Source organism: Phoenix dactylifera, unplaced genomic scaffold (assembly GCF_009389715.1).
Source record: "Phoenix dactylifera cultivar Barhee BC4 unplaced genomic scaffold, palm_55x_up_171113_PBpolish2nd_filt_p 000667F, whole genome shotgun sequence".
Lineage (NCBI taxonomy): Eukaryota > Viridiplantae > Streptophyta > Magnoliopsida > Arecales > Arecaceae > Phoenix > Phoenix dactylifera.
In genome coordinates this window covers 196,747-268,835 of record NW_024068054.1, presented here as the reverse complement: position 1 = coordinate 268,835, position 72,089 = coordinate 196,747, and the positions used below count along the sequence as shown (strand labels likewise).

General features: G+C 38.4%; 1 protein-coding gene across 7 annotated transcripts; it reads right to left on the bottom strand.

Moving 5' to 3' along the window:
- Nucleotides 1-20,602: 20,602 nt before the first annotated feature.
- On the bottom strand, nucleotides 20,603-41,397 carry LOC103697683 (polyadenylate-binding protein-interacting protein 12-like). 7 transcript variants are annotated; one of them, XR_003383603.2, is made up of 11 exons: nucleotides 40,582-41,392; nucleotides 40,342-40,455; nucleotides 30,113-30,157; nucleotides 29,965-30,037; nucleotides 29,756-29,868; nucleotides 29,566-29,625; nucleotides 29,417-29,464; nucleotides 29,241-29,309; nucleotides 23,945-24,006; nucleotides 23,735-23,861; nucleotides 20,603-21,018 (listed from the first exon to the last, which is right to left on the bottom strand). XR_003383603.2 is itself a non-coding variant. In XM_026801333.2 (10 exons), the coding sequence occupies exons 1-10, from the start codon at nucleotides 41,137-41,139 to the stop codon at nucleotides 20,919-20,921; spliced, it is 1,242 nt and encodes a 413-aa protein (XP_026657134.1). In that variant the 5' UTR covers nucleotides 41,140-41,397; the 3' UTR covers nucleotides 20,603-20,918. The 7 variants fall into 7 exon arrangements, 5 of the variants coding, with proteins under 5 accessions (XP_026657134.1, XP_026657136.1, XP_026657135.1 ...); XR_602597.4 differs by lacking the exon at nucleotides 20,603-21,018 and adding an exon at nucleotides 22,938-23,652; XM_026801333.2 differs by lacking the exon at nucleotides 23,735-23,861 and having other exon boundaries at nucleotides 40,582-41,397.
- Nucleotides 41,398-72,089: the final 30,692 nt, after the last annotated feature.

Genomic DNA, 72,089 nt, shown 5'->3' with positions numbered 1-72,089 from the left:
ATCAGAGTTAAATTCCTGTTGATCGTGGGATGCGGATCAGATTGCTTGCACGCATCTCGAAGTTTTAAGATGGATTTAGCGAATCAAGGTATGATTTATGAATCATTAAGTTTGATTATTCCATCAATGGTATCAGAGCGGGTTGACCCAACTGATCCTTGAGTCGACCCAAAAAGAGTTAAGTCGACCCAAGTGAAGGAAGGCTGAAATACAAGGTTCTGTGTTTCCTGAGAGGGTCGACCCCAATGTTGCATGAGTCGACCCAAGTGAAAGTTGGGTCGACCCAGTGAAAGTTGAGTCGACCGCAAGTCTGATGAAACAGTGGGTTGAGTCGATCCAGAAAAGTTTGGGTCGACCCAAGCACGGGCAGAAGCATAACGGCTAGTTCTACAGAAGTACTTTTTGTCCTTCCAACAGCAAGTAACGGCTAGTTTTTGAAATCTGACCAATGGGGGGTGTCCAATGGATGAGGACAACTATTTAAAAGGACACTATTCATCAGAAAAAAGATCCTTTGCAAATATCAAAGCTTACACAAGAAAGACAAGAGCCCTAACTTTCTTTATTCAAGTGCTTCACTCAAGAGTCAAAAGGAAGTGGTTGAGCAGATTCCAAGAGACATTAAGAGCTCCATCCATCCTTGAAGAGTGAAGGATTCTTGACAAAGAAGAAAGAAGTCTCATCAAGCGATAACTATATTCTAAACTCTTCTTTGTAGCTTATAATTGTTATATTTGCTCATATAGGAGTTTCAGTCTTCTTCTCTCTCTTTTAATCACCTTGTAAAGGTTTGTTGGTGAGCCTGTAAAACCAACGGTGTAGGTTTATTGGTGAACCCGTAAAACCAATTGTGAAGGTTCGTTGGTAAGCCCGTAAAACAACATAGATTTTTGGTGATCCCGGAAAACCAAAGTGTAAAGGTTTTTGGATTGTGAGCCCGGAAAACAATCCAACTGTAATCCGCGGGATTATAGTGAATTCCCAAGGGGTCGCTTGGGGAGTGGACGTAGGTGCTTAGGAGAGCACCGAACCACTATACTTCTTGTGTGTTTGCATTGTATAGGTTTTAACTTCACTCACTTATCGATTGACTAAATTAAGATAGTAAAAATTTAGAGAAACCAATTCATCCCCCCCCCTCTTGGCTTATCACCTTGGGCAACAAGTGGTATCAGAGCAAGGTGCTCACATAGTATTTGTTGATCTCACAATCAAGAGACAAAGATCATGACAACCCAAGTAGGATATTCTATGAGTGAGGGGGCAATCCACAAATAGACCTCCTCAGTTAATGGCTCAATACACATACTGAAAAAGCTAGGATGAGGATATTCATTCAAGCTCTAGACTATGAATTATGGAATATCATAACTAGAGGACCACACACACCCACAATTAGTATAGAGGGCACACTCATTCCCAAACCAGAAATGGATTGGAATGAGGGTGATAGAAGACTAGCACAACTAAATGCAAAAGCAATAAATGTACTTTACTGTTCACTAGATGTAAGTGAATTCAATAGAAATCTACATGCATCTTTGCGAAAGAAATTTGGGGATAAACTAGAGGTCACACATGAAGGAACTAATCAAGTCAAGGAGTCAAAAATAAACATATTAATTCATAGGTATGAGTTGTTTAAAATTGAGTCCACTGAGTCCATAACTGAAATGTTTACTCGATTCACAGAAATCATAAATGGACTAAAAAGTTTAGAAAAGTCTATATACTAACTCTGATTAGTGCGAAAAAATCTCAGATCTCTACCAAGAGTTTGGGAGGCCAAAGTAACAGCAATTCAAGAAGCAAAGGACCTCAATACATTGCAATTGGAAGAACTTCTAGGATCACTCATGACCCATGAGTTGACCATGCGGCAAAATTCAGAAGATGAGGTCAAGAAAAGAAAGACCATTGCCTTAAAGTCTACCACTCCAAAACAGGAAACTGAATCGGAAGAATCTGATGATGAGGAGGAATTTGATGAAGAAGAATGGCTATGCTTGGAAGAAAATTTAGAAAATTTATGAGAGGAAAGAAGAAATTTCATAAAAAGAAGCCTTCTTCAAAGGTAGCTCAAGCAAAGAAAAAGGTAAGGACAAAGAAAAGAAAAAGAAAACACCAATTTGCTATGAGTGCAACAAGCCCGGGCATTTCAAGATAGATTGTCCGGGAAGGTGGAATGGCAGAAACCAAGAGAAGAACTTCATGGCTGAATGGAGTGAAAGTGAGGAGTCAAGTTCGGCAAGAAGATCAACAAGAGACGGCCCAAATCATGTCATATGGCCAATGACGATGAGGTATTCTGAACTTGAATGTGATTTACTGTTGAAGAATTACATGATGCATTTTAGAACTCATGGAAGAACACAAAAAATCAATAAAAAAAAGTTCTAAATGAACATCTCTCAAAGATAAGCAGAAAATATCTAATGACTCTGAAACATTAAGTAGGAGATTCACAAATGAAACTAAGAATTTAATTGCTGAAAATATCAAGCTAAAAGAAGATGCAGAAAAATACAAATCCTTATTGGACAAGTTTACAACTTAGTTCAACTAAACTAAATATGATTCTTGATAGTCAAAAGCAGTATATGATAAGGCTGGTTTGGGATATAAAATAAATAGGAAACAAAAATACTTAAAGAACATATTGTAAAAGCCAAAAATGAAAATATAATTTGTCATTGCTGCAATAAATTAGACATAAAGCATATGAATGTAACTATAGAAAGTCTAGCTACAACAAATTGAGTAATAATTACAAGCGTAAATATAAGAAAGTTTGGGTTCCAAAAGGAACATCAAGTACTAATCCTAAAGGACCCAACTTAGTTTGGGTACCTAAAGCATACTCTTGATCTTGATTGCAGGGGTGTCTTGCAGCTAATAAGGTGGATAAACGATGGTATCTAGATAGTGGCTGTTCAAGACACATGACAGGTGACGTAGAATAATTTGTCACCTTGGAATCTAAGAAGGGTGGAGTAGTAACCTATAGAGACAATGGAAAAGGATTTATCATTGGAAAGGGTAAAATTTTATTACTCCATCTACCTTTATAGAAAATGTCTTATTAGTTAATGGTTTGAAACATAACCTACTTAGCATAAGTCAATTTTGTGATAAAGGTTTTAAAGTCACATTTGAAGCCTCAGTATGCATTGTCACGCCCCGGACCCGGATCCGTGACACGGCCGTGCTATTGCCGACTACCGCCCACAATAGCACGCAGCCTTATACCTGGGTAACAGGGTAGTCAAACCAACCAAATCTTTTCATATGAAAGCATTCTTAATACAACATGCTGGTCAGTACCCAAATACAGAGCTTCTATGTAGTTTATGTACACAAAAGTATACTTGCTTTACCCCAAAAGAAAGAAGCCCTGATACCAAATTAACGTGTCTCTGGCAGCTATCAGTGATCTGAAAGAAAAAGTAAATGAACGGATATGAGCTACACGGCTCAGTAAGTAATCATACATAATCTTACCGGATCGAACATAACGGTAACCATGTTTATGCAGGGTTTGAGAAGCTGACATGCATATTTATCTAATCATCATCATGGCATAATATGTATGCCAATTTAAAGGAGATAGCGGTTATAGCAAAATACAACATTTCATAAGGATATATTCAAAAAACCCGTTGTAAAACAATGTATGCTTTGGCCAAGCACGTTCATAAATGTCACGGCCCGCCTGCGCAGGGCACGTGACTATCGGGCCCACATGAGGGGTAAACACGGGGCTCTCCTGCCAGATGTTGGCCGGTTTCGGGGCTTCACGCAAGCGTCCTTCACCCCTCACCGATTTTGCTTCTCCCCAAAAACACATCTGCAGGATTTGGAAGCACCCGCCTCATATACCCAATCTCTGAAACGAGCCTCATGATCATGCTTCAAATATCATTTTCATAAAGTATGCAATTTAAACAAAGCAGTATTGTAAATCACAAAATTTCATAAAACATGCACATGAAACCGTGCCCCCGGCATACCGTGGTCATGCTCTTAAATGCTACTGCGAAGTCATTCTTGGCCACTGGCGGGACCGGCTCAGTTATTAGGCGGCCACTGGCGGGGCTGGCTCAGTCATTCTCGGGCCACTGGCAAGGGGCTCAGTACATTGGGGTCAGTAGCTCTTAAGAGTTCATAAATAATGCTCGCGTATAGGTCAGTACCTCATAGATGCTACGGCGAATTGTTTAATGGTCACTGGCGGGGCCTGCTCAGTTATTAGTCGGCCACTGGCGGGGCTGGCTCAGTCATTATCCGGCCACTGGCAAGGCCGGCTCAGTTGCATTCGGCCCGTAGCATTAGTAGTTCCTTAGGTACCCCCTTACAAGCAATATGCAGCTAGAGCAAATCATATTACTCTTTACACTCATGCTAAGAAAAATCATAACATGGAACTCCATTCCATTTTGCATGATCACAAGAGCTATGAAAACATAATATGTGCACAACTATGAATCATGTGACTGACATGTACCACTCATGTTTCATATTTCATAACTCATATCTTAGCAATGTATCGTAATCCCCAGTATTTTGTAGGCATAACGGAATATAAAACATATATCATCATATCTTGTATAACTAGAGCATGTCAGATACACATATCATTCTTAGCCTACATACATGCATAACCATTGTTAAATTTCATGTATGATCCCATAAAGATTAGGGCAGGTTACTTACATTCTTCACTAATCATGCATACAATTCAAATTGTATAAAAACACTGGTTCATCTTATAAAATGTTAATACAGGATCTACGATAAGATTAAGGCAGATTACTTACTTCAATTCGCTTTCCCAAATTGCTCAAGTCCAGGTGACAGATCCTTAATCACCTAAATCATGTCATAATAACAATATGTATTTCCTTTTCTACCTGAAATTTAGCCCAAGCCTAATTCCTCTGTATTGGGGTCTTGGCTGGGCTCATAAGTCTTAATTGGCCTTCCGATTGGCCACTAAGCTTAATTCCCAGCTTAATTGGGTTTAATTTCGGGTTTAGGGTCACTGTGACCCGTTTGGGCCTGAGTCCGGGTCAATCCGGAATCAATTTGGCCCCCAAATTAATTACATTGGCTTGAATTGGGCTTAACGTGTTTCGGATCCGAACCCGATTCCGGTCCGTTAACCCACTCTTTTCTTTTCTCTTCTCATTTTCTTTCTTTTCTTTTCTTTTTCTTTTCTTTTCTTTTTTTTTTTTTTTTGTTTCTCTTTTTCTTTCTTTTCTTTTTCTTTTTCTTTTCCTTTTTCTTTCCTTTTCTTCTCTTCTCCTTTTCTTTTCTTCTCCTTCCCGAAGCTTCCTCTCCTCCCTTCTTCTTTCATCCCGATCTCCCCTTCCTCTTTCTCCCGACGATGGGAGCACGACGAGCGGAAGGGAGGTCGATGGTCTCCTCCTCACGGGGAGGGGGTCGGACCGCGATCGGCGACGCCCGCAGCCGAGCTCTCGGCTTCTTCGGTCGAGCCCTGCGGCCGAGCTCTCGGCTTCCCCGGCCGAGCCCGCACCGGCGACGCTCACGGGCCGTACACGGGCAAGTCCCCTCCTCCTCTCCTTTTTCTCTCTCTCCTTGGTTCCGATCGGAAGCCCTAGCCATTTCGGCCGATCCTCCGGTCTTCTTCTTCTCCTCCGGCCGGAATCTACGGCCTCTTCCTCCTCTCTCTCTTTCTTTCTTTCTTTCTTTTGCTTTGGTCCTTCCCTCCGGCACCACCCCATATTCTCCTCTCTCACTCCCAAACCCTCTCTCTCCTCTCTCCATTCTTCCCCTGTGAAGGAAGAAGGGGGGTTTGGGAGGGCCGAGCCACAGTCGGCGGTGCCATGGCCGAGCTCGCGGCGTCCACAGCCGCGCCTGCGGCTGAGCCCACGGCCGGCGCCTGCGGCGGCCCTCTCTTCTCCCACGGGGAAGAGATGCCGGGAGAAAGCCGGCGGCACTGCGGGATGCCCGCAGCCGCTCCCCTTGGTCTGCCATCAATCCCCTTCCTCCCTTCTTCTTTGTTTCTTTGTTGTCTTGCACAAAACAGGGGGAGAGAAGGAAGGGGGCTTACCTGGCTTTTTGCCCTTCCTCTTGGAGCTTCAGGGTTCCTTCGCCTTCGGCTCCAGGGCTTCGGCTCTCTCTCCCGTTCAGTGTTCTTGGGGGTCTGTGACTTAGGGTTGCCGGCAGAGGCTTAAATCATTTGTTATAGGATGAAACCCCCCTCTGAGAGGTCCCATCCTCTCTTTTCCTCCATACTTAGGGACTGGCCGCCGCCCCCCCTGTCTCCGGCGCGCCGGCCAACGGCTGCCAGCAGGGGGTGCGGTAACCCCTCCCTGTCGGTCTATCCCTTCGTTTTTTTTTTTTTTTTTTAAACATTATAACAGCACCGCCCACAGTGAAATTTGGGCCCAAACCTTAACTGGCCTATTCCTTATTGGGCCTAGTAGGTTCTGGGCCGGACATTACATGCATAATCACAAATTCTAAAGATAACAGCATCGTACTTGTAGGGCAAAGGCAAAGAAATATTTACATGGTAGATCTTCATGAATTAGGCAAGAAAAATGGATTTATGTTTAATTACTAATGAAGAAAAGAAAAATGAAACAAGTTGGCTTTGGCATCGTAGACTAGGACATGCTAGTATGGACTTAATATCAAAACTAGTCAAGAAGGAATTAATAAAAGATGTGCCAAAATTGATCTTTGAAAAGGACAAAATCTGTGGACCATGCTCATTAGGTAAGCAAACAAAATCATCCTTCAAATCAAAGAATGTAGTATCAACCACTAGGCCTTTTGAACTCATACACATGGATCTATTTGGACCCACTAGAACCGCAAGTCTAGGAGGGAAGAAGTATGGACTAGTTATAGTAGATGATTTTTCAAGATATACATGGGTTTCATTTCTTACACATAAGAATGAAGCATTTTCAGCATTCTTAAAATATTATAAGAATATCATGACTGAAAAGAAGCTCACCTTAATAGCAATTCGAAGTGATCATGAAACTGAATTTGAAAATCAATACTTTGAAGAATTTTGTAATGAAAATGGTATCTCACATCAATTTTCAGCACCTAGAACGCCTCAACAAAATGGGATTGTTGAAAGAAAAAATAGGACCTTGGCAGAAATGGCACGCACAATGTTGTGCGAGTCAAGTCTTCCAAAGTACTTTTGGGCTGAAGCTATAAGTACTGCTTGCCATATTCTAAATCGGATTTTAATACGACCTATAACCAAGAAAGCTCCTTATGAACTTTGGAAGAATAAGAAACCAACTGCTAAATATCTTAAAAGTATTTGGATGTAGATGTTTTCATTTTAAATAATGGCAAGGAGGATCTAAGTAAATTTGATGCCAAGTCAGATGAAGGTATCTTCTTAGGATACTCTACATCTAGCAGGGCATACAGAGTATTCAACAAAAGAACTCTTGTAGTTGAAGAGTCAGTTAATATCATTTTTGATGAGTCTGATAGTGAGTCTCCTAGGAGAGAAATATTCTTGATGATGATGGCAGGATTATTGACTTTGAAAAATTGAATCTTGATGACGTGCCAAATTCAAGAGATGGAAAATTGATTGCGTGCCACCACAATCTCAAGACTTGGCAAAGAAATGGAGGTATGCATATGGACACCCTAAAAACTTAATCATTGGTGATCCATCTCAAGGGGTAAGAACTTGATCCTCTCTTAGAAATTTAAATGATTATCTTGCTTTTGTTTCACAATTGGAACCTAAGACTTATGAAGAAGCTGAAAAAGACACCAATTGGATAAATGCTATGCAAGAAGAAATAAATCAATTCAAAAGAAGTAATGTATGGACATTAACTGAAAGACCAAAGCATAACTCTGTAATTGGAACAAAATGGATCTTCAGAAATAAATTAGATGAAAATGGGGTAGTCATAAGAAATAAAGCTAGACTTGTAGCTAAGGGATACAATCAAGAAGAAGGGATAGATTTTGAGGAAATATTTGCTTCCGTGGCTAGATTAGAAGCAATTAGATTACTTCTAGCTTTTGCATATTTCATGGATTTCAAATTGTATCAAATGGATGTAAAAAGTGCCTTCTTAAACGGTTTTATAGAGAAAGAAGTATATGTAGAGCAACCTCCTGGTTTTGAGAATCATGAATTGCCCAAATCATGTGTTTAGATTACATAAGGCATTATATGGATTAAAACAAGCACCTAGGGCTTGGTATAATCGACTAAGCAAATTTCTACTGAATAATGATTTCAGTAGAGAAAATGTAGATAAAACACTTTTTCTCAAAAGGAAAGACAAAAAATCTGCTAGTGGTACAAATATATGTAGATGACATAATCTTGGTGCCACAAATGATAATCTTTGCAAAGAGTTTGCTAATCTAATGCAAGGAGAATTCGAGATGAGTATGATGGAAGAACTAAACTTTTTTCTCGGATTACAAATCAAGCAAACTAAGGAACGTATCTTCATTCATCAAACTAAATACACAAAGAAAATATTAAAGAAGTTTGAGAATGAAAATCACAAGGGAATAGGCACCCCAATGAATCCCACTAATAAACTAAACAAAGATGAAAAAGAAAAAAGTATAGAAATAAAGCTTTATAGAGGCTTAATTGGATCCTTGCTTTACCTTACTACTAGTAGGGCCAGACATAGTGTTTAGTGTGGGAATTTGTGCCAGATACCAATCAGATCCTAAGGAGTCACATCTAAGTGCTGTTAAAAGAATCCTTAGATATTTGAGAGGAACTGCAAACATAGGATTATGGTACTCGAGAGACTCATGTCTATATTTGCTTGCATATTCTGATGCAGATTTTGCTGGTTGCAAATTAGATAGGAAGAGCACTAGTGGAACATGTCAATTTTTAGGAAATAACTTAGTATCTTGGTTTAGCAAAAAGCATAATTCAGTAGCATTGTCAACAGCTGAAGCCGAATATATAGCTGCCGGCAGTTGCTGTGCTCAAGTACTTTGGCTCAAGCAACAACTAGAGGACTATGGAATTAAACTAGATAACATTCCTATAAAGTGTGATAACACTAGTACCATTAACCTTACCAAGAATCCAGTTCAGCACTCTAAAGCCAAACATATTGAAATAAGGTATCATTTTATTAGAGATCATATTCAAAATAGAAATATATGTATTGAGCATGTGTGTACCGAGAAACAATTGGCTGACATATTCACAAAACCTTTGAGTGAAGACAGGTTTTGCATGCTTAGGAGGGAATTAGGTATATGTGATCCCTTTGATTGAGGAGATATAAGAAGGAGCAAGTAGTCTCATGATACTCTCCTCCCATTTCGAAAAACCCATGAAACATTAGTCAAACTAGTCATCTATAGATTTCTTACTCATGTATCATTGTTCCAGTAAGAATTTGTAAGGATTGGAGGAAAGAAAGAATTTTAAAAAGAAAAGGAAGAGAAAGAAAATTTTCTCAACTAGGGTCGACCCAAACCAGAATGGGGTCGACCCAACGTTGAGTCGACCCAAAAAAAATCTGGGGTCGACCCAACGACGGGACCCCACTTTTAAAAGGGGGACCCGTGAGCGACATTAGGGCACTGTTTCATCTTATCCTCTTTCTAAAACTCTATTTCCCACTCTCCAATCTCTTCCAATCATCTCCAAACAGAAGAAGGAAGTTTTCCCAAGCCGTTAGATCAAGATCTTGAAGGAATGGGACCCAAGCGAGCCGTAGCCAAGCGATCCGGGAGAGTTTCACGGACCACCCGTGTTGAAAGAAATGCTAGAGAGTCTTCTACAGTGCCTCCACAAGGTGAGACACGTGTAGAGCCTCCTCCTCCTCCCTCCCCTTCAGTCCAACTTGCAAAATATGTGGGGAGACCGGTTACCACGGGAAGAAGGATCCACTCCGAGTTCTTGGATCAAGAAGGATTCCGGTTGGGTGATTGGATCCGAAGGCAAGGATGGGAGTATCTTTGCTCCCTAGATGTGGTGATCTACTCTGGGTTGGTTCGTGAGTTCTATGCCTTCCTGAAAGTTGGAATGGGAGGGCTTATATCTGAAGTCCGAGGAGTAAGGGTTAGGGTTTCAGAAGAAAGCTTGAGTGAGTTGCTTCATTTCCCCTGCGAAGGAGCTACACCGGAAAAACCTGAAAACAAGTTGAGAGCTCTACAATTGATCCTTGAGAACGATGATTTCGACTATTCCGAAAATATGATAGCAAGCTCCCTTTCAGCTGAGATGAGGTTGTTGCACAACTTCATAGGTCGGATTTTATTTTCGAAGAGTGGAAGATTTGATCTCATTTCTGAGCGAGACTTGGTCATTATGGAGCACATTATTCAGGGCATTCTCCTGAACCTCTCAGCTATGATGATCAGACAGATGAAAAGGTTATATGCAATTCGAGAGTCTCCTTGCCCTATGGTATGATACTCACCCTGGTCTTCCGACAGCATGACATATCAGTAGAGGGAAAGATCTCCAGGCATCTACTATTTACTGACACGTACACTGCACGATCCCTTATTCGCATGGGTTATGAGAAGGTGAACGGGCAGTGGGTGCGTGCGGGAGCTGGGATACATGCACCAGAGGGTGATGCACCAGAAGGTGATGCACCAGAGATTGGAGACCCCATCCCTGAGGATGAGGAGCCTGCGGATCATCCTACAGCACCTTCAGAGGCTGGACCTTCGTCATCCACACCTACGGGATGTACAGAGGAGTTTTGGAGTAGGATGACTGAGCTTGTATCAGCTCAGGTGAGGACTCTCTCTGATGGGATATGGAGCAGGATGGATAGCATGACTGCTGAGATTAGCGATCTCAGAGAGCAGGTAGGAGCATTACGGAGAGAGAGAGAGGGGCTCATGGTCCATCTGTGCCCCGAGCAGCTGAGTCAGAGGTATCGGCACAGAGTCATCCAGCTCAGCGAGGTCCACACCAGACTCAGTCCTATCAGGCTCGACCTCCCCTCGCTACTTATGCTAGGAGGATGAGGACTAGATCACAGCCATTAGATACCCCCTAGGCTGATGTTAGCACCTTGATTAGTGCCTAGGATTTATCTAGTTCTCATATGTATTTTGTGTTGATCATGTACTTTGCACTTTGATTGAAAAACATTGTATTTTTGGTATTAATATACTACAATGTTCCATGTTTGATCAGTAAAATCTGAATGTTTATTATTTACTGTGTCTACTTATCTATTGCCATGCACCTATTTGATGATAACAAAAAGGGGGAGAAGTAAGGAAAGAAATAAGTTGATAAACAAGATTGAAAATGATAATAGGAAAGATTATACACTTAAGGGGGAGTAATATGTAACAATGAAAAGGTTAAAGTCTCAAATTGAAATCAAATTTCAAAATTTGGCACGTACTTCTCATACCTTGATACATAATCTGAAACTCTTGTTTTATCTCAAATTTTTGAAGTTTCATCTTTAACCAAATATAAAAGAAAGGGGGAGTAAATCAAAAAGTTCAAATTGGCAATATTTGGATGAAAAAGGGGGAGACTTCACTCTCAAATTTGAAAAGCTGAAATTCAGCAACTTGAGCTCTTCTAAAAACGGATTTTAACTTAAGTAACAATCTGCTCATACTCAATATTTTGTAATCATCAAAAAGGGGAAGATTGAGGATGATAGTAGTATTTTGATGATTAACTCAACCATTGAAGGAATATCTAATTAAATTTTACAAGGTAATATGATACATCATTACTAAGTTCGTCACTCTCGGTACATAAGTAGAATGAGATCAAGATGTATTTCAATGATTAATAATAAGTAAAATTTGCTTGAAGAATGATAGTGAATTCTAAATTCTAATTCGGCAAAGTTTCAAGTAAAACGTACTCTCAAGGAGATGATAGTAATTTTCAATGTTAAGAGTATATAGCACCACCATGACATATATTCAAAATTGCTTAAAAAATATTTCATTGATTATATGGATGAATCTAACCCTAAGTTGCAGCAAAGTGTGGAATGAGTCGACCCCAAGATTGGTGGAGTCGACCCTGGCACATCAAGGAACCATCTGGCACACTTCTGCAAAAATGGCACGGATGAACAGTACTTGGGTCGACCCAAGTAAAGGCGGAGTCGACCCCATCTTCAAGCCTCAAGAAAACAGTTCTCTGGAATTCCTGAGAGGGTCGACCCAAATGGAATTTGAGTCGACCCAACCTTGAGTCGACCCCAACTGAACATGAGTCGACCCAAAGGCTATGTCATTCAAAAATCGGTTCTCTGGAATCCCTGAGAGGGTCGACCCAAGTGGAAATTGAGTCGACCCAACTGATCCTTGAGTCGACCCAAAAAGAGTTGAGTCGACCCAAGTGAAGGAAGGCTGAAATACAAGGTTCTGTGTTTCCTGAGAGGGTCGACCCCAATGTTGCATGAGTCGACCCAAGTGAAAGTTGGGTCAACCCAGTGAAAGTTGAGTCGACCCCAAGTCTGATGAACAGTGGGTTGAGTCGACCCCAGAAAAGTTTGGGTCGACCCAAGCACGGACACAAGCATAACGGCTAGTTCTGCTTAAGTACTTTTTGTCCTCCCAACAGCAAGTAACGGCTAGTTTTTGAAATCTGACCAATGGGGGATGTCCAATGGATGAGAACAACTATTTAAAGGGACACTATTCATCAGAGAAAAGATCCTTTTGCAAAATATCAAAACTTACACAAGAAAGACAAGAGCCCTAACTTTCTTTATTCAAGTGCTTCACTCAAGAGTCAAAAGAAAGTGGTTGAGCAGATTCCAAGAGACATTAAGAGCTCCATCCATCCTTGAAGAGTGAAGCATTCTTGACAAAGAAGAGAGAAGTCTCATCAAGCGATAACTATATTCTAAACTCTTCTTTGTAGCTTATAATTGTTATATTTGCTCATATAGGAGTTTCAATCTTCTTCTTCTCTTTTAATCACCTTGTAAAGATTTGTTGGTGAGCCCGTAAAACCAACGGTGTAGGTTTATTGGTGAACCCGTAAAACCAATTGTGAAGGTTCGTTAGTGAGCCCGTAAAACCAACATAGATTTTTGGTGATCCCGGAAAACCAAAGTGTAAAGGTTTTTGGATTGTGAACCCGGAAAACAATCCAACTGTAATCCGCGGGATTATAGTGAATTCCCAAGGGGTCGCTTGGGGAGTGGACGTAGGTGCTTAGGAGAGCACCGAACCACTATACTTCTTGTGTGTTTGCATTGTGTATTGGTTTTAACTTCACTCACTTATCGATTGACTAAATTAAGATAGTAAAAATTTAAAGAAACCAATTCACCCCCCCTCCCCCCTCCCCCTCTTGGCTTGTCACCTTGGGCAACAATCTGGTTGTGCAAACCTTGATTTGAGTTTGTTCCACACCTCCTTTGCAGACTTGATAAATAGAACATTGGAGGCAATTTCCTTCAAAATAGAATTTAAGATCCAGGTAAGAATGAGGTTGTTGCATCTCAGCCAAGGGACATATAGAGGATCTGTAATTTCTGGAGTGGGAATACTTCCATCAAGAAAACTAAGCTTGTTCTTGATAGAAATGGCTAGAGAGAAGGATCGGCTCTATGAGAGGTAGTTTAAACTAGTCAATGGAGGTGTTACCACTAGGGTATTGGCATTATCGCTATGGTGAAGAAAGAAGGGACTATTCGGATCTTCAGAAGGAAAAGAACTAGAAGCAAAGGGATTCGAAGGAACAATTGAATATGTGGTACGGGGATTTTCAGCCATCTAGGAGAAATAGAATGTGATAATGATAACGCAGAGATGTAGAGGATGAGAGGATTGTAAGTCGCAAGCCCCGCTCTGATACCATGTTAAGTTTTAGAACAGAGGAGGAGGAAAAGTTTCAGAAACGAAAGTTCAGAGAGTGAAAGTAAAGTTTCAATGAGAGAAATACATTGAAATAGAGAAATATAGAGAGAAAGAAACAGAGCAAGAGAGAATAAACAACGGATTTGTGAATGGTTAATTCATTCCTTCTGTATGTTTTGTACACAGATGTATCCATATATATAGCATGTCTGTAGCATTACAAAGGAATCAAATAACCAACTTTGTACAATTGAATCAAAAAAATAAAAAGTCAAATCCTAACTCATTCTGTTGTGTCTCCATGTAGAGCAGCAGGAGGAATATTCTCCCTTTGCGCCATGATGGATCTCAGAGCATCATCCTTGCCGAATGTGAGGATGATGTGCCGATTCACCTGAGCTATTGGTTTTTCAAACTTTGAGAATTGTTCCATCTTCTTTATGACTATCTTTATTAGTAGTACAGGGCAATTTATATGAAGGCTTATGAGCATATCATTCAGCCAGTTCCTGGTATGCAGCAATGCGCCCACACTCCACTTGAATTGTTGCTCGCCCATCATGATCTGCAATGCAGCCAACTCTATTATCATGATACATTTGATTAATTTATGGTGGTGCTTGTAGGTTTCACCTAGTCAAAAACATACTGGATCCAGAGCATTGGAGAAGTGCCTCCACCTACGCATGGGATTTAGACCTCCTCTCAAGGAGATGCAAGGCAATTGCCTCTTCTCCCCTCACAACAAAATGACAAAAGGATTGTGTATAGGAGCGTTGAATTGACAGGTTTTGTTGATGTGAATGAATGTGAAATAAATGCTTTCGTTGACATTATGGTGTCCGAACCAATGTTAAGCACTTATTTATTGGTGTGAATGAGGCAGGAAATGTTTTTGGTTTTGTTAAGCACATATTGTGATGTGAATGCAATCTGCCATTCAATTTTTTTCCTGAGTCGGTGTCGGTTCATTTATAGGAGAATTACGTTTCAAAAATGCCAGATTCAGTTCAATGCCAGGTTCCAGTTCTATTATGCATTGTGGAGCCTTTCTTCAACTAATTCCAAAGTCCTGGATCAGTTATGTATAAATTCCAGTTTGAAAGATTTGAAGCTGCTTTGCATTGTCAACTTGCAATTCAAGTGTTCTTCCTCCTTTGATTTTCAGTTCATTGTCAGCTCTCAATTCCACTTCCATGCATATCAAGCATGCCAGGTTTTTGTTTGTGAACATGTTTGTGTTAGCCTAGATGCACAAATATAATTGATAAATTAAATATTTCTAATATTCAAAAACAATAAATAAGAAGAATAAACTAGCAAATAATTAACTTGACAATATAATAATAAAATGAAGAAAGAGAGAGAAGATGTCCTGTGGATCGAAGCACACTGATGCGTTGTCCCAGAAAAGTTTATGCCCCCCATGCACGGGTCTGCTGGCACAGATCTCCTAGAGATACGACGACCCAATACAGAACCACGTCTTCCCCGTCAGTGCGCCTCCAGGGAAACAAGAAGAGCACGTTCACGCTTGCAGATACCTCAAAAGAAACTTAGAAAAATTATGAGGAAAAAAAAAATTATTTTTTTTCTCCCCAATGATCCCTCGAGCCCTTTTATCTAGACTCTTAGAATAGGAAGAAGACAAAATTTTGATTGTCTTTGAAATGATCCCTATAGCCCTTTATATAGGCTCAGGCATGTCAAAAGAAGAAGATTCCCCTCCCATGGATTGATGACATGTCTTCTTGTGCTTCTTTGATTCTTCGGCTTATTGCATCTTGGCCGTTCATGCTTCCTTCCTTCTTCGAGGGGCCTTTCCATTCTTGGTCTTGCGCTGGATGCATGACACTTGTCATGGTTTGCTTTCTTTGGAAATTTTTCCATGTTTGCTCTCTTGCTTGTGCATGGATGCTTGCCACTTAGCCATTGACTAATTTAGTTTTCAAAATTTTAAAATATTTAATTTAATTCAACAATCCCCCACATAAATTAAATATTTAAAAAAATTTAAAATCAAAATAAAATTAAAAAAAATTAAAATAAAATGCTGAATATCTTATATTATGTAATAGGTGTAGGCACCTTTCGGTTTGAATCTTCACTTAGTGACAATTGATTACCTCTGTGGAGCCAAGGTGGACTATGCCTTGAACCTTGGTCCATGGCTCAGATTTCATCAACAGCACACATAATATAGCGTGAACATGCTCGAAACGGGTTTGCACTTTATGGCCATGCGCAGGTATCTCTTCATGTGTGTTATTAGGAAACAGCCCACTTTCCACAGTCGCGACCTCACGACTACACGCATATAGGTGAATCCTAAAAAGGGTGCGAGCAAGTAGGTACCCTGCCTCATGGGTCTCGGATTCATTAAGAGTAAAAACTCAACCTAACCCTTGCTTTTTATAAGCACTGTTGCCCTAGGGATGGGAAAAATAAATAGTGCTCCTCATTAGTCACCTATCTAGCTTGTTTCTACCCATTGAACCTTTTTAGATTGGGTTACCACCGTGGTGACTTTACTTATAGGCTTAGCCCATCTCCCTCGATAACTCTAGAACCACTGTTCTAGACAATCCTTTGGTAAGCTGATTAGCTAGATTCTTTTCGGATCTTACAAAATTTAGTGCAATCAAGTTATTCTTTAATTTATATCTCAATGATTTATGGCGCACTTTCAAGTGCCTATTCATTTTTACATTTGCATTCTCTTGATTGCATTTATATATAATAGATCTGCAGTCACAATGAATAGATACAGAAGGTAATGGTGAAGTCACAAGAGGTAAATCTATCAGTAGATCTCTAAGCCACTCGGCCTCAATGCTAGTGGTATCTAGGGCAATCATTTCAGATTCCATGGTGCTCCTAGCCACTACAGTTTGTTTGGTAGACTTCCATGATACAGCTGCACCTCTTAAAAGAAAGACAAAACCAGTGGTGAATTTGGTGTCAACTGTATCACTGATCCAGTTGGCATCACTATAGCGTTCCAGAACAACAGAATAACCACAATAGTGTAATCCCAGAGATATGGTACCCTTAAGATACCTAAGAATTCTTTCTAGAGCAGTCCAATGATCATTATTAGGATTGTGAGTATATCTACTCAGTCGGTTCACAAAGTATTCAATATCAAGTCTGGTATAATTTGCAAAAAATTCTAAAAAACCAATGATCCGGGCATACAAGCTTTGATTGACTGGATCACCTAAGTTCTTCTTTAGATGAAGAGATGGATTATAGGGAGTAGATATAGGATGACAATCAGAGTAGTGAAACTTTTTAAGAATATTCTCCACATAGTGGCTTTGGGACAAAGTTATTCCATCTTCATTCCTCATGATTTTAGTATTAAGGATTAGGTCTGCTTCTCCTAAATCTTTTATGTCAAATTTTAGAGATAAAAATTGTTTTACTTCATTAATAATTTCTAAGTCTATTCTAAAAATTAGGATATCATCTACATATGAACATAAGATTATAATTTTGTTATTCTTCTTTTTATAATATACACATTCATCTGTGTTATTAATTTTAAATCCATTAGTTACGATTATTTCATCAAATTTAAGTTGCCATTGTTTGGGGGCTTGTTTTAAACCATAAAGAATCTAATCAACCTACATACCTTTTTCTCTTGATCTGGGACAATGAAACCTTCGGGTTGGTTCATGTAGATCTCTTCATCTAGGTCCCCATTCAAGAAAGCGGTTTTAACATCCATTTGATGTATAACCAGCTTATGAATGGAAGCCAATGCAACAAAAATCCTAATGGTAGTGATTCTAGCTACAGGGGCATAAACATCAAAGAAGTCAATTCCAGATTTTTAAGTAAAACCTTTGGCTACTAACCTAGTCTTATATTCGTCTACAGTTCCATCTGGCCTAAGTTTCTTCTTAAAGATCCATTTACACCCTATAGGTTTACTTCCTGGGGGTAGGTCCGCCAATTTTCAAGTGTGGTTTTGGATTATGGATTGCATTTTATTATCTATTGCTTCTTTCCATAAGAGGGCATCTAGAGATTTCAAGGCATCCTCTAAAGAAGTAGGAGAGTCTTCTATTAGGAATGTGTAGTAGTCTTCTCCAAAGTTCTTTTCAACTCTAGTTCTTTTACTTCTTCTAGGTTCAGTTTATTCTTCTTCTTTTCTAAATCTGGTTCTGCTAGAACTAGTCCCTAAATTATTATTGGTATTTATTTGATCACTTATCCTTGTTTTAAAAGGAAATATACTTTCAAAGTATATTGCATCTCTTGCTTTCATTATGGTGTTGTTATTAATTTCATTTATTTGAGAAAAAATCTATTAGCATTACTCTCAATTGCATATCCTATAAATATTGCATCTACTATTTTGGATCCAATTTCTTTCTTTTATTTTCTGAAATTTTTACTTTAGCTAAGCACCTCACACTTTTAAGTATTTTAGGTTAGGTTTCCTATGTTTCCAGATTTCATATGGAGTTTTATCATTATGTTTGAATGAAATTCTATTCAAGATATAAGATACAATTACTAGTGCTTTCTCCCAAAGATTTTCCGGTGCACCTGAACTAATTAACATACAATTAATCGTATCCATTAAGGTTCTATTCTTTCTCTCAGCTACTCCATTAGATTGGGGTGAATAAGAAGCTGTCACTTCATGAATTATCCTATGTTCTTCACAGAACTGGGTCAGCTCAAATGAGGCATATTCACCTCTTAAGATTTTAATCTTTTTATCTGGTTAGTTTTCAGCCTCTGTTTTATAGACTTTGATTTTTATTTAGGACCTCATTTTTAGCTTCAATAAGATAGAGGTGACAGTATCTAAAAAGGTCATCTATGAAAGTTACAAAATATTTGTTTTTATCCCTTGAGGTTCTTCCTAAGTCACATACATCACTATATATGAGTTCAAGGAGATCAAAATCTCTACTTACAGAATGAAAGGATGTTTTAGGTAATTTGGCCTCTACACATATCTCACATTTGTCATTATTTTTAAGTTATGATTTTGGGATTAAGTCAAGTGCATTAAAAATCAAATATAATGATCAAAGATATTTTCTCACAAAAGGTTTATGACTCTCTTATATAGACCTAAGACTCATATACCATACATGGCTTGTTGGCGGGATAATTGAAACTACTTCCTAATCAGCCATATGGGGTGAAATTCAAATTCAAATTCAAACTTCTCCCATGCAGGGCACATGCTGAAAATCAAATGGGGAAGGAGAGCAAATGGGTTAGACCCATTATTGACTTTAGTAGTACTCTCACCAATGGCAGAAATCAAGCCTAGGATGGTGAGCAAGAACCGTATTTGATTCCGCCACCTCCTAAAGTTTTGACCATCAAACTTTTCAGATTTAGCACTAACATTTTCAGATGTGTGGGAAGCCATTAATTTGTAGCTTAACACAATTTTGACACATGTAAAAATGAGAAGGGTATATATCAAATTATTACACCGATATCTAATTTGAACTTTAGATGTCTAATTGAAAAATCTAAAGAATAACAGCCAGATCAGCTTCAGATCGGTGGTGGAGCACTTGGCTCACTTAAGTACCAGCCTTTCTTAGGCATGTATGCCTTTTTGACAAGCTTTTCTTAGACACCGTTATTCAATAGATAATTTCACTAGATATTGTTCAATTTTATCCTAAGTACAATATTAAGCTAGCTCCTATAAATTAACCAATTTCTGAATTTTCGTTTGAATGGAATCTGGAAATTACTCCGTGAGAAGTCCAAATGGAGGTATTAATAAACCTCTTGGAGGTTAAGCAATCTAAAATTTTGCATGGAAAATTAAGTACTAAAGTAAAGCTAGCATAAATGTGTAACAGTTAAAATATAACAATTTACAATTATGCAGCAAAATATATAATAAATATTGCAATTTAAAAATCTAGTGCTAACAGTACATAAACTTTTTTAGATTGTTAGCCTAGACACACAAATATAATTGATAAATTAAATATTTCTAATATTCAAAAACAATAAATAAGAAGAATAAACTAGCAAATAATTAACTTGACAATATAATAATAAAATGAAGAAAGAGAGAGAAGATGGCCTGTGGATCGAAGCACGCTGATGCGTTGTCCCAGGAAAGTTTATGCCCCCCACGCACGGGTCTGCTGGCACAGATCTCCTAGAGATACGACGACCCAATACAGAACCACGTCTTCCCCGTCAGTGCGCCTCCAGGGAAGAAAGAAGAGCACGTTCACGCTTGCAGATACCTCAAAAGAAACTTAGAAAAATTATGAGGAGAAGAAAAATTTTCTTTATTTCTTTTCTCCCCAATGATCCCTAGAGTCCTTTTTATCTAGACTTTTGGAATAGGGAGAAGAGAAAATTTTGATTGTTTTTGAAATGATCCCTAGAGCCCTTTATATAGGCTCAGGCATGTCAAAAGAAGAAGATTCCCCTCCCGTGGATTGATAACGTGTCTTTTTGTGCTTCTTTGATTCTTCGGCTTATTGCATCTTGGCCGTTCATGCTTCCTTCCTTCTTTTGAGGGGCATTTCCATTCTTACTCTTGCGCTGGATGCATGACACTTGTCATGGTTTGCTTTCTTTGGGAATTTTTTCATGTTTGCTTTCTTGCTTGTGTACGGATGCTTGCCACTTGGCCGTTGATTAATTTAGTTTTCAAAATTTTAAAATATTTAATTTAATTCAACAGTTTGTGCTATATCATTGAATTGAATTGATGTGTGGACAGGTTTGTGCTGCAGCTCAGACCATCAAGTGCACAGCAAAAGGGTTGCAACAAGAAACAAAGCAACTTCATCTCAAACCATCTGGGGCATAACAAGAGGATTGCAACAGGGGACATGCAACTTCACAGCAGGAAACCCTAGTTGCAGAGAAGCCTGTGTATCCACCTTATGTATCCACCATTAAGAAGTTTCACCATTTGCCATTGGGATGAGGTGGAACATTGCATCACTTAATGGACTTAAGGGAGTTAATTGAATTTTTTTTTAACTAAGAGAGATGTAAGTGAAACTTCCTAAAAATATCCTGCAAATTTTGAAACGTAAAGTAGTTTTCCATCTTGTGATGTTAATTGGCCCCACTTACTGTACAAACTGCTGGTGAATTTTGACGATGTATCTCCAGCGTATAGAAAGTCCTTTAAAGCTTTCCAAGTAGCAATCTTCATTAGTCCCGTAAACTCTGCATGGAAACATGAAGTTCTTATGTAAAGTCAAAGTTAAAAGTTACGTGTAGGGAATCCAGAAATAAAATAATTTCATATTGCATAGGGTTTACACAAGTTGTAGGATCTTAGAGGTTGTAAGGAAAGGGTTGAAAAGAAACAGGTGTTTCTGTGACGAAGAGATGCATGGAAAATTGAGATCCAAAAGACCCATTAAGAAATGCCCTTCCAACGCTAGGAACATATGACCGCATATGCTCATAAACTTGACATTAAGATTTCCATTATGTTTTAAGAGTTAGACTGCATACTTCATATCAACTCCTTGAAAAAAAAACTTGACAATTGAAATTAACGATAGACTATCCAAATTTAAAATCCAAACAATTGAACGTAACGTAGACTACAAAAAGTATCTAGAAATCAAAATTCAATTACAATGTTAGAATTGGCATTATGTCAAGTCAAGCCCGATGACATCTCAATTTGTCACATCTAGAAATAAAGGGCTTCATAACCTGCTATTAAGTTCCTTATAAAAAGTGAATGATAGTTTGGATTTTTACATTTCCATCATCCCTCCAAAGAAACATAAATATATAATTTAAAACCAAATTTACATGCCATTATAGAACTAATTTTTGATACGTTGGATAATTATTTTAGCAAAAATTTTGTTGTTTTTCCTTTACAATGGCTATAAACCACTATTTCCCACAAGAATATACCCAGCCCAAATCACATTGGACGAAAAGTGCCCTTCAGGAGAAAATTGTTTCTGATGAGGCCATATTTAATTAGAGATGCCGGCATTATTGAAATATTGATTTTAGATGCAAACATGGTAGATAATATAATATGTGGTCCACCTCGGACATTGACCATCTTGATTAGTAGGACTCTCTTGCATGGTGCTAGAATAATGGGTCAGAGCATGCGCACCTCCTTCGTGGCAAATTATATTCTATACCATACACCATAAGGTACTTATGGTACTGCACCACACCAATCACATCTCTCGATTTCTGTAGGCTCCAAAATTGCCGCCTGCTCATCTCATTTTGATTTATCTTTATAGTGCACTACTTATATAATACATATGGTGTAGGATATAATTTCTCGTTCTCAACAGCTACTGCACCACAAGGATATTCTACAGCTACTCATCCTCCATGGTTAATATGGATGCAGACAAGTGATAACCGAAAGGCCGTCAGATACTAGAATGAGTTGTCTAAGATTCTTGCAAGATGTGACGTTACAAATAGAAAAGCCCCCACTGATTGCACAGGTATCTGTCACCAGGCGCACGAGAACGCCAACCGAAACCATGCCGAAGACCCGCGAGCTCGTGTGCCGTGTCCTCACAATCAAGCGGTTCTCGGACGCAAAGGAAGCCTCCATGCGTCACGTCCGCCCGAAACTTTCTCATGGTTATCCATTCCTTGCCGGTGCCGGCACCACCCATCCCTACATATATGCTTTCTAGTGCCCAGAAATTTGTGAACTGATTCCAGAAGGCTATAGATCTTGAGAGCATAATGGGCGGTTGTATGGGTAAGAGCAATCCGGTTCACCCTTTGGAGCCTCGAGGACTAGTTCGAAGCTTGCAGTCATCGAAAGGCTCGCACCGGATCAAGGTTCTGATGACAGCGAAGGAGTTCGAGGAGCTGGCCTCACAGAGGAGCGACGCTGAGATCGGGCAGCTAATCATCGAAGGATGCTTGAGAGGGAGGTGGCAGGCTACGCCCGTTGGTCATGCGTGCGGCAAGAGAGAGTCTGCCTTCTTGTCAAGGAGTTTGGAGCCAATCATGGAAGAGGAGCTCGGTTGATAACTTTGTTTGGGGCTTATTAGCAAACAGGGCGTACGGATTTCTCGCATATGCTCCAATTCTATCTTGAAGAAGGCTTTTCTTTCTTTCTTTCTTTTTTCTCCTTTTTTTCCTTTACATTTACATGTTCAAGAACAAGGTCCTTGATACAGGATCTGAGGATTAATGTTTAGAACCTAACTAAATAGCCTGAGCCATTTCTCAAAAATTCCAACAGCTGCATGGTACTATTATTCTCAGTTCTCTCTTGATCCTTTTTTGCAGTAGAGACCAAGAACACCAGAACGGATTCAAAACTAGGGTTGCAAATTTTATTGAATTCCTTTTGGTTCCATAACTGTTAAGCTTTAACCTATATGTGAATCATGACAGGTGGCAATTTCTGACCAATACCAGAATTCATTCAACATTAAGCATTGATGAGGTCAGCGATCAGCGATCGGTAACAATATTCTCACACTGATGAGGTCCCTAATCGTGAAATAGGTATATAAATTAATCCACAATGCCTGAGGAGAGGGTATTCTTCATAGATACGTAAAAATTTATCCAGGGAAAGTTCATGAACTTCAAAGCCGGTAGGTGTAGCAGGATGCAAGCTTTCCTTTCATAATCTATAGAAGTAATAGATGAGAAGCAACCAGAAAAGCTTCTTCCAGCAAGAACTCAAGGGTTATAGAGTCAGCAAGATTTTCGGACAACTGAAACAGTTTCTTTCATAGATATCCGGGGGATATTTGTTCCATTGCCTACTCATAAATGTCCAAAGCCTCGACGTCCCAACCAACTCTATGTGCCAGAAAAGAACAATCCATCCCCCTAGACATAGAAAGATATGCCAAAGGTACAAAACGTAAAAAAAAAATACATAGAAACAACTTATAAACCAAAAGAGATATACCTTAAAATTCCTTTATATTATGTGTATATATATAAGAGTGCTATCAGCCATGTCATGGACCTAAAAGTTTCAATGCATGGGTTGGCGAGGACCCCGTGGCCGCACAGGTGTCTTTGACGGGCTTACCCTAAATTGTTTACAAGGAGATGAGACTAAGACCGATGAAAAATGAAACATCCATAAATTCAAATAAGATACAAGAAAACATACCTTATCGGCAAGGATCCCAGTATCGAGCCACTTAAGTGGAGGGCACCAGTCGCACTCTCAGCCTGCAATGCAATTTTTAAATAATGTATTTTGGCATCAAATTTGTGTTTAAAATGCGTAAGAGAGACTGCACAATAGTTGAGCGGACTCTAGATCCAGGGGCCCAAATAAGCATTAAAGAAAAGGATTTCAAGCACTTTCACAAGATCAAATCAGTAGGCGGATAAGGAAGGCAGGAGGAGAAAAGGAGATGGCCTAGCAATGATAGATTGGAAAACTCTACACAGCTTCCAAATTTCATTGATGCTCAGGGTGCGAGAACATGAGAAAAAATTTAATCTGTATTCGATAAATCCAATAACTTATAAATACACAGAAAAGGCACAAATCAGATCATTTAGTATATGCCTTCAGCAATGAGCTCTAGATCCTTTTTCCACCCTCTGGCAAATGAACCAGGCCTCCATTCTTCTAGATTCTGAAACGAATACCTATTAAGGCAGATGTTGCATTATAGTAAGTTCTTAATATATCATTTATCATCAGTACCTTGTTTCTCATTCAACTGAATTTCTCCAATTTTTCCATAATTCTACCTAATTCTAATCTCTGACAGATCTGCCATCAGAACATCCAAATATTACAATAGAAATATGACAGGGTTAATCATGTTATGGAAACCATCTGATGTGTCCTAATTCTAATCTCTGACGGATCTGCCATCAGAACATCCAAATCTTACAATAGAAATATGACAGTGTTAATCATGGTATGGAAACCATCTTACAATAGAAATATGACAGTGTTAATCATGGTATGGAAACCATATGATGTGTAACAGTATCTAAGAAAGGTGACACATCAATGATATTTTAACTCTCATATCAATTTTCCTTAGTGAACTGAAAGCACCTAGCAACGAGCTCTAGATCCTTTTTCCACCCTCTGGCATATGAACTAGGCCTCCATTCTTCTAGATTCTGAAACGAGTACCTATTAAGGCAGATGTTGCATTATAGTAAGTTCTTAATATATCATTTATCATCAGTACCTTGTTTCTCATTCAACTGAATTTCTCCATTTTTTCCATAACTTTACCTAATTCTAATCTCTAACAGATCTGCCATCAGAACATCCAAATATTACAATAGAAATATGACTGTGTTAATCATGTTATCGAAACCATCTGATATACAACAGTATCTAAGAAAGGTGACACATCAATGATTTTTTAACTCTCATATCAATTTTCCTTAGGGAACTGAAAGCACCTAGTAACATACAGGTATAACACATCTAGTGAAAATCACTGGAGCACTACTACATGTCCACCAGAAGCTACCTGAAAAGAATGTAATTGCATCACATCCAGTTCACAAGGGTTGGGGTGTCTTTCAGGGTCAAGAAGGTCATTCTGCTGTCAGACGTTCACAGGAAACCAGGTTTACACCCTCCTCGGGTGACCTTTAGGGGGTCAAATGTCATTTTCTTCTCGCAATATACTGCAACTGGGAATATCTTGAAAGTTTTATATTTATTTTGGAATGATAAAATTTGCGGTGCATCAACTTATCGCATTAACAGCAATGGAACCCACTACATAATTATATGAAAAGTCTGCAATAGCTCAAAGTTCTTCATAGAACAGCATTTGAAAGCCACAAAACGAGCAGGTTAAATTCCATAAACATATCTCCAAACAAGGAAAGCAAAACCTGCAATATAGCATCCATATAATAAAGAACTAAAACCAAAGCCAATGTTTTAGTTTCTAACTAAATATGCACCAACCCAAGATCCAGGTTTAGAAAGATCTGGAGAATCCAACTGCATGTTACAAGTACAGAATGATTGGTTCCAAATGCACTCAGCACCACAAAGACCTTACAAAGTCACAGATATGGTTGAACACTGGCCACGCCTGGGATCGGCAGACTAGCCTGGTTTTAGAAATATCTGCAACTACATTTCCCAATTTTCAATTCTCATAATTACTCTAATTAGATTTCTTCCTTTGATGTTTAAACTATGGTAAGCCAGCATAAAAAGAATCCTAACATTACTGAACTTGAATACATGGGGGAAACTTTCCTTAAGTTGGAATTTCCATGATTTTATGTATGCAAGAATCCTGCATCCCCAAAATCCAAAAATGGTGATTTCTTCGCCAGAGCAAAATTCAAGCTTACCTAGATTAATAATGTAATATACCAAATAAATATACAACAATCATGATGAAGATATATTGGCACATAACTAATGTTAAAATCCTGTTAAAATTTATCCTATATCTAAAATCTTCAGCTGTAGCCACAACCATTAGCACATGCATTATAACCAAGGTATGCTGAACCGGCCCGTACCGGCCGGTTCAGCACGTACCGTACCGGTACCAGAGCCAACCGGTACGGTTCAGCTATGGAAAATGGTTCCAGCCCCTATTCCCGGTGCGCACTGATGCGAACCAGACCGGTTCGCACCAGTATGCGCGGGGCAGCGCGCCCGCATGCATGGGGAAGAAGAAGATGGAGAAAGAGTAAGAAAGAAGAGGAAGAAGATGAAGAAGAAGAGAAAGAGGAGAAGAAGAAGAAGACTTACCGATACCGGGCCTCGTCGGGGTGATCCTCGACGGGGTGCTCGCCCTTCCTTGCTCGCAAGAGAAGGGGGAAAGAGAGGAGAAGAGAGGAGAGAGGAGAAGAAAGGACAAGGAGAAGAATCGGGAAGAAGAAGAGAAAGAAAAAAAAAAGAAGAAACGAAAAAGAAAAAGACATGGTCGCGAGCATTCCGCATCCCGTGTGCGCGGCCTCGCCTGTGGAAACGCAGGAAACATGGAAAAACGCAGAGAAAACGCGGAAAAATGCGGAGAAATGCGGGCAGCGCATGCGGCGGACCGGATCGGTACCGATTCGATACGGCCCAAACCGGTACCGCCTTGGTCCATGTCACCACCGGTACGCCGATCGGTACCAATTCGGCGTACCTTGATTATAAGTACTCTTTTTAAATAAATCTTGGAAAGCTTTGGCCTGAACATCACTTCTTCATACTCGAGAGTTAAAATTGGACTATTTGCAACCTTGGTTAGCTTCATAATGGAATGTTAAACTCTTTATGATAAGAACGTCATTATTTTTTTATTAGAGATGCTATGCATGATGTTTATAACACCAAACGAGACAGTTAGAATCTAAAATTTTAATACATGACTTACCATCCCGATTCCTTAGAAATAGGTAGAAGGAATCACAACATGTTCCTCAAAATATAAAATACAACTTTTCTAAACTTGCAGGTATTGAAAGCATTAAGAGGACCTATCCAATAAACAAAGCATGGTCCTTTCATTAAAAGGCCAAAAGCAAGTGATGCAGGACTGAGGATGGACTACAATGTACAAAAGGGCTGAAGGGTTTGGAAAAATATCTCCTGTATGATAAAAATTACCTTATCATCCTGCTAACAAAAACAAGGTAGATAAATGTTTTTTTGTGATTATAAAATTAAAAAAAGTACCAAAACTTTCTGTTTAGGTTCTTAGATGAGGTAAAGGTCTGGAAAAAGTTTTCGACGAGCTTGTCAATTGTTTGGTGGTCCATAGTACTCCTATAACAAAAATTCATTTAGCAGATTTCATAGTGAGATTTAGTAGAGGAAAACCAGGGATAATATTAGCAGAGATAAAGATAAATCTAAAAGAGGGGAACGAGATAGGAAACAAGAGGGCTGAACATGGCCAAAATCTTTTTCAAACAAAATATTCCAAATGAAACTCTGAAACACTCTTTATAGATACCAAAACTATTATACTTGCTCCTCAAGAAATTACTCATCTATTATGACTAGAGTTTCAATATAGTTCGACACTAAAAAGGACTCCTTAAACTCGAAAGTGGATCTCCAGAACATATCAACTAATGTCACACAAATTAAGATCCTAAAAGATTAGGATATAAATCATATCTCATCAATCACTTATTTACCCAGTTTGGACTTATAAAGGGAACAAAAGATGAAGACTTGGGCACCAGTCACCATATAATTTTATACAGTACATAATTTTATACTGATATTGTACCATGCAGTAAATAATTTTAGGGAAAAAAAAAAAGAAAAACATTTGCTAAAAAGTCTTCACTCAATTCAATAAAAAAGAAGGGCTACAGACTAAACTAAATAAAAACCTTTAGGCTAATCACATCTAGTCATAGCTATAGCTTGGATATGAGCCTAAAGAACATGTATGCATCCACAAGTCCAAGCTGATTTGCACACAGCTATCGGGCCAAAGCCTGCATACTAAATTGCACTGGTCGTACGGGTCATTCGATGAACCAAGCCCATACATATCTAGGGTCTTCAAATGCAATATCTTGGCAAAGGACCTCCCACTGGACAATCAAAAACTACTACCAAACCATCAATGTACAACTGGAGCATTGAGTACTCTGTTCCATGAAACTAATATCTAACAATAAATTGGTGAAGTTGTAATCCACTTGCATCATATCATGGGACATGATACAAAAAATACTAAACTCTTGTTCAAGATTCGCAATCTTGGTCCCAAACTATATATTAGTACCATGCTGATAAAATATCGTCAACTCAGCGTATGGAGACTCAGTACACCCCCTGTACAGACTATCAATTCAATATCGGTACGATATGTTACGCCCTGTATAGGGTAGTATGCACTAGTACAACGAACTTTCCATCTTAATTTGCTTCATATCACTTCCAGATATTCTGTCTTTAACATAAAGTTTGTGTTATCATCCGAAACACTCCAAAATAGATAGACATACATAATAACTACAGAAAAATTAGTATAGCCATTTGAGAAAGAACTACTGACATAAACAACACCAAATATTGTTCTTTGGTTTTTCATCAGCAAATTAAAATCTCAAAATTATTTAAAAATTTAAACTTTTCAAGTTTTATTTGGCAGATTCTTGGATCAAAGCCATAAGAGAATACCTACACTAACCGAACAACAAATTGGTAAAGGGAACAACTGTCGAAAAAAATCTAGTAAAAATCATGAAACAGCAAACAGTAATAGATAAAAGCAGCATAGAGAGAAGACAAGAAACGCAAATTTATGCATGCTATGATACAAAAGGTAAGAATTTTGATTTCTTTGAATCCTTTTTTTTCTTTGCCATACTTATAAAATTTCAGCAGTAGGAAATTTTCCTCGTTGCAAACACAGCTATCCACTTTCAAGGGCAAAAAAGTTACATATGTTGATGGTGATAGTTCAGCATTAATGCAGAAAGCCAGAGATACTAACCATCACAAACTCAACAAATGCAATGCGAGTGGAATGATGATGATCTCCAAGCAATCTCAAGCGATAGACCTGTACCATACAAGATGTCACAACCTATGATAATAATAGCAATAACAATAACAATAACAACAACAACAACAATAATAGACCAAAATTTGCCCATAGAGACAGCAAACCTCTCCACATATAGTCTCAAAGAAGAGTTTAACTTCTGCCTGTGACACCTGCATAAAGTAAACAGGATTGATAGGAAAAATGGCTCTGAAGATGCATTAAAGATGTAATAAAAAAATTGAAAGAATGATTAGACAAACTTATAGTCTACCTTCTTGTCAATATTTGTACAATAAACAGTCCTTGCACACATCTCACGTTCATCATCAGACTAAAGGCCACAGCAATGGTTATATAGTTAACCACTAGTTAGTAAGATATCAAGGCAAGGAATAGATTTGATACATAAAAAGTATGGCATCTATATCTATAGAGTAGCATAAATATTTCAAATCTCTTACCCTTGGCAAAAATGTTGGGTTGACAGGGGCAATCGCAGTCTTGGAAGGAAGCACCCTTACTGGGTAAAATCCAAGCACAGTTCCCGACAGATTTAAAGCAGCCCTTGCACCTTCTAAAGTTGCATCAGCCCATGACATCAATCAATGATATTTAAAGTTTTTAATATGAGAAGCTAAGCGTGCAAATACATGTAAATATTGGTAATTACCCTCATCAGTGAACTCTATGAAAGCAAAACGAAGAACAGAGTTTGGATCCCCGCACATACGGCAGTCAACAACCTTTGGCAGTAAGGAAAAGATAAATTTTATATGCATTAAATTCCAACAAATTCAGAGGAGATGAAAAAAATTTACCTGTCCACACTTAATGAAGAGTGCTGCAAGCTGTTCTTCAGTAACCTAAATCCCAAAAGAGTTATATATCAAACTTTTCCCCTCATTAAAATGAAGGACAAAAGCAATGAGGTAAACAGAACTCTTTTTGTATTTAACAAAAAACAACCTAACAGTAACATAAACAGAAAATAAACTTCCTGGCCTCAATGTAGAAATCCTGTAAATCAAGGAATACTAATTTTCTGATGCCTGTTTTACAAGTGATGCAAAGGTTTCATAAACCATAACCTATCGAAACAAAGTGTAAAAAACAATCAGCTGCACAGATAATAGTTACTGATGATGTTTCCCATAGTAAATCACTCCCATGTTCTTTTCTCAAAACAGCCAAGTGCTGGTTTCTTCATACCCTTTGACACAATGCTGAGTAAGGACATATTAGGCCTACCCACACTCTGCATTGTGGATTACAATAAAGAAAGAGCTAGTTCAAAACAATTTTACTTTGAAAAAAAATGGGGGCATAGGAATCATCAGATAGGCCTTGGGAATTGCCTTAGATCCCTACAATGCGGGCCTCTTGATTAATGGGTGTAGATAAAGTGTGGTTAGAGAGAAATGCAAGAATGAGTATTTGCATTGAAATTCATAAACGGAATAGGACAACAGGGAGCTTCAACATATTATGGCAAAAGAATGTCAGCTAGGAAGCCAGGATGCTTCCAATCACATGCACGTCCGTACAGATACCTATCAGATACAAATAAGTGGCTACTTCTTGGATACATGTATGATACTTGTATTAAATATCCAATTTTTCAAAATTTAGAACAAAAAACTCTGGTTATTTTCCGGATACACTAGAAATACTTCTCCAGCACCTCCAAATATGATGGGGAGGTTCTATTCTTTCTTTTTTCTCATCCTAAACTTTTAATGGTGAATAGTCAGCTGTAGTCTATGATATTAATATAAAATACAAGATATGGATTGGGATCTAAAGATTTGAATAACTAAATATGCTATTATGAAAAAAAGGACTTACTTATTTTGATAGCCTGCCATGCTTTATTCTTTTTAAATATATAAACATGTATAAATGTGTGTACGTGTCAATACACGTATAAAATATATATAAACATATTGACGTATCCTAGTCATCTCATCATATCCTACCTTTTCAAGATTCGTTGTATCCACATATCCGTATCGTGTCGTATCCGTATTCTACACGTCCATGCATCATAGATAATCACAAGGGTGGGCAAGAAAATGATTTAGATTAAAGTATTGACTTGTACCATTGAAGCCATGAGATGTAAAGAAAGAAATTTTCATAGACGGTCTAAACAACACTCATAGGCTTCTTATCATCTTCTTGCAAGAAAGCTACAGATTGTGTGAATTTAATCGAACATGCTTAAATTTAGTGAATTTAAAAGCATGGATGGTATTTTAGTGTCATAGGATATATCTAGATACAGATGGATATAGCTAATGACCCTAAAGCATGTCAAGTCCTTGACGTCTAGGACCTAATGTAGAATCCCTAGTGTTCAGGAGTGACAGTGATTTCAATGTGCCTCAGTTTTCCTCTAATAAGAAAGTAGTGAGTAATAAATCGGAGTAAAAAATCAAGATGATCCGAGGATATATTAATTAATAATGTTTTAAACACTATTTCACATGACATCTTTCTCAATTCGGAGTAGAGTCTACACAATCTACATCATTCATACATAAAAGCCATCAGATTCTCAACAGGATAATAGTACTTGGGAACTATTAAGTTATTCATTTTCTAATGATCAGCAAACATCTCACATGAAGTGTATAAAGAAGTGAAACATGCATATTTCTAGTTATGTGCTTTTGGACAAGATCGATCTTCTGCAAACATCTATGCCAATATGTGGTGGAGAATAAAGTTTCTGAGAAAATGAGTTGGTTAGCCAAGCTAGTAAAATGATCAGAAAAGCTTATTGGAGAGGAGATATGGAGAAAAAGGCTTGACTTGGTTGGCTAGAAAAAGGAGGGGAAGAAAACATAGTCCCATACTAGCATTTAGTGGTAAATAGTTGAAGGCAGGAATATTGGGTGGAGCATCATATAGCCCCTAAAAAAAGCATGGATCCGAATATAGGATAAGGATATGACACAATATGCACAATACAACAGATTTTGAGAAAAATAGGATATGATGTAGCTAGGATACATCAAGGAATATTATATATATATATATATATATATATATATATATATGTATGTATGTATGTATGTATGTATAAATATATACACTCTACATATGCACGTAGTTTTTTAAAAAAAAATCTATAAAGCATAGTCAGCTATGAACTAACATAGTTCATACTTTATACAATAACAACTTTTACAAGCTTATCAACTACACATCATTCAAATCCATAGGCCCCAACTCTTGACCAGATTGCAACGAAGCTTTTACAAGAAAAAAGCTCAAGATTACCTCAAAGCTACCAAAAAACAGGTCAAGCCAAAAAGGAAGTTGGTAAAGAAGGATATGTTTTAAATGCTTAACCTTATATTAGAGTAAAGCGGGAATATAAATAGGACTCAAATGCTAATGTTTTTTTTGAAATAGACCCACGTAAGCCCACCCAACCTCGCCTAGCTCAGCCCAATTTTTGCTGGGCTTGGTCTACAATTTTCAATCTGAGGGGCTGGATCAGGCCTAAAAATTTAAGCCCAAACTGAAATAAGGTCCAACTCAAATTTGATATCCATTGTTTTCAAATTTTGTAAAACATATATTATTATATCATCTATTTTATCATGAAATGTTAAAAAAAGGGAAAGAGGGGAATCGGAAAAGTCCTATCTGCAATCACCCTAACCCTACCTCTTCTTCTCCCTCAGATCTCCTCCCATGTTTGCCAACAATGCTGCACCCACCAACTACACCCCAATCGCCACCTCCTCATCCTTTCTCTCCCTCCCCCTCACTCGGACGGCTGCCACCACCGCATCCTCTCCCTTGCCTCACCCCCACCACCACCAAGCCAGCCACCATTGCTGCCTCCTTTCTCTTGCACCACGACCTTAGCCAGCCATCTACTCTTCCTCTTTCTCTTTCTACCTCCCCCTAACCAACCATTTGCTCCCAATGCCTCCTTTCTCTCCCCACACCACCACCACCACCAAACCGGCCACCCTCGCTGCCTTCTCTCTCTTAGCACCTCACCCCTAACTGGCTGCCTCCTCTTCCTCCTCTCTACCTCATCCAAATCGCTCATTTGCCACAAAAGCCTCCTCTCCCTCTCTATCTCCTCCCCAACCAGTTCTACTTCCAACTCCTCTCCATGGTTCAACAAACCTGCACGCCCCCTATGCATCTGGCCGATCCATGCAGTACCAACATATGTTTCAGTGTTCTTAGTAATGACAATTGTTTCTTCATCAAACAAGGGAAAATAGACCAAAAAACCCTCTTTTTATGTGCTTGTTGAAGATTTGTAGAATAGGATGCCAAATAAATTGGTGTGATGGAATTCTGAAAATTCATATTTAGTGGTTTTGATGGTTAACATGTGCAAAACATTACTAACCTCCATAAACAAGCTTGTAGCTCACAACTTGACATGCTCACATTACATTAAATTTTTTTTATAATAAAGAGTTAATATTATTACAACTGCAATGGGAGGCATAGCGTAGCAAATAAGGTGCTAAATTGAACTATATCGAGGTTCTAAGGCACAATTGGAAGATGAATAACTAGAATTGTTGTTTTGTTACATCTAGGAAGCATAATTGAGACTCGATATGGAAAAGGGAGATTAGATATTCATCCAAAAATTCTGAAGGAATGAAGGATGTTAGACAAGAATCGCCGAACCAGTACTGGGTGGCATACCAGTCAGCTACCGGACCAGTTCGATACCGGTTCGGACTGGTACCGAACCGCACAACAAGCCAAACCGAACTCTAGCAAATCAAACCGAACTCGGTGCCGATTCGCATCGAGTCCTGGCCAAACCGGTCCTATTCAGTCCGGTTTGGCCTTGTACCGGCTGGTTCCATTTCTGTGGCCGTACCGACCCAATCAGAGATCGAACCGGTTCAGTACGGGCTGAACCGACTGGTACGGGCCAGTTCAGCATTTCTTAATGTGAGATCTTTTGTTGCTTCACTTAGGTAGTGGTTTGTATGGATTGCTGAGTGTAGGGAATTGAGGTTAAAAAAGATATGATAGGATCTTGTAATGGGGTTCATAGTGATGGGTTAGGACAGCTGTAAGGATCTACCATAAGATATGATAGGATCTTGTGTTGACAAGGAGATTATAGAGCATTTCTATTGATCCTTTTACATTATTTCAGATATTTAGGCCCACACCCAAGAACTTCTTTCAGATATGGACTCTTCTTATCCTCCCAGCCATGTTCTTTACTAGATCAATAACTAATACCAATATCACTGCATAAGGCAATGACAAACTCTACGACCTAACTCTTGAAATAGATGTCCTTCAGTTTCATTTACTTGGAAAAGATAGATGATGAAACTCTTCAGTTGCATTCATGTGCCACATTTCTAAATGGTTACATGACATGGTCAAGGTGAGGTGAGTGGTCATTAAGAACTCCAACTTCAAACTTATCTGTAATAGTCAGTTCAATAAACTAGTTTTTATAGGTGAAAAATTGCATGATCTCTAAAGTAAATACTTGATAATTTTGAAAGAAAGGACTGGTTTTTTGTATATACAGCAAAAAGCTCCCTGCTTGGTTCTGCTATCAGAACAAGAACGATACCATTGGGCAAATATCTGCTGGTTGACAGTTAGTGGCACTTGACCGGTAATTTGGATAGAATGTGAAGACAAATCTACATTGACATGTTTATCTTCATCAGAATTGCTGTCAAACTATGATAGGTTGAGGCTAATTTTATGTTTGTGGCTCTGAAAGATCTCAATTGGGTTGTCATTGTTGTTTATCTTAGATTACTTGCTGTCATACCATGATAAATTGAGGCTAGTTTTGTGTTTGTGGTCCTGACGGATCTCAATTGGGTTCTTAAGATTATTGACTGTTGTTGCAATGCCTTTTTTTGAATAATATGTTTTTTGATTCTATACCAAGTCTATTCTGGCTGTCATTAGCTGCTAAACAGTGGTTCAAAATCTGATACTTTTCCTATCCTTATCCCTTCTAACATACAGTTTTTCAACAATTTTTGGCTTTATGCTCCATCCCGCTATTGATGATTGCACTTTTGCTAAAACATTTGTTTAAACATTCCCCTAGTGCTCTTGTCAGTTTGCAAACAATAATAGGTTTTCTTATGTTTTTTCTGACATCAACTCATTGGAAATTAGCATCAAGCACATGTGAACCACATGTGAGTGGCTCAAATTTTTGTTGATCCATGAGATAAAGGACTTTGATGATGGAGTTTGATCTCTCATGGAGTGTTTTTCCATGCAAGTCCCCAAGGGTTACAATGAAACCCCATGATGATTATCTCTCTTATGAGTATCAATAAATAAATTTCCCACCAATTATTGACTCTCAACACTAAAACATTTTCAACGCATGCTTTCAAGGGATATAGATCTAAGGTTAGGATGTGGTTATTAGTTTCCTTCATCCTACTTGGGGTTACATTGGCTACTCATTTTTCCTAATACTCTTTGTAGTTATCCTTGGAATTTTGCGGCATTGTTTTGATTTGTTCTTGTTTTCATACTACTATGTTCTAAGATGAAATGGTACCTTTAATGAAATTTTTAAAAAATGTATCTTACGTAAAATTTGGATTTAACATTGTGTAAATCTCCAATGAAATTCCAACATGAAATGGCTTTATTTTGCTGAAAATTAAGAAGGGATTGAAGAAGAGAAAGATGAAGATGATTGAGAAGAAAATGGAGAAGAAAAGCTAATGCATTAGACATGAGAAAAGACTAATAGACTTAGTATTCACTAAAAACAAAAAGGAAAATAGTTTTCCTGCTTCAAAGGCTAGCTCAGTATCTGATCCATACAAAGGAGACACCAGAGAATTCCAAGTCCATTTTCTAATCCTAAAAGTGCTCCGACTTGATTTACAATGTACCACAAAATTCCTCAATATAATTCTAACAAAACTAACCTACAATAAGTATTTTCAGCCATGTTCCCTCAAATAGATAGTCTATTGTGAATTGATCAAGATCAGATTTCTCCGGTTCTCCAACTAAAGCAGAGATTTGTTTCTACTGGTTTTGAAATACAAGCAATAGCTGAAACTTGAATGTCCTGAACAGTACCAAACTTATGCACACACATTGTCATTCTGCAAAGAAACTCTCGCTTAATTTTGCCTAAATTATAATTATGACTCTTTTTAGCCTCTGTCCAGAAATTCACATTTTTATATAGTCAAATTTTCAGCTTTGCTTGTCTAAGATGGATCGCCAATATAATCACAATTTATAAAGGTTTATCCATTTTCCCAAGTTGCAAAGGGATTTTCTTCTTCTGCTTCTAGATACCATCATTAGGAATGTGCATAAATCGAGTCAGGTCAGTTTGAAGATAAAGCCCAAACTGAACCGATCTAAATTTATTTCCTAAAACCGAAATCGAAACTAACTATCTACAAAAACCGCTTAAAACCAACCCGAGAAATTCGGTTTTGTTCGGATCAGTTTATCGGGTTGACGTTCAATGGGTTGGGGAATATGGGCTAGACTAGGTCTAAAAAAAATTCCATATTATATAAGGTTGATGGTCAATGGACTGGGCTAAATGGGCTAGTCTAAGTCTAAACATAAAAATTTTATTTTATATATAAGAAAATATAAAAAAATAAAAAATTCAAGTATCTATATATATATAGGCACACACATATAGGTCGGGTCCGATCGATTTGAGTATATATATATACACACACACACACATAAGAGTCGGGTTGGGTCGTTTGAATTGGTCTTCTAAAAACTCAAACTGCAACCAAACTGATATAAACACAAAACAAAATTTAAGAAAAACCGATATAAACCAAACCAAAGAGACCGGTTCGGGTCAGATTCGCAGTTTGGCCAGTTTTCGGCAAACCCCTAATCATCATTTGTTCTTGACACAAAAAGACAGAAGCAATGTTGTTAACTATTTCTTTAGAAGGTACTTCACCACTATAAAGTCTGCAACTTTTCATTTTAGATTTCTAAAATGTTTGTCCTGCACAAATCATTTTTATTCTCTTTGCTTGCTCTTTTTATCCCCTTACTGATTTAATTTCAAACCAGTATCCCCTTGTCCCCATGTCCCCTTGTCCCAAGTTCAATACTAAAACCAAACTCACACGTTGCATTGTTGAACAACGGTGCGAAATATTTAAAAATATTTAACTAGTCAAACATTTAGAGTGGAGGCTAATAAACAGAAGACTGGCCGAAAAATCAGATTCCATGCAGCATATAAAGCCAATTATCAATAAAGTCCAATTACTTTTGGTAATTTGATGATCAATGAACTAAGAGCCATGATGAGTGAAGGTCAATAATTGAAGTTAACTCTACATAGTGATGAGGAAATGCACGACAAGAGGACTGCATACAAAAACTCTTCATGGAGCATTATGTGCAGAGAAACTAAACTAGGTGAAATAAAAGACCAGTATGTGGTGCATCATCACAATTAGAAAGGTTTTACACAAACACATATAAATATATGTATATGTATATATGTGTGTGTATATGTATGTATATATATGTGCCTATAAGTATGTATGTATGTACCCATGGCCATGGTGTACTATTTGGCTGACCAAATTCATGGACGTTGCACTTAGCATATATCATAGAAACTTAGCCATGATATGCAAAGGGCAATGGCATGAGATAATTGCGATCTGAAGGTGGTTGAAGTGATAAAGCACTTATCACTAGGAATGGAAAACGGGGAAGTAATAGCATTAACTGTCTCTTGGAATAAATGACAGTAAATTTTGAATAGAAATATAAAAAATTGGAACCCTTCCCAACTTATAGAATATAGATAAGCCTCTCCTTTTGGTAGTCAATGGATCATAATTCATAAAAATTGAAGTCATACAGAAATAATGGTAAAAATTATGATGGTCTTGTTGATTCATCTTGCATGGACAAAAAAATGTTATCACATCAAAATGTGAAGTGTGAATAGAGTACCAAAGAAGACCAAAAATAACATACAATTTTAACAAGCTGGCGATGGTATTTTTAACAAGAAGTATGCACCCTTAAATTGCAAACTTGCAATGTTTAAGTAGATCATGCTTCACAATGAAGGTTCTCCGATAAATGCAGACAACTATTGTGAGAAGACACTAGTGGAACATATAGTGGTGAAGTATGTATACTGACAAAGTAGAGCTCTAAGTGTTAGAGGGTGTCAACTTCCTTCTCTAAGCTCTCACAATATGCTACACACGAGGCAAAATTCGAGAAAGCCACAAGAATAAGATATGTAAAGCCAGTTCGCCAGATGCAACTTTATTAAGCCGATTTTAGGATCCTTAATCATATTTTTTGATTCAAGACAAATCTAATAGGATTGTTAATGACTTTTTTTTAACCTTCTAGAGTGGATCATGCAATCTTAAATAAATCAATACAAAGAGAAAAACAGTTGGATATTCAACAAATAAGAGTACTAACTCGATGACCACAGAACAAACGGTCAAGGATCTGGTATTTCTTTTTTTCAGTATATTGTCTAAATTTAAAGCATGCTCCCCCTCTTTCTTTTTCTCAAAAATATATCATTTCATTCTAAAAATCCAAATAATGAAAATGCAGAAACACAGGATTCACAATTTTTGGCATGCTTGTTTGAAAATTTTACTTTGCCATAAATGTTCAAGAGCATGACAAACATGTTTATCAAGCAAGTCCCCACCATGCATATGTTTTCTACAATAGGCACAGATGACTAATAATTACTATATCAGCTGTCTGCACTATTAGGCAACATTAAATCTTACCATAGCTAACATGGATTTTACAAATTTGTGTTTAGAGCTATAGTAGCAAAAACTTAGAATCATACTTTACCCAAAAAAAAGAACAAAAATAGCATCATTAAGTATCAATATTGAATAACTTCATAATCCATTTTTATATAATGCATACACTCTGAAAATTTAGTTAATTCAACTCTACATATATTCTGGAATTTATTTACACTTTATTTAGTAAATCTTACATTTAGCCCAAATTATTTCATTTTTTGCATAACATGTGAAGCATTTCATTTTATACGATCTTTTGTTCAGTTCAGATCTGCAGTTGTTAAAAAAGGAATAGATGGATGAATCAACTGAGTCTAGAATTCACGATACAAATCATTACTTGAAAATTGAACATTGATCCAATACTTTCCAAGAAACTTCTAGTCATGGAGTTCAAAGATTCCATCAAAGTTGAAAAAAACACTTTCATAACAGATTTTAGGTGATCCAAGTCATCTCCTTTTTCAAATGGTTAGCACTTATAAGCTTCTCTATCTTTGTTCTTTCAAACTACATGCTATATATACAAGAAAGTTGGGGCATAACACAATTTCCATAAGCATACATTACAACAACACTCCACTCAACCAACCCAATCCCCTCATCGTCATCATCATCAACAACAACATAATAACAACCACAATTATTATCTAGCTTACAAGTGCTAAGACTAATGAAACCCAAACTACCAGAATATTTGATCTTGTGTCTCAACATTCTTAAATATCCACTCTGCCACTATTATGTACATGCAATCCTAGTACTTTTAATGCTGATCCATAATGGGACATTTTTTCCTAACAATTGCTTATTTCAGTCAACACATAGGCATCGGCCATCATTCCATGCTCTAGAAGCACTTTACAGCTACTGTAATGCAATAATAGCTTCCATGACCTCTCCATCATCATATTCTGCTGAAGCCTAACCTACACAATTTTCATAACTATACTTCTGCCAAAATGCCACCCATTGATTGAAATATTCTCTAAACTGATAATGGCTCTATAGCATTTCAAGCACTTACAAACTACAGCAAACTCCAATAAAAAGATGAGGGGGAAAGCAAAAAGCCAAAAAACTTTAGGATCTTCATTCAATGAGGACAAGTGTCAGCAGGCATGACTCACAGCTAACTCCTAGTAAAACCTAGTTAAGTGAAACACAATCCAGAAAACAAATAAGCCATGTAAGAGAAGAACTAAAAACTCTGGCCAGAGAGTCTTTACCTGATGATCAATGTGAGCAACATAAACCGTTCTCCTTATCACTTCCTCTCGCTGTGCCAAACTCGTCCGGCTGTTCATTCGACGCTTTCCCTGGCCATACCCGTTCTTCTTCTTCTTTCAATAAATAAATAAATAAATAAATAAACCATTGTAAGAGAAGAAAAATAGAAATCATAACGTTGGCTATATTAGGGAGAAAATAGACGAAATTAGGGCAGCTATTGGGGTCAAAACACTTACCCGCCTTCCACCACCGCCATTCGCCCCAGCATTTTGCGTCTCAAATCCATTAGAATAAAACCCAGCGACATCGCCGGTGGCGGCGGCGTATCCATGGTTGGCGAGGGACGTCGGCACGAACTCCTCCGCCATCGGGTTCAGCTTCGAGAGCAGCTCCTCCAAATCCCTCATCTCGCGCTTGAACCCTTCGCCACCGCCGGCGACCGCCGCCGCCGCCTCGTCGCCGCTCCTCCCGACGATGACGCCGTTGGCCCGCTGCGGCACCATCCCCGTCCCGCTCCTCGCCAGGCCCTTCACCAAGCCACCGTCGCCGGCGCCCGCCGCGCGGTGCTGCGGTTGGAACTGCTGAACCCTCATATAGAAGGCGGCGGCGGGGTCGTGGTGGGGACGGAGGACGGGGAGGCCGCCGGCGGGCTCCACCATCCGGACCACCGGCTGGCGGGCGTCCAGATCCTTGGGGCCGTGCGAGTCCGGCGCTGCACCGGCGTCGAAATCCCGGCTTGAGGACCTCGCATTCGCCTCGAGATCGACGCCGCCCGTGTTCTCAACAACGGCCATGATGTCTTGGTTTCTTTCTTCTCCGTTTTTTCCTTCCTCTTCGCAGTCGCTATTTAGAGAGCGCGGACGGAGATCAGGAGGGAGAAGAGGGGTAGGCGCACCGGTGGGATCCCCGCACCGCCAAGACGGGGAGAAACCATTTGAGGGATGGGGATCATCGAGATGAGGTCATCGGATCGTCCGTTCCCCTCCTCCTCGCCTTTCCATATTTTCCTTTTAATTTTTTTCCTTTTCTGTAATCCTATGGGCTTAGGAAGGACAGGTCTAAACCTCTCTAATTTCTTTTTCAATTTTCGTTTCAAACTCAAAAGAAAAAAAAGGCCTGCCAGACGCCCGGAGGAAACATCGCATATATGGAGGCATGTGCATGCATGACCATTGGCATACGTGGAGCTCGCGGAGTGGCCTTGGCGTACGCGATGGGGCAGGTGCCTCGTCGAGATACCACGTCCGTATTTTTTTGTTTTTCTCAGAAACCGTCGGCAGAAGAAATTATAACTCTACGCCTCTTGCACCATGTCATAGTGCAACATGCAAATCGTTTGCAGAATTATTGGATCGAGTTTTCAGAAATAATTTTTTTATAAAAAACTATTTATTATTTAATAATTATATTTTTAAAATACAATGAAACTTTGATATATTTTTGTATAATAAAATACATTGCATAATATTATATAATAGAGCATAATAAAATATAATATATTAATACATAAATATATGATATAGTATAATATTACTATGATGTAATATAAATTTATTCTAATATAGTTTATATAATATTGTATACTATAATATAATAATATAATGTAATTCGATATTATATAGTATAATATTATATTATAGTATAATACAATATTTTTGATACAAAATATTATAGTTATTATTATTATTATTATATATTGATATTTATTAATATAATATTTTTGAAAACTAATTTTTGGAAAAAAATATAGAGCCATACAATCATACTTGCAAAAGTAAGATTTTATGGTTCTTTTTTTTCCAATGCTTTTCTTGTTCAAAACGATGGATAAATAAATGAAGAAAAGAAATAATACCTTGATCACATGGCAAGGGAGAAAGCCAAGACCGATTAAGGTTCCTTGTTTATTGGGCTTTCTGCAGATTTTTTTTCTTCGTACATTATAATATAAATGATACTTCCTGTAATTATATAATTTTGTCATAGGTATTGTTGCTGGAAATTGGACCCGGAGGCGACCGTCGGCTGAGGGGGGAGGAGCTCCTGCTGGTGGAACGGTGGGTGGCGGTACGTCGGCTGGTGGCGTCCTCCTGGAAACCTGCAAGAAGCCGGTGGCCGGGGTTCCCGGCGCCGGCCCTCCGACGCTTAAGTCAGAAGGGGAGCAGTATATGAGTGGAGATAGCAGTAGGTGGGAGAGAGGAGAATGTTTCTCTTCTCATTTTCTGTTGTTCTTGTCGTCCCTCCCCCCGGGTTCCCTTTTATAGAAGGATATTATATTACCTGGAAGGTGACAGGGCAGATTGTCCTCTTCGTGATAATTGAGCACGATCATGTTCATTAATGGCGTTGTGGAGGATGAGACCGGATCAGACCGGAGTCAGCGAATTGTCGTGGTTGATCGGACCTGGTGGAGTGGTTCAACCGCCCGCTGTGGAGGGTCCGGGGTCCGTAGATAACAAGCGCATTAATTGTTGAGTGAACCGGTGATCAGGGAAAGCCATACATTTTGATGGTCAAGTGATCCGGAGATCATCTTGAGCCGTGTTCATTAATGGTTGAGTGCACTGGAGGCCTGCAGAGGCCACGTGCATTAATGATCGGGTGTGCCGGAGGCCTGCGAAGGCCATATGCCTTAATGGCTTGACGACGGTAGCAGAGTACGGTGGAGTTGGATATCTAGTTGTCAGGTTCTCTTTAAGGAATCAGGCCGGAGTCGAATATTTGGACAAGGCATTTTGGGGCTCGGCACTTTTCTGGGGGGCGAGCCCGACCGTGACCAGGAGATCGACCTCGCCCTCTACTGGGACTGAGTCTCCAGTAAATCCGACCAACGGGGCGTTCATCCTTCGTAGTTGCTTTTCTGTCATCCCCATTCTAGAATAGGCGTCAAAATACAAAACATTCGCCGAGCTTCCATTATCAATTAAGACGCGTTTTACATCAAATCTGTTCATAACCATCGAGATGACCACAGCATCATCGTGGGGAGTTTCGACTCTCTCCAAGTCCTCATCTGAGAACGAGATGGTTTCTGAGGCGCGTAGGCGCTTCGGGGGGGTTCCTTCCTCTGGAGCTTCTCCGACCGAGGCCCCGCCTCGGATGGTGTTGATGGTGCCGGCGATGGGCCTGTTAGCATTAGGATCTTCGGGCTGTGCGGCTCTCTCCGCTGGCCTTTTCTCTTCACGCCGGCTTCGTACGAACCGTTCGAGTACTCCTCGGCGAATGAGTGCCTCGATCTTGTCTCGGAGCTGGAAGCAGTCCTCCGTATCATGGCCATAATTCCGGTGGAAATGACAGTACTTTCGGGGATTGCGCCAAGCTCCAGAATCTCGTCTCGGGGGGGGGGGGGGCGGAAATAGTCCCGGCCCTCGATTTCCATGAGAATCTCGGCCCGAGGAGCAGTAAGGGGAGTGTAATTTTCGTACCTCCCATTGGGTATGCGGGCCCGTGGTGGAGACCTCGGGCGGAGCGGGGACCTTTGCCGAGGTGGTCCCCGTAATCGGGGTGGACTCTTCAGACGGGGCAGATTCTTGGCACGGCGCGGGGACGGGCTTCTAGGGTGGCCGCGCTCCTCGCGGCGTCTTTTCTGCTTCTTGGAAGTCTGCTCAGCCCCGCTCCGTCTAACGGCAACAGCTTCCTCGGCTTTCGCGTACTTCCGCGCCCGAACCAACATTTCAATGAGGTCAGCAGGGAAGTTCTTCTCAATGGAGAAAAGGAATCTGTAAGACCGGGCTCCAGTCTTTAGTGCTGACATGGCGATTGACTGGTCAAGCTCCCAGATTTCCCATGTTGCGGCGGTAAATCGGTCCAAATATTTCCTAAGGGACTCTCCCTCTTTTTGTTTTATATCGAGGAGGGAGTCCGAGGTCCGCCGCTGGGGTCGGCTGGCAGCAAAGTTGCTGGCGAACTGTCTGCCGAGTTGCTCGAAGGAGGAGACGGTGCTTGGCTTCAGCCCGGTAAACCAAAGCCGGGCTGCTCCTCGGAGTGTTGCTGGGAAGGCTTTGCAAAGCATGGCCTCCGAGGCTCCCTGCAGGGCCATTAAGGCCCGATAGCTTTCCAGGTGGTCAGGGGGTCGGTCCTACCGTTGTAAGGCTCCACCTGGGGCATCTTGAATCTTGGCGGGACCGGCTCATCTTCAATTTGTTGGGAGAAGGGGGACCTCGTGGTGAACTCGAAGTCACCATCGCGTTCCGACCTCCTTCCGTGGAGTGCCTCAATCTGGCGCTCCAGCTTCTCGACCTTCTTGTCGAGCTCATCATTCTGGGGGATCGCCGCGGCGGTCTGCTCCGGCGCAGGTTGCCCTGGGACTGACTCGGCTTCTGACGGTTGTGGCCAGCCACCAGGACCTCTCACCGGGTATTCCCTCCAGGGGAGGCCTGAGCTTGGGAATCTTGACCTCGGAGGGAGAATCCGCTTGCAGGAGGCACCGGCTGAACTGGGGCTGGGGGGAGCGGTGCCGTTGGGATGCCCCTGGGTTGCAAGCTTTGGACAGCAGTGGCCAAGGCCTGGACCTGTTGCACCAGGGCATCAAACTGCTCCGGCCGAACTCGGAGAGTTGACTCGGCCGGAGGTGGCGAGTTCTGGACAGAGTGTCCAGGACTGGGTGGAGGACGTCGAGAGGCATTAGAAGCTCCCTTGCTTCTCAGCTTCATGGCCGCAACTCGGGCCCTTCCTCTAGTGCCAAAAGTTGCTGGAAATTGGACCCGGGGGCGACCGTCGGCTGAGGGGGGAGGAGCTCCTGCTGGTGGAACGGTGGGTGGTGGTACGTCGGCTGGTGGCGTCCTCCTGGAGACCTGCAAGAAGCCGGTGGCCGGGGTTTCCGGCGCCGGCCCTCCGACGCTTAAGTCAGAAGGGGAGCAGTATATGAGTGGAGATAGCAGTAGGTGGGAGAGAGGAGAATGTTTCTCTTCTCATTTTCTGTTGTTCTTGTCGTCCCTCCCCCCGGGTTCCCTTTTATAGAAGGATATTATATTACCTGGGAGGTGATAGGGCAGATTGTCCTCTTCGTGATAATTGAGCACAATCATGTTCATTAATGGCGTTGTGGAGGATGAGACCGGATCAGACCGGAGTCAGCGAATTGTCGTGGTTGATCGGATCTGGTGGAGTGGTTCAACCGCCCGCTGTGGAGGGCCCGGGGTCCGTAGATAACAAGCGCATTAATTGTTGAGTGAACCGGTGATCAGGGAAAGCCATACGTTTTGATGGTCAATTGATCCGGAGATCATCTTGAGCCGTGTTCATTAATGGTTGAGTGCACTGGAGGCATGCAGAGGCCACGTGCATTAATGATCGGGTGTGCCGGAGGCCTGCGAAGGCCATATGCCTTAATGGCTTGACGACGATAGCAGAGTACGGTGGAGTTGGATATCTAGTTGTCAGGTTCTCTCTAAGGAATCAGGCCGGAGTCGAATATTTGGACAAGGCATTTTGGGGCTCGGCACCTGGCCAAGCCAGTTGCCCAGTGGGGTGCCTTCAACTCGAGGTCGGCGCATTCTGGTCGGCGCTCCCTGGTCGGGCGCCTTCTGGTCGGCACGACCTGGTCGGGCGCCTTCTGGTCGGCGCGACCTGGTCGGGCGCCTTCTGGTCGGTGCGACTTGGGTTTTCCCACAACATGTATTTTGGTCTAAAAAAATTATAAATCTAAAATAACTTTCCGACGCATGCTTAAAATAGGGTTTTCCCCCAACATGTATTTTGGTCTAAAAAAATTATAAATCTAAAATAACTTTCCGACGCATGCTTAAAATACTTTTTCGAAAAAGCTATATTTTGAAGCTTCTTCCAAATAGACATTTTCAAGCAAATCAAAAATAGCTTTTCGATTTTTTATCAAAATTTTTGTTCTATTTAAAAGTATTTTTGGAGAGTCAAAAAGTATTTTCTGGCTTACCAAAACCTCTATCAAAGAGGACTCTAGTCTCCTCCTTGTCAATTCCATTTTAGTGCATAGAAAAAAAAAGAGCTCGTTAGCATGGTGCATGAACAAATTGGTTCCAGACAGAGTGAGGGAAGCAGATCGGTTGTGCTGCCCAGAATAGCAATTACTCATTTTGAGATGACTTGTTAAGTTATTTATTTATTTATTTATTATGCGAGATGAGTACCTAAGATGGTGACGTGTGGTCGTGTAAAGGCCAAAATGACTTTCTCCAAAAATATACTGAAATATCAGTCTGAACAGGAATTCTAAAAATAGATTGTTTTATCCATGTCTCTAGCATCTATAAGGCCCAATAGCTCCATATCGAAAAGACTCGTTTCAGAGCCTGTGCATATGAGGCGGACGTCTCCAAATCCTGCAGACGCATTTTGCAAGAAAAATAAAATCGGAGAGAGGTGAAGAATGCTTGCATGAAGCCGCAGAACTGTACAATATCTGGCAGGGAAGCCCTATATTCCCCTTCATGTGGCCTCCACATGGGCACTGGGTGCCTCATGTGCCCCGCGGAGGCGGAGGCGTAACATTTGGTATCAGAGCCGAGGACGGCTCTTGTCCAATGGTGGAAAAGGTGTGAGGCCTAATAGTCCCACATCGGAAAAACTCGTTACAAAGCCTGGGCATATGAGGCGAGTGTCCCAAATCCTGCAGACGCGTTTTGGGAGGAAAACAAAACCGAAGATATTTTTATTATTGGATATTGCATTAATTTCTTAAAATGGTACCTAATTTTGGATTTACCATATTAAGAAGATTCTATGAGGTTTTTTTTTTGTAAAAGATTCTGTTATCTTTAATATTAATCATTGTTTTGAAACAACTCGGACTTTTTCATTTTTAGATTTTAAATCGGTCATCCAATGGGATTGCCAAAACCATGGTTATTAAACAAAAACTGTATATCTAAAATCTTGGTTTTATTATGGGTGCCTATATTTTTATGTTCAGAATCAGCATATTCCGTGATATCAACCAATGCTATTAATATACTAGTATGTTAATATTAGTAATTCTATTTACATATTATTAACATATCTTAAAAAGGTTCTAATAAATATCATAAATTAATGTATGAAAAGTAGAAGTTAATTTTGAAATTACAATGTTGATCAAGTATGAAATATTATGGATCTATCCTCTGAGAAGAGGGTGCAAATCAATATTGCAATCTCAAAATATCTTAGGTGCAGTTTCCTTGTGTCTTTATATCATAATTTGAGATCTTGACGTCATGCCCTGAACCATCACCCAGGTCAGCCATATGAAACAGTCACACACTCTTTAGAGCAAAGCTCCAGGGAATATACTAGGCTTGAAAATCAATTATAGTCTCTCTTATCTATGAACAATAATAATCTCATTTTATAACAAGTAACAAATTTGTACAAAATTACAAAATTTATTCATCCAACTAGAAATAAGGATGCTCTATCTACTCATTCCTTCCACTTGTGATCTCAACCATAGCCAAGTATTATACAACCTATAACTCTGGGAAAAAAAAGGGAGGGTTGTGAGCTTTACAGTATAGTAAGAATCTCTACATACTCACACCAATATAATAATATAGTTTGAAAATAGTAATAAGCAACATCAACATAAAAATATAAATTATGAAACCTATTTTCAAACATCAAATATAACTCAATTAAATAAACAAATATCCGTATATAGATACATCAAATATTCAACTTATCAAAAGAGATAAATCATGACATACCAATAAGTAAAACCTTATTATTCAGCATTAGTTTCATGTGTCTTAGCATTCGTTTCTCATTATCTCAATTTCAAGTTTCATAGCAATTATTTTTTCGGCTTTGGACTAACCAAGATCATGACCCAATCCAAGACTGTTAAACAAAATCCCACGCATCAGCCTGTGGAGGCTATCTCATGCATATGTCCGTGGAGGCTATCTCATGCATATGCCCGTGGAGGCTATCCCATGTATAAATTCGTTGAGGCTATCCTACGCATAAGCCTGTGGAGGCTATCTCATGCGTAACCCATGGAGGCTATCCCATGTGTAACCCATGGAGGCTATCTCACGCATAAGCTCGTGAATGCTATCTCATGACGAGGTTAGTCTAAACCATATCTTTTTTGTCTGATTTGCATGTTATTTTTCTCAAATCGCTTTCCATTTACACAATATATTTCTCACAAATTTAAGGTAGCTGGTTCACATAATCATGTTTTCAATATCTGATATATATATATATTAATCATACAAGTATATTTGTACTGAAAATTATATAAAACATACCATCACATGCCAAATCAAATCTATCGATGTAAATCTCACAATGCAAATCTTACGATATAAATCTCATGATGCAAAACTAGCGGTACGAATTAATAAATGTGTATGCTATTGTCCAAACGTGACAATCCAAGAAGGGGGGGTGAATTGGGTTTTTCAAATTTTAACTCCTAATAGTACAGCGGAATGAAATTAATTCTAAGTACTTTTCAAAAATATAAAATTCAGAAATAAAGATAATGGTCACACACACAAAGACGCAAAGTTTTATAGTGATTTGGGGCACTTCAAAGCACCTACGTCCACTCCCCAAGACTTCCCTTAAGAATTCACTATAATCTGTCTGATTACAGCCGGATTGCTTTTCCAAGCTCACAATCCAAACCTTACAATTGGTTTTACGGGATCACCAATTAAACCTATCCGTTGGTTTTGCGGGCTCACCAACAAACCTAACCGTTGGTTTTACGGGCTCACCAACAAACATTTATCCCCAAGTTTCAATATTTGAAACTTGTTACAAACAAATGTAAAGAAATTGATATGTATACAAAATAATTATTGCTCAATTTGAAATAAAAGCAAACTCAGTAAGTTGAGCAATGGTTGATTATGCTTTAGATTTTTGCCGATGAAAAAATGGCGCCGTGTAGAGCTGGAGCTTTGACTATTGATGGATCTCTCTTTGAATGCTTTTCTAATTTGCTCAGTTCTTTGCTCTAATTCAGTAGCTCACAGCAAAATAAACTTTCTTTTTGGCTCAAGCTTTCGATTGCTTTCTTTGAATACTCTTTTTCTCACTTCTTTTTTTTCCTTCTCATGATCCCAGTTGAATCCTTTGTTTTTTATAGTCTCTAAGAAGGAGGAAGTACATTACTAGCCGTTAGACACAAAAATATAGCCGTTACTAACATTTTTCCTCTATACTGTTCTTCTGAAAATATAGCCGTTAAAGCTGCCAGTCGATTTGGAGTCAACTCGTGTAAACTTGGAGTCGGCTCGGCTGGACTTGGAGTCGGCTCGAACTTCTGAGGTGTCGACTCGAGTTCGGATCCTTAAAAATTGATCTTCTGTCATTTATTGATGGAGTCGGCTCCGGATTTGCTAGAGTCGACTCGACTAACTATTCTTTTGAGCTTGCTTTTTGTTCTTCCCTTTGAGTGAGTCGGGTCGAAGATTCTTGGAGTCGACTCGGACATTGTTCATCCAAAAATCGGGTTTCCGTCTTTTTCTTAGGGAGTCGACTTGATATTTTCTGAAGTCGACTCGGCCACTGTTCATCCGAAATTCGGGTTTCTATCTTTTTCTCAGTGAGTCGACTCGATATTTTCTGGAGTCGACTCGGGCACTGTTCATCCAAAAATTGGATTTCTGTCTTTTTCTCAGAAAGTCGAATGGATGTTTTCTGGAGTCGACTCGGCCACTGTTCATCCGATATTCGGGTTTCTATCTATCCTGAGAGTGTCTCAGAGAGTCGACTCAAGCTTCCAATGAGTCAACTCGACCATTGTTTCTAACTTTTGTTCTTTAGCTTATTTCGAAAGGAGTCATCTCTTGATCCTTTAGAGTCGACTTGCACTTTGCTAGAGTCGACTCGAGCTCTACATGAGTTGGCTCATGAGCGTGCCAGAAATATGCCACTTTTTCTGTTTGTGTCAGAGTCGACTCGAACCCTACTTGAGTCGACTCAAGGACTGTTCCTTGGCCATTAACTGATCCAAAGTGTTTTCATTTTAATCCTTACTAATTTATCTTGAATTATTTCGATATTTTTCTGAAACACTAAACATAAAATCATTAGTATAATAATATATTCTCAATGGCTTTGTAACATCAAAATCTTACAAGGATCAATAATTTCCTTCTTTTTGATGATTACAAAACATTGAGTGTAAGCAGAATATTATGCAAGTAAAGTGTTATGTATCAGATGAGTCCGAATAGTCTATAGCAAAATGACATTAAATGCTTCCCCTATCTTGTTCATTAAAATGCCAAAATTATCATATTTTTGCATCAATATTTACATGCTTCCCTTATATAAATGCTCCCCCTTACTTTTGTATCAAATCAGTTGTGTCAAAGTAAGAGTTTGAATAAGATTTACTCCCCCGTTTTCTTTCTTTTTATTTATCTCCTCTCCCCCATGTTTTCCATATTTCTTCTTCCCCTTTTTGTTATCATCAAAAGGAGTGATTTATCGCTTGTGGTATAGTTGTTTGAAACTTTTATCTGAAGTCTTTGTTACTTGTTAGGTAAAATGCTTATAACCATACAATGAACATTTCACACAAAAACAATTGCTAAAAGAGATAATACTGAAAGTGAATTTTGTATTCATTGTAGACAGTCAATGCATATTACAAAAAGATTTGTCAGTACACTTAGTCTACTCTTCATCAGATGGGATGTCTACATGAGTGGTAGAGGATCTTTTTTCAGTGGGTCGAGTAGGCTGAGCAGGCCGAGCTGCTTCTCTCGCAATTTGTAGATCTAGTCTTCCTATAATGCTGCTGAAGGAGTACAATATGTTTTTGAATGAGTCTCCTTGTGAAAGTGTGAAATCCTCTACAACTGTTTTAATTCTTTGTAGGCCTTGTTCAATCTTTCCTCTCAAAACAGCTGCTTCCTTAGCAAAATCAGATATTTCAGTCTGATCAGGAGCTATTATCTTCTCTAAGATATGTTTAACCTCATCAGAAATACTTTGTATGTTCTGCTCAATCAGGGCTACTCTCTCAGTCAACTGAGAAGTCTCAGCTCGGCTTCTAGTAGTCACTTCATCCACAATGAAGCTAGCCAATGTCTGTAGCTGATCTTCATATAATCTATGAGAGGATTTAGCTGGCTGGTCTGTAGAGGTAGGAGGTGGAATGGGTGCAGCTAGAGTGGGTGAGGAGGATCTGTGTGAACTTTTCGGCTATGCTCAACTGGGTTCTCCTTCAGTCAGTGGGTGCTGCCCAAAGTCTCTCTTCTCCCACTTTCCTTCTATATTCTAAACCTCATTCTATGTAGTGACTTTGCATTGGAGACATCGGTGTTGTACAAAAGTCTTTTGGGTTTCCCATCAGTGATTTGGACTCCAAACTCCCTAAATATCAATGTAATTGCCATACCATAGGGTAAACTAGCTTTGACCTTACTGGCTGCTTCACTCATGTATAGCATTATCATCTTAGGCAAGTTTAGGCACATACCCTCAATTACACAATGCATCACAATGATATCTCTCTCAGTGATAAAGTCAAATCTGCCAGTTTTAGGAAATAGGATCCTACCAATAATATGATGTAGCAACCTCATTTCCATTGACAGTTGATTTGCATAGATAACTTCTAGTGGACTCACTTCATCTCGCCCTAGGATAACTTTCAAAGCAGATTCCTTCTCCCCATGCATTGTTAGGGCTGGACCATCAGTGGGCATTTTCAAAACTCGGGAGATTAGTTGCTCATCCACCAATATTTCTTTCCCCTTCACTGTACATACAAAACCTCCTGAACCTCTTCTCAGGAAACTATAGAAGTCTCTGACTAGGTCCGGGTAAGTTGGCAAGTCCAAAGAACAAAGATATCCCCAACCAAGATCCTTAAGCTTCTGCCCTATTTGGAGTCCCTCTTGCTCTAAAAACTCAAAATCAATCCTTCTACCGGTCGTCGCTACCTTCCTGCACAAGATCTTGGTGACAGAGCGGGAGAAGGGACTGGAGATGAAGGTATAGCGGCAACTATAGGTCCTTCACGGATTGGAGCATCATTTCTATATTTTGTTCTTCTTTCCTCAATCGGTGCCCTAGCGGATTTCTTCTTCCTCACGGCAAGTTGTTTTCTTGGACCTATTTCCGTGAAATCTAAGGAAAATCAAGAGAAAACTAGGGTTGATCCTAAGAAATCTCGCAATGGAGGGTTAGGAAGGGTTTTAGGGCTTGAAGGGAAAGAGTTTGAAATGAAAAGGATTCGAGTCATTCTGTCTTTTTGAATAGGTCGTCTCGACCTCGAGTCGACTCATGTGTTTACCGCGAGTCGGCTCGACCACGAATCAACTCGAATTAGTCCTCGAGTTGGCTCAAGCACAGTCTAAACAAGATTTTTTTAAAAAATCTTCTCCAAGTTAGATTTGATCTATGGGATCAACAACGCTCATAAGGAGAGTTCAATTTTGATCATTTGAGCATCGTTTTGAATTACATGAAGGACTTTTAGAGATGAAAGGAGTGCTTTATGAAATATTGAACTTATTCTTAAGCAAAGGGGTCACATATTCCTAATTCTCTTCTAAGCATACAAAATCTATCTTCACCTAGAGATTTTGTGAATATATCTACTAGTTGTCTCTCAGTGCTTATAAACTCAAGACTTATATTCGCATTTTGTACATGGTCTCTAATAAAATGGTATCTTATTTCGATATGTTTACTTCTTGAGTGTTGTACTAGATTTTTAGATAAGTTAATTGCACTTGTATTATCACATTTTATGAAAATTTTATTACGTTTGATTCCATAGTCTCTTAACTGCTGCTTGATCCACAATACTTGTGCACAGCAACTTCCAGCAGCAATGTATTCGGCTTCAGCTGTTGACAATGCCACTGAATTTTACTTTTTACTGTACCATGAGATTAAGTTAGCCCCTAAAAATTGGCATGTGCCACTAGTGCTCTTCCTATCTAACTTACATCCTGCAAAATCAGCATCTGAGTAAGTAATAAATTCAAGACTTGATTCCTTAGAATACCATAGGCCTATTTTGTATGTTCTTTTTAAATATTTTAGAATTCTTTTAACAGCATTAAGATGTGATTCCTTAGGTTCTGTTTGATATCTAGCACACATACACATGCTAAATAGTATATCAGGCCTACTTGCAGTAAGATAGAGCAATGATCCAATTATACCTCTATAGAATTTAGTGTCAATGCTCTTACCTTTTTCATCACGATCAAGCTTACTAGAGGTTGCCATTGGAGTCCCCAATGCATTGCTTTCCTTCATCCCATATTTCTTAAGTATTTTTCTTGTGTACTTAGCTTAGTTGATGAAGATCCCCTCCTTGGTTTGCTTGATATGAAGTCTGAAAAAGAAATTAAGTTCTCCCATCATGCTTATCTCGAACTCACCCGGCATCAACTTAGCAAATTCCTTGCAAAGCAATTCATCAGTAGCACTGAATATAATATCATCTATGTATATTTGAATTATTAGAAGATTTTTATCTTTCTTCTTTAAAAACAATGTTTTATCTACATTTTCTCTACTGAAATCATTATCTGGAAGAAATTTACTTAACTTATCATACCATACCCTGGGTGCTTGCTTTAATCCATATAATGCCTTTTGCAATTTAAATACATGGTTTGGAAATTCATAATTTTCAAATCTAGGAGGTTATTCTACATATACCTCCTCTGATATGTATCCATTTAAGAATGCACTTTTTACATCCATTTGATAAAGTTTAAAATCTATGTAACATGAGCAAAGATTTCATCAAAATCTATTCCTTCTTTCTGATTATAACCCTTAGCTACTAATCTGGCTTTGTTCCTTGTTACTACCCCATTTTCATCTAGTTTGTTTCTAAAGATCCATTTGGTTCCAATGACCTATTATTTTTAGGTCTTTCTGTTAATATCCATACATTATTTCTTTCAAATTGGTTTAGTTCTTCTTGCATTACACTAATCCAATTTTCATCATTTTCTGCTTCTTCAAATATTTTAGGCTCTAATTGTGATACAAAGGCAAGATAATTATTAATATTTCTTAAAGAAGATCGAGTTCTTATCCTTTGTGATGGATTACCTACTATTAAATCTTTAAGGTGTCCATGCACATACCTCCATTCTTTAGGTAGATCCAGAGGTTATGGTGGACTTTGATCATCTTTCTTTTCTTTCTCATCTTCCTTTGATGTACTTTTTTGTTCTTGAGTTGGTGTATCATGAATGGTTAACTTCTCAAGCTCGAACGTTTCTGTATCATCATCAAAAACACTTTCTTTCCTAGAGGACTCACTGTCAGATTCATCAAAAATAACATTAATTGATTCTTCAACAACCATAGAATTCTTGTTGAAGATTCTGTATGCCCTGCTAGAGGTAGAGTATCCTAGGAAAATATCCTCAACTGACTTGGCATCAAATTTGCTTAAATTCTTCTTGCCATTATTTAGAATAAAATATCGACAACCAAAAACTCAAAATTATTTGACAATTGGTTTCTTGTTTTTCCAAAGTTCGTAGGAAGTTTTCTTTGTAATTGGTCAGATTAAAACATGGTTCAAGATATGGCAAACAGTGTTTATAGCTTCAACCCAGAAGTACTTTGGAAGATTTGACTCACATAACATAGTGCTAGCCATTTCTACCATGGTCCTATTCTTCCTTTCAACAACCCCATTTTGTTGAGGCATTTTAGGAGCTGAAATTGGTGAGAAATACCATTTTCATCGCAAAATTCTTCAAAGTACTGATTTTCAAATTCAATTTCATGATCACTACGAATAGCAACTAAAGTAATATTCTTTTTAGTTAAAATATTTTTGTAAAACTTCAAAAAGGTTGAAAAGGCTTCATTTTTATCTGCAAGGAATGAAATCCATGTATATCTTGAAAAATCATCTATTATTACTAGTCCATACTTTTTGCCTCCTAAACTTTAGTTCTAATGTGTCCAAATAAATCCATGTGGATGAGTTGTAAAGGCCTAGTAGTTGAAACTATATTTTTTAATTTAAAAAATGACCTTATTTGTTTACCCAATTGACATGCACCACAAATTTTATTCTTTTTATAAGTTAATTTTGGCAAACCTTTCACTAACTCCTTTTTGACTAGTTTTAAAATTAATTCCATATTTGTATGACCTAGTCTTCGGTGCCATAACCAACTACTTTCAGATATCTTATCCTCACTGGCAATTAGACATAATCCATTTTTCTTGGCTAGATCATCAAGGTCTACAATGTAAATGTTTCCATGCCGATGTTCTAGGAGTACAATACTATTGTCTTTGGGACTAGTAATTATGCATGCTGAAGATTTGAAAAAAATTCAAAATCTTTATCACAAAATTGACTAATGCTAAGCAAATTATGTTTTAGGCCATAAACCAACAAAATATTATGTATAAACGCAGATGGAGTGATACGGATTTTACCCTTTCCAATAATATAACCTTTGTCGTTGTCACCAAAAGTTACCACTCTCCCATCTTTAGATTCCATAGCGATGAATTGATCCTTATCACCTGTCATATGTCTTGAACAACCATTATCTGGATACCAAAGTCGATTCCTCTCATTGGTTGTAAGACATACCTGCAAATAAAATCAAGTATCCATTTTAGGTACCCAAGCTATATTGGGTCCTTTAGGGTTAGTGGTTATGGTTTCTTTTGGAACCCAAATTTTCTTAAGTCTTTGTTTACCCTTTTCATTTAACTTGTTATAGTTAAATTTTCTGAAATTACACTCATAGGTTTTATGTCCTATTTTGTTACAACAACAACATATTATGTTATCATTTTTGTATTTGACAAATAAATTCTTTAGATATTTTTGTTTACTATTTGTTCTATATCCTAATCCTGTTTTATTATAAACGGCTCTTTGACTATCTAAGATTATATTTAATTTTGTTGAGCTAAGGGTGAATCTATCTACCAAGGATTTGTATTTTTCAACATTTCTCTTTAGTTCACTGTTTTTTTTAATTAACTTTTCAGCTTCATGAGTTAATATCTCACTTAAAGTTTCATGATTATTAGATAGTTTTAATTTTTCTTCCATAAGAATCTGATTTTCATTTATTACATTTTGTTTTTGTGAATTAGTTTCTTGTGTTCTTCCATAAGATCTAGAAAAGCATCATGCAGTTCATCAACCGTAAAATCACAATCAAGTTTAGCATCTACCTAATCATTATTTGCCATGAAACATATTTGAGTTGTATGTTACTGTTCTTCTTTTTCTGAGCTTGATCCCTCACTTTTACTCCATTCAGTCATGAGAGTTTTCTTCCTTAGTTTCTTTGTCATCCATTTTAATTATGAACAATCAATTTTGAAGTGCCCGGGCTTATTGCATTCGTAACAGATGGGCACATCCCTTTCATTTTCTTTGTCCTCACCTTTTTCTTTGTTGGAGCTGCCTTTAACGAAGGGCTTCCTTTTGTGAAATCTTTTCTTACTCCTCATGAACTTTCTAAATTTCTTAGCAAGTATTGCCATCCCTTCTTCATCGTATCCTTCTTCCTCATCGGAGTCATCTGACTCACTGTATTCTCTAGGGATTGTAGACTTTAATGCAATAGTTTTTCTTTTCTTAACCTCTTCTTTAATGTTCTCCTTCATAGTCAACTCATGAGTCATAAGTGACCCTAAAAGCTCTTCTAGTTGCAGCGTGTTGAGATCCTTTGCCTCCTGAATTGTTGTTTCCTTGGCCTCCCACATTTTTAGTAGAAACCTGAGAATTTTTCGCACTAATTCAGAATCAGTATATGATTTACCTAAGATTTTAAGTCCATTTATAATATTTGTGAATCTAGTGAACATCTCAATTATGGACTCAGTAAATTCCATTTTAAACAATTCATACTTATGAACTAACATTAATTTTTGACTCATTTACTTGATTTGTGCCCTCATGTGTGACTTCTAACCTATCCCAAATCTCTTTGGCTAAGGTACACATTGAGATCCTATTGAACTCATTTACATCTAAAGAACAGTAAAGGACATTTATGGCTTTAGCATTTAGCTGAGCCAACCTCTTATCGCTATCATTCCAATCCTTTTCAGGTTTAGAAATGATTGTGTCATCTATGCTAATAGTGGGTGTGTGTGGTCCTCTAGTTATGATACTCCACAAATCATAATCTAGAGCTTGAATGAATATCCTCATCCGAGCTTTCCAATATGTGTAATTTGTACCATTAAACAAGTAAGGTCTATTTGTTGATTGTTCATCACTCATAGAACTTCCTACTTGGGCTGCCATGATTTTTTTCTCTTTGATCGTTAGATCAACAACTAATACTACAGAACCTGACTCTGATACCACTTTGTTGCCCAATAGACAACCCAAGGAGGGGGGGTGAATTGGGTTATGAATAATAACTTTAGTTTCTTTTCGAAGTATCAAATGAGATTATGAAAGATTTCTTGATTTTAATCTAAGAGATAAGACTTAACTATAAAGAAAGCAATGGAAACAAGATGCTCAAGGAACCACAACACAAACACAATAACTTTTATAGTAGTTCGGAGCCAACCCCGCTCCTACGTCCACTCCCCAAATTCTTTTGGAAATTCCATAATAATCTTCCTGATTACAGTCAGTTATTTTACAAGCTCATAATATAACTTGTTATTTTCATGAGATTACAACGAACTTGGTCGGTTTTCACAGGATCACCGACTACAACCAAACTAATTGTTTTACCCGAAATTACAATCTAACCTAGTTGGTTTTCCTTAGTTCACCAACCACAACCTATATTGCTGGTTTTACACTGGTTCACCAACCAACCTTGTTCCCCTTAATTCAATCTTTTGATTGAATCAAGTATAATAACAGAACATAAAAGTTATATAGTTACAGCACAATAAAAAATAATATTAAGGAGAAGAAGCTTTCAAACAGATTTTATGTTGAAGTAGGATGTGGCTTCTTCTCTTTTGGATCCTCTCTTGAATATGTTGGTGGTTGAGGATCAGTTAATCAAGCCTTAAATGAGAGGAGTACTTCTGAATTTGATGTTGGAGCAATTACTCCTCTTTTTGCTTTGAGAAAGGCTTCAATCCTTTTTGGTGGATATGAACTTGAATGCTCTTCAGTGGATGCTTTGTTCTTGTCCCCTTTCTCGTTTTAAACACCTTTTAGAGCCTTCTTTTTTGAAAACTAGCCGTTACAAAAGGTGAAAGAGCCATTCTGACTCTACTGTGCAACCTGACAATGTGACCGTTGAGATTGGAGTCGACTCGCGCGACTTGGAGATGACTCGACTGTAGCTGGAGTCGAATCATGTTCTTCAGGTGACGACTCCCCCACTATATCTTTTAAAAGTACTTACCCGGCTATCCTCCAGGAGTCGGCTCGTGACATTCCGGAGTCGACTCCCCACAAGTGGGAGATGGCTCATATCTTTCAAGTGTCGGCTCGATCTTAGAGTGCCAGAAACTAATATTTCTGCCTTTCTTGTCGGAGTCGACTTGCGTCATCTGGTGTCGGCTCGCCAAAAGTTATAGGCGGCTCATGATCTTTAAGTGTCGACTCGATCTCAGTGTGCCAGAAACTAATCTTTCTGCTTTTTCTTATCGGAGTCGACTTGCGTCATCTAGTTTTCCTTGGTTCACTAACCACAACCTATATTGCTGGTTTTACACTGGTTCACCAACCAACCTTGTTCTCCTTAATTCAATCCCTTAATTGAATCAAGTATAATAACAGAACATAAAAGTTATATAGTTACAGCACAATAAAAAATAATATTAAGGAGAAGAAGCTTTCAAAGAGATTTTATGTTAAAGTAGGATGTGGCTTCTTCTCTTCTCGATCCTGTCTTGAATATACTAGTGGTTGAGGATCAGTTAATCGAGCCTTGAATGAGAGGAGTACTTCTGAATTTGATGTTGGGGCAATTACTCCTCTTTTTGCTTTGAGAAAGGCTTCAATCCTTTTTGGTGGATATGAACTTAAATGCTCTTCAATGGATGCTTTGTTCTTGTCTTCTTTCTCCTTTTAAATACTTTTTAGAGCCTTTTTTTTTGAAAACTAGCCGTTACAAAAGATGAAAGAGCCGTTCTGACTCAATTATGCAACCTGACAATGTGACCGTTGAGATTGGAGTCGACACGCGCGACTTGGAGACGACTCGACTGTAGCTGGAGTTGATTCATGTTCTTCAGGTGACAACTCTCCCACTTTATCTTTTAAAAGTACTTATCCGGCTATTCTCCAGGAGTCGGCTCATGACATTCTGGAGTCGACTCCCCACAAGCGAAAGACGGCTCACATCTTTCAAGTGTCGGCTCGATCTTAGAGTGCTAGGAACTAATCTTTCTGCCTTTTCTTGTCGGAGTTGACTCGCGTCATCTGGTGTCGGCTCGCTAAAAGTTGGAGGCGACTCATGATCTTTAAGTATTGACTCGATCTCAGTGTGTCATGAACTAATCTTTCTGCCTTTTTTTATCGGAGTCGACTCGCGTCATCTGGAGTCGGCTCGCCAAAAGTTGGAGGCGGCTCGCGATCTTTATGAGTCGACTCGATCTCAGTCTCGTAGAAAAAACACTCTTCTATTTTTTTCTCGAAGTCGACTCGATAACGATTGGAGTCGACTCGATATCAGTTAGGTTGAGAAATAGATCTTCTATCTTTTTGTTGAAGTCGACTCAGTATTAGTCGGAGTCGACTCGGTATCAGTTGGGTTGAAATGAGTCCTCGGTGTTTTCTCTGGGGTCGACTCAATCTCAGATGGAGTCGACTCGCACTCTGAACTCGATAATTTTGCTTTTAGCCAGTCTATCAGGAGTCGACTCGCCCACCTGGGTGTCGACTCGAGGTCGTGCTGGATACAATCTTTTGTGACAGAGTCGACTCGCAAAATCTTGGAGTCGAATCAAGTTCAGGGTAAGATAAAAATGGTTCCAAACATTATAATAATTGATCTTTTTAATCCTGAACCACTTTCTAAGTCATCCTAATGTATATAGCAGCATATTTTATGAAACACTCACTTGAATTCATTAGTATAATATGAAATATACTCAAGTATTTTGGGATCATCAAAATCAAATGAGAGAACAACAATCACTCAACACACTTGTTGCCCAAATGTGACAACCCAAGAGGGGGCGGATGAATTGGGTTTTTCAAATTTTAACTCTTAATAGTGCAGCGGAATGAAATTAATTTAAGTACTTTGCAGAAATATAAAACTCAAAAATAAAGATAATGGTCACACACACAAAGACACAAAGTTTTATAGTGGTTCGGTGCACTTCAAAGCACATGTTAGAAGTATGCCCTAGAAGCCAATGTGGCTGACGCATATTTATAATTTAGGGTATAAATTTGTAATTTGACACTTATTAATAAACAAGATTGGACAATTTATTTTTCATTCATGTTTGTATGTGTCCATGAATCGTCCAAGAAATTAATAGATGATGACACATAATTTCAAGAAGTTGAGAATTTGAGGCATGTGTCATTAGGAATTCATTTCTAAATGCTCCTGATCGATGGATCCATCACGAGGGACGGTGATCGATCTGCTGAGATAAGTGCACAGACACTTAGTCAGATGGACGAGTCTCGAGTCCACGGTGTAGAGACACTGGAGTGATTATGCAAGTACTTGTTAGAGAACAAGGTACTGAGCGTGACCAAAGATAGTAGTCATATGGATGTCTATCCACTCGTCAGTGACTACTTGTGCTGCAGTTGTATGACTGGTCCTTTGACCTGCGATGCCTCAGCTATTCACTGTGAGGTTGCTGTAGTTTGACGAGCATGTGAACTTAGGCCCTAGTCATTCGGGTCCTTGTAGTGGAAATTGGCTGCAGTAGGTTCATTTTGGAATAGGGTTGCATCTAGATGAGATCTATCGACTTTGATAGATTAGAAGTGATCCTATGTAATTTATGAGACTGAGTTCGATAAATTCCTGGCCAGATTTTTTGAAAAAAGAGTTTTCCATATCTTGAACTGGAAGTTGTATAAATTTGACATATGATAGACGATGGAATTTGACGGGATATATATAACCTCCGTCACGTCGGGATCCATGATAAAGGGACTGTATCATACGCTAACTGCACCAAGAGGTTCAGATATTTCATTCTGCTGAGTTGCCACCACATACTGCTAGGTGTCACTAGTAGATTGTGAGACTCGAAGGCATTCACTTGGTGATCAGTGAACCCTAAGAGTAGAACTGAAATCGTTTCAATCCACTGAAAAGAGTTTCAGTGATATGAAGATGGAGATCTCAATATTTTTCACTACCAGTCAGAATAGAACCTACGGGATCACACACATAGAGGATTTAATTAGTCAGACTATCATAATTGTGATTTGGAATCATAATAGAAATCAATCATCAATATGATTGGTGATTGAATTAACCCACTAAGTGTTAGTGAGTTAATGAAAAAAGAATTAAGTGGAATTGATTGCAATTGGATTGCAATTGGGCTGATTTAATGAGCCAAATCAAATTGGGTTCGATCCAAATTGATTTGGGTTCATGATTGGATCAATTTGATTAAACCAAAGTTTGTGCGGATTTTAAAGACCATATGTCGTCGTAGGATGAATATGACTTAAGTTATGTTTACACTATGCAGACTTTAAAGTCCACATGGCGTCGTAGGATGCATGCTCCCAAATCAATTAATTCTCCTAATGAGATTAGGAATCCTAATGTGATTAGAAAATTAATCAACTGATTAAATAGACACATGTCATGCATCTATGAGCACAAGGATTGGACACTTGGCATTAATCCAAGGGTGGGTTATAGTCCCATACTCCTAATAAGATTAGGAGGAGCCCTAAACCCAATCTATAAAAGGGTAGCAAGGAAGAAGTTATGAATGAATTCTCTCCTCTTCCTCTCCACGCCTCCTCTTCTTTCTTTCTCCTTCTCCACGGCAGCAAGGGGTCTTCATCCTCCTCTTCTTCCACGGTAGCAAGGCAAAGAAGATCCACGTGCAAGGTTCCTCCTTCCTCTTCCTCCATCGCGTGCAAGGTTGAAGAAGAAAGGGTTCTTCTTTAAGGAGGTATGTTGCAGATTTTTATCTTCTAATCTATATGATAGTCATGAGAGGTCTTTGCAAGGAGCTAGCACTCCGGTAAGATCCTATCTCAGATGATTAGATCCTCGTGTGGATACCTGTAGAGGCCGAACAATTGTGTGGCTCAAACAAGAGCCTAGATAGATCATCAAGCTGCGGTATTTTTCACCTGCAGAATTTTTGAAGATGAGATCTTCAAATTAATTTCTTCTGATTTTAGTTTCAGTTTTATGAATCTTAATCAACCTTCCTCAGATCCTAATCTCCCCTCCCTAATGAATTCAAAGATCTTCTGGATTTGGATCCAGAAAATTTTTTGAATTCTACGATCCGAGGCGCGTTCATGCGATGAATGACGTTCCGTTGAATTCCGCTGCGAACGTCGCATCGAACGGGGAGTAACTCAGCAGCACCTACGTCCACTCCCCAAGATTTTTCTTGAGAATTCACTATAATCTGTCTGATTACAACCGGATTGTTTTTCCGGACTCAAAATCCAAATCTTACAATTAGTTTTACGGGATCACCAATTAAACATATCCGTTGGTTTTGCAGGCTCACCAACAAACCTAACCGTTAGTTTTACGGGCTCACCAACAAACCTTTATCCCCAAGTTTCAATACTTGAAACTTGTTACAAACAAATGTAAAGAAATTGATATGTATACAAAATAACTATTGCTCAATTTGAAATAAAAGCAAACTTAGTAAGTTGAGCAATGGTTGATTGCGCTTTAGATTTTTGCCGATGAGAAAATGGCGTCGTGTAGAGCTGGTGCTTTGACTATTGATGGATCTCTCTTTGAATGCTTTTCTAATTTGCTCAGCTCCTTGCTCTAATTCAGTTGCTCACAGAAAAATAAGCTTTCTTTTTGGCTCAAGCTTTTGATTGCTTTCTTTGAATACTCTTTTTCTCACTTCTTTTTTTTTTCCTTCTCATGATCCCAGTTGAATCCTTTGTTTCTTATAGTCTCTGAGAAGGAGGGAGTACATTACTAGCCGTTAGACACAAAAATATAGTTATTACTAACATTTTCCCTCCGTACTGTTCTTCTGAAAATATAGCCATTAGAGCTGCCAGTCGATTTGGAGTCGATTCGTGTAAACTTGGAGTCGGCTCGGCTGGACCTGGAGTCGCGTGAACTTCTGAGGTGTCGACACGAGTTCGGATCCTCAAAAATTGATCTTCTATCATTTATCGATGGAGTCGGCTCGAGATTTGCTAGAGTCGACTCGACTAACTGTTCTTCTGAGCTTGCTTTTTGTTCTTCCCTTTGAGTGAGTCGGCTCGAAGATTCTTGGAGTCGACTTGGACACTGTTCATCCAAAAATCGGATTTCTATCTTTTTCTTAGGGAGTCGACTCGATATTTCCTAGAGTCGACTCGGCCACTGTTCATCCGAAATTCGGATTTCTATCTTTTTCTCAGGAAGTCGACTCAATGTTTTCTGGAGTCGACTCGGCCATTGTTCATCCGAAATTCCGATTTCTATTTTTTTTTCTCAGGGAGTCGACTCGATGTTTTCTGGAGTCGACTCGACCACAATTCATCCGAAATTCGGGTTTCTATCTTTTTCTCAAGGAGTCGACTCGATATTTTCTGGAGTCGACTCGATATTTTCTGAAGTCGACTCGGCCACTGTTCATCCGAAATTCGGATTTCTGTCTTTTCTGAGAGTGTCTCAGAGAGTCGACTCGAGCTTCCAATGAGTCGACTCAACCACTATTTCTGACTTTTGTTCTTTAGCCCATTTTGAAGGGAGACGTCTCTTGATTCTTTGGAGTCAACTCGCACTTTGCTGGAGTCGACTCGAGCTCTACATGAGTTGGCTCCTGAGCGTGCCAGAAGTGTGTCACTTGTCCTATTTGTGCCAGAGTCGACTCAAACCCTACTTGAGTCGACTCAAGGACTGTTCCTTGGCCATTAACTGATCCAAAGTGTTTTCATTTTAATCCTTACTAATTTATCTTGAATCATTTCGATATTTTTCTAAAACACTAAACATAAAATCATTAGTAAAATAATATATTCTCAATGGCTTTGTAAACATCAAAGTCTCAAAAGGATCAGCATATACATATTTATATTGGTGACCAAGTACAGAAATTCTTACGTCAATTGCAATCCAACCCAACTACAATGCTACCAATCCACACCTAACATATTCAGTCAATTTAATATCAATATAAAACCAACTTATCCCTTATCAATCACTCGCCATATTAATGAATCAATTAATCAATAATTACCTAAATTTAGACTTATAAAGTTTGAATTACCCATATTCCCTATCCATCTTTAATTGAAAATTAAAATAAATAAAGGGTTAAGGCCTTACTTCAATTTAGAACTAAGTGTAGAATTTCGTTGGGCTTCTTTCTATTCGGATGATTGCACCTCCATCTAAAATAAGGGCTAACTATAAAAATAGATTCGCATAGAAGAAAGTAGGATGCCAGCTAAATAATAGCGCCCAATTGTTCGAATCAATTGCATACGTAACTCAATCCATCTAATCAAGAAACATATATCCAATTAAGAAAAGAATAATAGATCAGGGGTTATCAATTATGGGCCCAATAGTAACTGACAATAGTCGAGATGAAAGAAGGATAGGGTGGACTAGGTAGCAGTGTCTGACGATCCGAGTCGATCTGCTCAAGCCAATCAAACTAGTCAACTCATGAAACAAGAATCGGATCAATAATATAGGTAACACAATAGAGATTAGTGATGATAAAATTCAGTGGTGCCTAATCGCCCAAATCAGTCAAAACAATGTTTTCCAAATAATCAAATCAAGGAATAGGTATCAAATACGACAAGGGTAGCATGCTAGGTTGCTGATGGTGGGGGTCCATGGAGGGCTAGCAAATACTAAAGTGAAGGCTAGCACGATGGGCGACCACAGCAACACTAGTCCGGGACTCTCTACTGGGGTTAACCTAGGCCACAGAAAACATCTGGGACCCCCTTTTAGGTCCATTAAACCATGCAAAGAGAGAAAAAAAGAGAAAAAAATAAAGAGAGAGATAAAAGAGAAAAAGAGAGAGGAGAGAGAGAGAAAGAAAAGAGGGTTCTCTTCTTCTTCCCCAAAATAGGAGAGAGCCTGTCTCTCCCTTTCCTCTTCGGATCAGAGGGGTGGCAACCCAAGGTGGACGGCTCCAGTGGCGATGACCCAGTGCAATCCCTCCACCAAAGCATCATCAGCGACGGTGGTCGGCCGGCGCAAAGAAGAAGAAGGGAAGAAGATCAATCCACACCAATCACCATCAAACTCATCAATTAGACCCTTTATCGTGGTTGTCTCCCCAATCTACAGCCACATGATCATAGGGGTCCCCAGGGGCAGCACAACTCAACCAAATCTGGCGGCTGATGGCAACGGGACTCTAAAAAAATGGGGTTGAAATAAGGTACCCTATTTTGAAAGGTATTCCAATGATTTGTTGGCCCAAACCCAACCAAAGATGGCAACAAAACAAGAAAAATGAGAGAAAGACTGACGACAATTACCTCGGTCCGGCGAGGCGATCCAACAGCTCTTTCCAGCAAAAAATCAAGGAAAGAACTCGGTGAAAGGTTGTGAATTCAATGATGATTCCTCATGTGGTAGAGTTTAATGGAGGGGGAGGAGGATCTTTAATAAAGGAATCCTAGAGTTCTGGATAAGCTTGGATTGCCCTAGGAGTCTTTGATTCCGTCGGAATCGAGAGAGGAAGAAGACTCCAACCGGAGTCTCTTCTCTGCCTACCTCGTGCCACAGAGCATGATTGGCCATGGGCCTGGGTATCTTTAGACTAGCCCATAAGCCCAATGATCTAGGCTGCTACACTTGATCACTTTCTCTTGGTTACCGATGTCAATGGAGGCTAATAACCTGCTACTATGATGTGAAATTGAACCAAAATATAAGGTATAAATATAAAAAAAAATATTCCAATAAATCATTAGGTTTGGTTTGGACTCCAAAATTAGACCAAAAAGTCTTATCAGATCGAGTTTATTTTTAGGTAGATCCATGCTGAAAACCTGGAATATAACCCAATTATATGCATATATACAAATGTATGCATATAAATACTTGCACACATAAATATATTAATACATACCTATGTCTATGTCTATGTATGTATTTATCAATTTTTATTTATAAAAGAAAAGGTCAAAAAGAGGAGTTAAATTGTAACATATTTTAATCCATCAAATCCCTATCCTATCATTTGTGGTAGTCCTTTTACAAACAATTATTGTGGTTTAATATTTATACTGAGCTTGATTATTATATAATCTTTTTTATGCTTCATGTCCTATCTTTACATGGATACTTAAATAACAAAAGGAGTAGTTGAATAGAAACCCTCTTTTATATATAATTTTGAGTAAATTATAAAAATCTTTCTGAGATTAGGATTAAATTACACTTACACCCAATAGTATGAAAATCCTACTACAAATATTTAGGTTTTTACTAATAAAAAATATAGTCATAAAATCTTTTACTTTCTTCATTAAAAGATTTTAGTAACTAAAAATATTCATCGCTAGGTGGTCACTAAAGGCCGCATGGCTAAAACTTTTAGTAACGAAAATATAAAATCGACAAAAGAACTATTATATATAGTGATGAAATGCAAATGGTTGTTCAAGACAAATATTAATGATGATTTTGTTTGTGCAAAAGACTAAAAAATTATCATTAAAGAGCCTAAAAATGATGACTTGATAAGGAATTAATGACCAAAAATGAGTTTTAATGAGATTTTATGCCGTCGTTAAAATTAATGAGCTCGCCAGGCTAAGGGTTCAAATTCATTCAAATCTAGTCACAAGCACCACAATTGGTTTGTAGTTAGTCTCCATGAACCTATGTTGCAGTGTCCCCTAGTCCATATAGGTCATGAGCTAAGTCCACTCTGATACCATTATATCATACTCCCGACCCAAGTTCATAACCGAAAGTTCTGTCAATCACCACATACTCATAGAAAACCCTCCTTACAAGTATGCAAGGCATCGCAATATAATATCATAAATATGCGGCGAAATAATTTAACTAATAATTGACAAACTTTATTTCAATAACTAGCTCAATATTTAAAAGTCTCACGATTCTAACAATATTTTAGAATAGTACATTAATTTAAATAAACTCAAATATAAGATAATTTGTGCTTACTAGTCACTCTTCTATATTAAAAATTCCGATCGGGCTAATTCTCTGAATCTGTCAAATAATAAAAAATTGTATAATGAGCTAGACACCCCAATAAGCAATGGTCACTTTACCTAAACAAATTAAGCAATAAAATAGATAATAATTTATAAAAAATAAGCATATATGGAGTACTAATATGTGAATCAAATATTTCTTAAAATATTAAATTTTGTTCATGAATTCAAAATTTTTCAAATATCAATTTTATCCTATCAATTCTGAGTTATGACCATATCATCCTATGGTCGAGTCATAACACTTACTAATCTTCTTACGGTGAGCTATGCATCATCTTGCAGCAAAAATCCTTCAAAACCATTGGCCTGCTGGTAGTATGTCGCTAATCATTTTGGACACAACCTTCAAGACAAATCATATGCTAACATATTAACCCCCATTAGAGGGGCCTTCAATATAGCCAGGTCGAAATTCAAATAGTTGTAGGTTTCATATTTCAGTTCTAAAATCATGCAGTGTCAAAATCAATCAATCATATCCATAATAAGATCATATATCGTCATAATATTCCAAAATATTTTTTGTAATAATATACTATCTATCAAATTCATGTATCATGAATAATACCAATTAAAAGACATTTTAATAATTATTAATAAATTTAGAAAAAGTGAAATTTACTTATCTTGCGAACGCAATTCAGCTAATAGATCCAATTAATTCCAAAAATTCTTCACAGAGCCTAATATCCAAAAATTATACTTTTTATTAAAATTTTATCATAATTATAAAAACTTTAAATTCCAACATCCATGCAAGACTAACCAAGCAAGAGTGCCTGACATTCTAGTCGGTTTGATCAAAATAAAATTTATCGAATCATGCTCGAACTAGGGCATGGATAGTTCAACAAATATTGGAGCGATCAAATCTAACAATGTTTGACAGAGGGTAGGGTGGGGGCTGACACGCCATCCGACGATCTTGGATTAGGACCCCTTATTAGGGTCAATTCAAAATTACTGTGAAGAGTCCCTATTGGATCCAACTACCCTAAAGAGAGTAGAGAGAGAAAGTCTAGATAGAGAGAGAAATAAGAGAGAGAAAGAAAGGGATAGGCGTTCTCTCCTCTTCTTCTTCTTCTTCTTCTTTCTTTCTTTCTTCTCTTTGGTAAATAGGGGAAGGAAGAGGGTGGACCAGTGGCTTACCATGGTGGTCCGATGAGGTGGCAGCCAGAGATAGTGGCCAGCAGCGAAGAGTGACCAGCGGCGATAGCCAGCCGGCAAAATTCAACCCAAAAATAGGCCCCGAGGACAGTAATTGTTGGCTCGATTGTCCTTGGATCCTAGCTCGCTTGCCGACATCTAGGGGTCTCGCTTCGACCAGGGCAGAGCAGGGAAGGGCTGGGGCTCTCGACAACAAACACTGGTGGTGGCGGTGGTCGAAAAATAGGAAAGAAGGACCGATAAAAATAGAGGATGTGAAACATAAGATTTTTCGGTCAATTTTTGGTGGGTTTCTTGGCCGGCAAGCGGTCCTATCACAATAAGAAGAAAAGTCGAAGGTAGATCCGAGCTTTACCTTACTCTGGCGAGCTCTCCGACCTTGAGTTCCAATGAGCACGATGAATCCAAGCCATGGACTCGATGGGAGAAAAGAGGTGATGGTGATCGGCGATCGTCGGTGGTGCTTGAAGAAGAGTTGGGAGGGCTTTATATAGCAGTGGAGGCTAGGCTTATCCTAGCCTCCGACGAAGTTTGTGGTGGAGGAGGACGTTTCCTCCTCCACGGATTTCTACTAGGGCTCTATCCTTTTTTGACTGAAACAGGCCTTCGGGCCACTGTTTGGGCACCTGGCTGGGCCAACAGACCGGCCTAATAAGGCCAGGACTCACAAGTAATTTGACCAATATTGATTTTGACACCAAAATTATGACAATATAATATATCATCACTGAAAATATAGACTTTTATTAACCACTCTACAAGTTTGTCACTAAAAGCATATATCCATAATGACTATTTTAAAATATCATCACTAAAGATATAGTTTTAGCGATAAATCATAAAATCATCATTAGTGAGTTGACCAAAATTGATTGTGGTGCCAAAATTATTTTTCTACCTTAAAAAAGTTCTATTTAATAATATTTTTTTGTGATAAAATAAAAATAGTCACAAGAGATATATATTTTGTGATAGTATTTCTTTTTGTCATTAAAGATATAGTACAAAATGATTTGTTGTGACCACTCTTATTTTTGTCACTAAATATAGAGCTTTTTGTAACCAGAATTTTATTTCGTCGCTAAAAATTCATCATTAAAATTTTCAATTCTTATACGCTTATCCTCTTGATGTTTATTTTTATCCAATACTTTAACCCACAACTTAATAAAACGTTGGTCAAACCGATAAATTTAAATAGGAACCAAATGTCATATCTGAAAAATTTTAAAAATGATCAAATAATTTTATGTGACATACCCTAGAATATAAGAAAATGTATGTATCCTTCTTAGCTTCTCCTCACTCAAGAGCAATTTTGACTTTTGACATGAGGTAAATGGATTCACTAACGCCATTATTTAATTAGGTTTAAATGTATATTTTACACATTACTCGGTGTCAGTATAATAAACGTAAATCTCATACGATAATTTACTCTATAATTTTTATATTTTTATATGATTTCTTTAGTGTTCACAATTTTTGAGGTACTATCTTGGATATATTGAATAATTAGAAATATAATTTAAATATATATTTAAATAACTTATTGAATAACCTGATTCCTACTTGAAACCCAGCTTAATACCCGACCTTTGTTAGGCCCAATATCGGACATAGATATAGAATTTTAATTGGGTTTGGATTTGGATTTGAATCTGGCAAAAATATTTTGCATTTGGTAGTCTTTCTACAATATATTTGTTATGGTATAATATTTATATTAAACTTGATTATTGTATAATCTTTTTTGTGCTTCATGTCTTTTCTTTGAATGAAAACCTAGCGCGAAAGTAACTGTTGAATAGATACCCTCTTTTAGATATAATTTTTTATATTTTTATATCAATTTTCTTGTTCATAGTTCATGAGGTAGCATTTTGGATGTATTGAATAATAAAAATATAATAAAAATGTAGTTAACTAGCTTATTAAATATCTAATTTCTACCCGAATCCAACTCAGTACTCAATCTGTTTTAGGTCCAATATCGAGCATGGGTATAGAGTTTTAATTGGGTTTGAGTTGGGATTTGTATCTAATAAATTTATTTTGGGTTTAGGTTTGAATATGTTCAAACTCAATCCGAACATGACCTGCTAACCCCCCACTATTGATTAGTTTTGAGCAAGATTTCAACAATATTTTGAGTAATCGTGTAATAAAAAATTCACAACATCAACGTCCTATACAAGCAAACCCTTTGTTATTTTAAATTGGAATTTCCTTGCTGTAATAAAATAACAATCATTACCTGTCCACTTTAGATTAGGTTTCTTTTGAAATTAGCAACAGGTTAATATAACAATGTTATCTATTGTAATGACCATCCCTCAAAATCATTATTGGCCGTTATAAAATTATAATACATCTTATTTGCTATCTTATTCAGCTTTGAACTTTTTGCTATTAAAATGATAGATGTCATTATGGTGATCATACTCCATAGTTTTTAATAGCCCTAGGGTTTTTTATTTTCCTGGGCCACTTAGACCGATGTTTATGAATACAGATAATGGCGATCTTTATACTGTTGTTTCTTCTTTAATTGATAACATCATCTGGAGCAATGCATTCTTTACAAAAGATTTCGGTACTGATATCAAACAGCTAGTGAGTGAGAATTTTTGCCCTTTCTCTTACTTAAGCTTGTGATAGGTGAGATTGAATGGGATCTTCTAACAAATATTCAGTCCTGTGACACTGAAAGAAGAGATGCTTGGCACCTTCTAACAATAAGGCCACACAGAGCACAGGAAGGATCTAGTGTTAAAAACAAGATATTGATGGAGTACCACAGCTCTATGAATTTGCAACATGCCTCTCTTCTAGACATAGGATCTACCTCCCCCTAGTTTTATTAAGCTTAATATTGCTGGCTCCTTTATCTCTCTACCAATAGGTTAGCCAAGAGATAGATGTTGAAATTGTTGTGCTAACATGATTCTTAATCATCGACATTATTATTATGTACATGTATGCATATATGTAGATATTTTGTAGAAGAATCTGTAGTATACTAGAGTAGTCTAGAAGGAAAAATGAAAAAGTCTCATGGGAGGATGAAGAGTTGTATCGAAAAACGAACAGGCGCAAGAATTTGCTGCATTTATATCCGTCGGGTATAAGCCACCGTTATACTAAAAAAAAAAAAAAAAAAAGAAGAAGTAGGTGCAAGAATTTCTAAGGAAAATATCTTGAAATTAGGATATTGATGAAAATCTCTGGAAAGCTCTTCATTAATATGTCCAGAAAAGGTTTAGAACTTTCTCTAAGATATATATATATATATATATATATATATATATATATATATACCAAGTAAGCAAG

Bases quoted from the DNA above. Each gene is read 5' to 3' on its own strand.
- LOC103697683 (XM_026801333.2), bottom strand. From the start codon at position 41,139: ATGGCCGTTGTTGAGAACACGGGCGGCGTCGATCTCGAGGCGAATGCG. The intron at 29,465-29,565 runs GTAGACTATAAG...TACTTTATGCAG, and splicing joins GTACAAATATTGACAAGAAG to GTGTCACAGGCAGAAGTTAA. The intron at 24,007-29,240 runs GTTAGTATCTCT...ATTGCATTGCAG, and splicing joins CATTTGTTGAGTTTGTGATG to GCTGAGAGTGCGACTGGTGC.